A 70,819-nucleotide genomic window follows, 5' to 3' on the forward strand; every position below is an offset into this window, starting at 1 on the left:
GGACTCTCCTTCCATACCACACATTGTTCCACCCTCTGTGGATTCTAGCACCTCCACCCTGGTCATCGGCAGCTCCATCCATTTTGGTCGCTACGCAAAGCCTTCTCCAGCACATCCCAAAGATTCTCAATGGGGTTAAGGTCTGGACTCCATGTGTGAACATGATGTCTCATGCTCCCTGAACTACTCTTTCACAATTTGAGCCTGATGATTCCTGGCATTGTCATCTTGGAATATGCTCGTGTCATCAGGGAAGAAATAATCCATTGATGGAATAACCTGGTCGTTGCTCAATCTAGACCTGAGCAACTGCAGCAACCCCAGATCACAGCAGGGCCCCCACAGGCTCGTACAGTAGGCAGTAGTAGTTAAATCCAGGTGGCGACTTTTTTTTTGGCCAGGCAGTATATGTACAATGAATATTTAAACGATTTTACTAACCCCAAAATATCCAAATTATTTTAGACCTATTTATACTGTCTATAAATATAATAAATTACAAAACCATAGTTTTATTTAAATAAACACAGCAAAACATATCTTCACCTCCATTTGGTATTTTCCAGAACTATAAATAGGTGCTCTTGGCTCTGGGAAAGTATTTTTCCCGAACACACTGGGAAGAGGAAACCGGCAGAAAGGTAAGTTGTTGCAATATACAGTATATATACACAATATTGTTCTGCCACCTCGAGACATGTACCATAATCAAGTCAAATCTGTCACTCACTGTAGTTGTGTTGCACTTGGGTCCTCCTTGGTTTCTTTTTCACTCCACATCTCACACACTATCCCTGGTCCAGGTAACGACGGTGCATTGTTATAGCACTGAAGGGCCCAGTATTTTATTTAAAGAATAGAAATAGCTCCTTAGCGAATGGCACCCATCGATCAATTTTTAAACATGCTATCGTCCAACCTCTTGTTTAAAGAAACCTAAGCTTGATCCTTCTGCTTTTTTCCCCCCCAATGTTAGGCCGATTTCTAAACTTCCATTCAAATTTTTTATTTTATTTAGGATGAGGTAACCACTAGATGGACCTCTCTGGTGCTTCTGTTACACTTGTGGCTACTGACAAGCTCTGGCTGGTGAGACGGGGCCCTCTTGTGGCGTCACATTGAAAACAGAAATCATGACATGATGAAAGGAAAAGGGATCAAAGTATCATGATCTCTCATTCTGTGTGTGAGAGAGCGGCGAGTCAAGAGTTTTGTATGTATACAATTATCAACAGAGTTCAAAAATCTTGTACACATACTTGTTTGTCCTCCCCCCTCCCTTACTCCTCTTCACAGTGTCCTCCTTCCTCCCATCATGCACCAGGCCCCGAGAGGTCAGAGTGAGAAACAGAAAGACAGAGTAGCCGACGAAACCTAAATATGAGATTAATTCTGTTATTGGCCCACTCCAAAGGTGCAGATCAGATGCTACTCTGTTCAGCTCACTTCAAGCTGAGCTGAACTCTGCTTTCAGAGTTTGGTAATACAGTTGCATTTAGAAGAACACTATGATACTTTTTTTTAAACACAATTCCTCCTTTGGTCATTCTCATGATCAAGAAAGTATTTACAATTTACCAACACATCAAATATAATTTTATCCGCTTATCCGGGCTCGGGTCACGCAGCAGGCCTTTGTATTTTTGTAGCATGATGCTACCATTTTAATCTGTTATAATCACTTATAGGTTCACCTGCTACATCACCTTTTGCCACGCCCATTTTCTTTTGCCACGTCCTTATCACCTGTTTTTCCTGTTTTTCCTGTTTTGCCTGTTTTGCCGCGTTCATTTTTGTCTGTGCTGTGCCCATTTTGTCTATTAGGCTGTCTCTGTTTTGCTGTTTCCATTTTGCCTGCTTTTGCTTTTTTTTTGTGCATGCTTTTATCCGTGATAAATTTATTCTGCAGGTTTTGGCTTTTAGTGTTTTTGATTTGCTTTAATTCCTGTAATAAAATTCTGATTAATTGTACAAAACACCTCTCTGGCCAAATATCGGTAATGAATCTGTATCTTTAAACAACAATGGAACAATGGAAGTGAGCACTTGGCAACTGTCTGGTCCTTCTTATTTTTTTTAAATTGCTCCAGATAAGGGCCAACCCCTTCACTCTGGAGTAGATAATGTCGGGAAATACATTGACATAAGGGAAAGACATTTTTGAAGGTACATCTAGCATACGTGTTATGAGTAACTCATAACATGTTACTGTTGAAAAGAGGAAACTATAAAACAAACATTTCACAGTAATGTTTATGCAAATCTAACAGACAAAATCTTAGATTTACCTGGCTGTGTGATACGGCAGCCAGTGTTGCATAGGAAGTTGTGGTTATCTGTGTGTGCAAGAGCATTTACATGAGCAACCACAGGTGTCATGTGAGTTCACCTTAACTCATACTGTCATGAGATGCCCCTACAGCCTTCTCTGCAGCAGCCACAGCACACTAATACTTTGGAAGGCCAGCTGCTACAGAGCCTAGTTTAGTAGAGAAATAAGCAACCTTTGTGCTGAGATGTGTGTGTGCCAGACGGTCCTTCTCTGGGGTCCGCCCCGCCGCTTGCCACTCCTCTGATTCCAACTTTTGCTAGGTTCACTCACCAGTCCTGTCTTTTTTCTGTCACGGCCAGGCCGCGCCTCCTGCCCGCAATGTGTGTGGTAAGGGTGTGGACCCTGATTTCGATATCTACCCCAGTATGTCGCCACATTGCTGTCTAACTAACCTGGTAGAGACTGCGCCGGTGTATGGTTCAGATCTGATCAGAGCTTAAAACTACATGTTTTTGCTTTGCCTCTGATCCTGTCTTTTTGATCGCAGTCATCCGTCCTCCCGGTTGACCAGTCTGTCTGCCGTGTCCTGCCTGGATTTCCTTGTCAATCTCATGACTGTTATCACTGCCTGTTTTTGTGAGAATAAACCAGTCCCTCCTTCCACTCTCTGGTCCGCGTTTGGGTCCTCCATCACACATCGTGACATATTCCACAGAGATGTGGACAGTCTGTTCTCCAATTGCCGCTTTGCCACAGAAGGCACATAAAGTCTCTGGTTTGTGTGTGTTTGTGTTAAAGTCTGTCAAAGACAGCTACAATTTTGTGATAGTCCAATTTGAGTATTTTGCTCATCAGGCGGCCGATCTCCGTCATGGTGGCAGCACGGAGTCCAGATCAGGATCCACACAACCGTGTACCTCGGACAAATATGGACACAGTTTAGCGGTGCATTCTTTTTTCCTTCTATTTCCATTAATAGTATTCCATATTATACTCATTCCTTCATCTTTTTTTCCTATACATTTTGCTTCTTCTCTCCACATACCATATCCCTTCCAGTCTGCTTTGAACATTGTTCTTTCTTTCTTCCTTGCACTTCATCTCATATTCCACTACTTCGTCATTTCCACTGTTCCAAACGTGTTTTGAGTTGCAGACTGAAACCCCATTCTATCCATTCTTCTCAGGAAATGATACATCAAAATCAAACTTACAAAATTACAATCACACCAGGAAACAACTGTCCTGGCTTCTGCCCAAATGGACAGAAGCAAGTGAATGCTTGAGGAACCTCCCAGATGGAGAACGAGCCATCGGGCAATCCAACTCTGCTAAACAAGTGGATCAGCTCCTGAGCAGTCGTTTATGTGGTCAGGTTCCTCAGAGGAATGGCCTCATGGTACCTTGTTGCATAATAAAGTATTACCAGACAATACTGATGTCCCCTAGAGCAGCGGTCGGTTGGTACTGGGCCGCACAGAAAGAATGAATGAAATAAAGTAAAAAATCTGAAAAAAAAAACATTTTGAAAAAAGACTAGATAATTCCGTCTGTACATCTGAACATCTCACGAGGTCGCTAAATACGTGACCTTGCGAAAAAAGCGAACCCACAAGCGATAGCATGCCCACAAGCTAGCAAAAATGAGTGAAATGGCGAGTCTTGCGCACCAAACCTGCTTTGTGTAATATGTGGCGACACTGGCTATCCAACAAGGCAATGAAGCTTTCAAAACTGCTTCCTCACAAGCACCCTGCCTTGAAAGACAAGCCTTTGGAGATTTTTTAAAGAAAAAACCTGAGCGAGAAGTGCAGACGCAATCATTGATGGTGTTAGCGTGTATAATCATTGGAAGCCTGGTGTCGCCTCCAGAAGAATTCAGTTGGACAACTTCTCTCGTTCTCGTAATTTATTTCCTCGATCACAGGTAAAGTACGAAGCTCTGCAGTTGCAAAGGCAGGGACTGACCGTCTAAAACAACACCACGAACAGCCGGAAGTTTGGCTCTTTAATACACGGTTTTCCGTCATCCAAATATGATAAGCAAAGTAACATTTAATTAGCTCTAACCTGTCCAGAGGAGGAGAATCCTGTGTTCTCATCTCTTCTCACAGAAAGGGACGTGCAACGTCCAGTCTGCTTCTCCAGTGTCAACATACTGATAAACAGGTGTGTGTGTGTGTGTGTGTTGAGGAGTGCAGGCGTGTGACTAAAGTTTCCTTGAGAACCAGACATTTCTAGACACAACTACAGCTGCATAGCTGTGTTGTACTGACCTCGCTAACCTAACCTGAACTTCACTACACATGAATATGAAAAGCATCTACAGAAATTTTAGATTTATATTATCAATGGCCACCACATCAACATATGCAAGTGCACTGAGAGCATTGTACTTGGTGGCTCTCCGTATTGCTAAGGTGGAGAAACCTTTTAACATTGGTGAAGAATTGATCCTGCCCTGAATTAAGGACATTTGCTGTGAACTCTTAGGAGAGACTGTGGTTAAAAAGGTAGCACATGCTCCTCTTTGGGTTAGCAGTGTCACTAGAAGAATTGAACATATAACAGAGGATATTTAGAGGCAACTGTTGGAGAGGATTAACCATATACGTCACCATATACGCAATCCAGGTTGACGAGTCGATTATTATTTTTTTTAACAACATAGAGGGAACTATTAAGACCAGTATGGCCATTCCTTAGTCTTGTCCATAACTCTCTCCTCTTTTCTATTTTGTCCACTAGATCCTGCACTTCCCACCAATGGTTTATTTTTAAACGGATATCCTCCTTTGCGCCCTTTTTCCACTCATTCTGCTATATGTTTTTGATCGGTCCCTTAATTACCACTTTAGCTTCTGACTTACTTATTAACGTCAATTCTCTGACTTTTCAAAGCCCTTTTTGCTGCTCTATCCGCCTTATCATAGCAATTGACTCCAACATGGGCTGGGACCCACACAAAATGAACAATCATCTGCATCTAATGGATTCTGACTTGTGATGTAATCTCATAAAGTAAATACTCTCTGCTTCTGGAGTGCCAAAAAATGTCAAACTTGTTAGCAGAGCACACAAGTCTGATGCAATTACTACTCTCTCTGGCCTGACGTCCTCTACCCACTGTAAGACAATAACTATGGCCACCATCTCACATGTAAACACAGATAAGTCATCACTAAGTCTTTTTCCACACTCATTCTGGGATTCATCTGTATAAATGTGTATATAATTGTGGTTCTCCGGAATTTTTTTTTATAATACATAGTGTATTTGTGAAAAACAATAAAATTATGAAATAGCTATAACTTTGTGATTCTGTGTAGTCTAGCTCTTTGTTGGTGTTTTGATGTTCCCAGCATAGCTCAATTTCACATTTTGTTGGATGGTTGCTATGTCCTTGTAAACTGACCTCTCCGTTCCCCCTACTTGTCTTTTGTTCACCTCCCTGAGATCAGGATCAGGTGTGCGTGTCTCTTCCCACACCTGATCTCAAGGGTGTCATGAAGGAGTGCGTCTGGCTGAAATGTAGATTCCAACCTCTACCCTGCCCCGCGGACCTTCATATAATGGTAGAGGCAGGCGTAGTTTCACTTACAGTATAATTCAATGTAGATAAACAGTATACTCGGCCACCCACTCTGTGTGACCAATAACTGATGTAAAAGTTTCTTTTAATTACAGTAAGAGGTATCAATTTTGGTAAACTGTGAATATCCGACGCAGAAGGAAAAAAAGGTTTACAGCTGTTGGTATGTATCATTATTTTAAAACACTGAACTTTTCATGATATTTACATTTATTGCAGGAAAATTGTCAGAATTAGAATAGAATTTATTTTGAAGTAAATAATTCGCTTGATGTTTGGTGCATTCAATAAACATATTTGGAATAAATAACAATGGAAGTAAGGAACCTGAATATAGGGTAGAAAAATGACAATTAAAATATGAAAAATAAAGAATAGAAAAATACTACATTTCTTGGTGGTAGTAAAGCAATTTAAAGTTAAGTTAATTCAAGTGGTAAACTAATCTATTATTATGAATGCATCAGGAAGTTTCACACAGTATTTGTAAATTAAAAAACACATTCTCACTCACAATTGTCAAAGATAGACACTTGGTCAGTGTCCCTTGGCATCAGAGATTGTTACACTATATCCCTCTAGCCTTAGTTTTCATTGTGTTTTAATATATGCTTGTTACATGAATAGTGTCTTTTTCAAAATAAACCTTTTCACTGGAAGTTTGGTTTTAGTAAAAAAACACATTTAGAAAGATTTAGTGAACGAGCATAGTTGAAGTTAATTTCACTTTCTAAGCACTGACTACAGAGTGATAAACGAGTCATGTGACAATTCACTTGTAATGAAATGTCAACGTTACCATTTTGTTCACTTTTAGTTTTGCACTGGTCGTATGGTTTCACAATATCCTCTGTTTGTTTGACCCATACACCACACCGCTTGCCCGCTCTAAGCCGACTCCCATGGACTTTACACTATGGCAGTGGTTCTCAACCTTTTTTATAGGGATGTACTGCCTGTATGATATTTTTTAGTACCTCCTAACTAGCGCAAAGCATTGTTGGTTGAAAAAAACATGTAATACACAGCACTGTGCCATCACTGTCTAATATAATATAGAATATATTAAATTATGTTCATGAACTTACACTTATATTTTATTGAATCTTTGTTGAATAAACATGTATCAAGGATTTTTGAATGTATGTGACTTTTACATATATTTTTTTTAAATCCCACGTACCCTCTGGAGTGCCTTCACATACCTATTAGAGAACCGTACTATGGCATGTGCTCTTACCGTCAATCAGGAACTGGAAGTGCAAAAATACTAAGACCCAACTAATATAGGGTCTTATAGCTCACTGTAGATGTATTGTAGGAAAACTGAGCCTTAAAACACATGATGCTTGTGGTTTATGCTTACTTTAATTTTTGGTTGTCTAAATATTTGGTTTGGTTTATCTTTATAAATGTATCTAACGCTCTCTGTCAATAACCCTCAAACCAGCCTCTGCTAGTTGACGTCAAATATTTATCCACCTGAGTGTGTGTGTGTGTGTGTGTGTGTGTGTGTGTGTGTGTGTGTGTTCTGCTATGCGGGGGAGAGAGAGTATATGAGTATATTTATCTGTGCCGTAACAGAGGCCGACATATGCGATTTTTACAACATGAGACTTTTGTTATTAAGTACTTTAATACTGTCATACTTTAATATTAACCTTCAGTTCTCTACTCTTTGTCATCATGGGCTGTTAGCAAGTTTGACAAGCTATCAAGAGCTGACAAAGGGAATGGTATCTTAAGCTTTGAGTCAGGAAGTCAAAGCAGGGGAGTCTTTGTCAGAACTTGTTGAGTTACATTCTAAACCAGCACGCTCAAACTTGGCACAGAAACTCGCCAATCTTGTTTTAGTATGTGTGATGTAGTGGGTGGACCTTCTGATGACAAAACCTTGCCTGAAAAAGAGGAGGAGTTTTTAAATTAGGACTGCAAAACTACATTAGACAGGTATAACTCTAACGATGCCTCAGGTTAATTATTTGCTTGATTAATATACCTAGTTGTACTGAACTTGGACTTTTGGACCATATTTGAAACATCAATATCAGTAAACTACAGCATAGACAAAGTGTTGGAGCAGTAGTTGAGACTTTACCAACTGGTCCAGCCTGAGCTTCTTTTTTTCTGACAAGCACGAAGGGTAAGAATCTATGGATTATTTTTATAATCTCTCTTTTATAATCTCCGCCTGGTTCATCCGTCTTCTCCCCTTCTTTCCTCTCCTAGGCACGTGTCCTTTGCCGTCCTTCTATTCCTCTACAAGGGTCTCCACCCTGTTTTGTGTATTCCTCTTCCTTCCCCTCTGTTTTTTCCCGCAAACCCAACCCTATTTCACACACAGACATCCACCATCGAGCGCTTTGTCCGCATTCCCGTCATCATCAGTAGGAAGTGAAATACAACCTCTCCTGTGTTACTCTCACTTCTTGAAAGAAAATAAAAATAATAAATCAACAGGAAACAAGGGATTAATAATCCAAACTCATGTTTGACAGCAAAATTGTGTGTGTGTGTGTGTGTGTGTGTGTGTGTGTGTGTGTGTGTGTGTGTATGTCGTCATATCCTGTAGCGTATAGTAACCGTAGCTTAAAGTGTGTCAAGTTGAGTTGAGATCCTCAAAGAGCTGCTCTGTGTGAGAGGCATGACTAAGAAGATCAGGCCAAAGAATACAGAGCTGTAATACAATGTCTATAACCTAAAAGTTGATTTTGCATTCATTTATTGTGACTTAATATGAAACAATTTAACCAAAAGGTCATTTGTAATATTGATTCTGACTAAAAGCACTAAATGGTTAGAAACTGTTGAAACAACGGCTCAGTATGGACCAGGTTGTGTGGCAAGAGTGACCAAAACATGACCACATAATTATTCATGCAGTCGTCAAGATGTTAACAGCTGTCAAAATGTGGTTGTTGGTGATAACATAGAAATGAGATCTGTCTTCTTCCAATGTGTGTATGTGAACAACCGAGGACACTAAGGAAATTTGACGATGTGTTCCAACAATGACGATAATATGGTAAAACAATAATAATGGCATGAGTGCCACGGAGACACGGGACAATGTCGAGATAACAGAGAGGGACAGCTTTGTGCTTTGAGTGTGTTATTGACTCAATGGAAGAACTTCCGGGATAAGCGGTGTGTACTATTGTGTATTCTACAAACAGACAACTATTTCATGGGGATTATTTTACAGCAGAAAAACCTGTCTGACCTGATGCAACTGAGCCACAAAGACAATCTCCATCGTTGTTTCTTATTCCCTCACACATGAGTGTGTGTGCGTCTGCGTGTGTGTGTGTGTGTGTGTGTGTGTGTGTATGTGTGCAAATTGCACTTAATGTATCAAAGTAAAAGTACTACATAAATCATGTGCAGACAGCATTTTACCTTTTTAAGTTGTATGTATTGCTTTGTTACTGTACTTTGGTACATAGACATATCCAATTTTAGATGCGATATGTTTTTTATCTGACAATTTTTTGCAAAGTCATAAAGATATTGATAAATATAGTGGATTTAAAAGTAAAACATGTTCCTCCCTACTAAGTTGCTGTACATACACTTGTGACTAATGCATGACCAAAGATCACCACATAGTTATTCATGCAAGTAGCAGGATGTTTATAGCTAACGCTCTTGCTGAGAGTTAGATGAGAAGGTCAATACCACTGCTGCGGTCGTATTGGTCTTTCATTATTCTTCACTGAGGTATGACCACATCTGAAAGATGAATGGGAGGTTGCATATTGTCCTGTAGCGGCATTTGTTTCATATTTGCTACATACGTTTTAGAGATCTCTACGTCATTAACGCGAGTAATACTTTCCTGAAAGACCTGTTGCATACAGTCTGATAAATGTATTCTGCCATCCAGTGGCTTGTCCATGCTCTGCAAACTGTAGCAGGCAGTTAAATGCTACTTCCAAAATAGCAGCTGTCACAACTAGGTTAGTTTTTGCCAGGGAAATTGTTGCTAATTTTGAAAAGGTTACGGTAGAATAACATTTATATTACTAATATTTCCATATGAATAGTTTACTGTATTGAAGCAACCTATAATTACTGTTTTGTTTCTTATTTAATAGTAAACTATAAAAAACTTCAGGTATCGAATATAGTATTTCATAGTAATAATACACCTATAAATTATGTCATTGTCATTGTATTGTATTTCATTATGCAATCTGGATTATGCCATATGACAATGCCAAATACAGTTTTCATTATTAATTAAACTAATTAAAGGTAAAAATGTCAAAGTAAGATATATTGCGTGAATAATTATGTTTTCATAGATGATAAAAAATCCTTGACTATCTTAGGTTTTTGTTGTACTGCCTAAATAAAAAAAATCAGATTAAATACTCTTGTGATTGTTGTTTGCTTTTGGATGGCAAAAGGGTACAGTGTTGAAAATGTCATCAGCGTGATTCTTGATGGCAAGTGGCATGGAACAGTTAGGGATAGATGATGATGATGATGAGGAAAAATGGACTTCCAATGCAGTGCTTACTGAGGGAAGCTCAGATAGTAGCGAGGAGGAAGATTTGCAAGATACAAGTGTTCACCAGACTAGCGCAGAAGTAGAGGGCCCAGCATGGCATAATAAAAGTGGAGAGCAAATGAGTACAGAGGCGAGTGCAGACATCGAGAGCCCAACAACACGGGACACCATACATGTATTTTGAGTTTTCTTACTGATGAAATGTGAAAGGAAATTGCTGAACCAATAAACTTGTCCAGTGTACAGAAAGAGTAAAAGAGTAAAAGTCAGTCAAGACAACTGCCAAAGGTGATGAGCAGATTTTGGGTATGTACATGCACATGGAGATTTTTCAGATACCCAATGTACGAGCTTTTCTGGCAAAGGCCTGCGTGCCTCCTGCTGTGAGAAAGGATGGCATTGAACAATTCCCAACATGGAAAACCAGACAGAGACGCAAGCACTGCACAGGAAATCACTTCTCTCGTACATTCTCCCATCTTTAGGAAACATAAAGTGTTTTTGCTTACCAAAAGGCAAAATAAACAGGTTGTAGGAAGGTTCCTTTTTGGGAAGAAATTAGAACCAAACCAACTGAAATGTTTCAAATGTTCCAAAAGCAATGAAAATCATTTGTAATTGTTTCTAAAATAAATATTGTTGTGATCGATACATTGATAAATATGCCTGATCTATGACAAGAGAAAGAGACATCCAGCCCTGAGACTCTGTGGGAAGATGAGGAAATTATTTGTTACTTTTAATTTTTGTCTGTGAGAATTGTCATTTCTTTCAGACAAAGTAAAAAAAAAAAAGAAAAAAGATTTGGACACAAAATCCATAATTGTTCATCTTTTGGACTAACGATTTAACTCTGTTTGCTGAAACTCCTGAGGTAGTTATCTAAGTGTATGCTTCACTCTCTACTTCCACAGATGACGATGCCAGCTTCCAAGAAAACATTGTGCTCAGGAATTATAGCCGCCATCTGCCTCATGGGCTCTATTCTGGCATTTATTCTGTATTTTGAGCCAATGTCTCCCGTTTGCCCCCCTACATTATCTCAAGAGGAATATCGTCAGGTCGTGGAGCCACATGAAAAGCCCATAGTCCTGCTGTGGTTCTGGCCTATCGGTGTGAAGTTTGATTTCAAAGTCTGCTCTAGCTACTTCCACATTGATAGCTGTGTTCTGACAGATGATAGATCCCTCTACAGCAAGGCACAGGGAGTCATTTTCTACCAAAAAGATATAAACTGGAATTTTTTAAACATGCCGCAGGACCCGCGTCCATCTTTTCAGAAGTGGATTTGGTACAACGTGGAGTCGCCGAGGAACACAGGAAAGGTACCGGGCCTGGACCACCTGTTCAACTTAACACTGAGCTACAGAAGAGACGCTGACATCACCGTCAGGAATGAGCTCACAATCAGACAGACAGTGAAAGATGACTTTGTTCTGCCCAAGAAAGACAAACTAGTGTGCTGGATTGTCAGTAACAACCTGCTTTATACTGGAACGGCTGTGAGAGAACAATATTATCGTGAACTATCCAAACGCATCAAGATCCACGTCTTTGGTAAAGCTTATGGAGGGCCACTTTTGAGTTACGATGAATATTATTCAACCATTGCTAGCTGTAAGTTTTACCTCTCATTTGAGAACTCGATCCACAGAGACTACATCACAGAGAAGGTTAACGGGCCCCTCGTGGCGGGGACGGTTCCTGTAGTTTTGGGTCCGCCCAGAGAAAACTACGAGCAGTTTCTTCCCGGCGACGCCTTCATTCACATAAATGATTTCCCAGATGCAAAGTCACTGGCAGACTTTCTGCTCAACATGAATGATGAGGCGTACGCACGTTACTTTGAGTGGAGGAAGTTCTTCACAGCCACTCCTCATCTGCTGTCAACCAGCAATGAATTCATTTATCCTGTCTGCCTCGCCTGCGACCACATTTCAAGAGACCGAAATTTCCATGTCGTTCATGACCTTTATGAGTGGTACTTTACATAAAGACGTCAATGAGAACGTTGTTTGATAGTGGCTCATACGCGCAGATAGATACTTGAGGAAGCTGCACACTGTATTCTCATTTGAGTATTTGTGATCAACTGGCTGAAATAAGCCATGGGAATGTTGTACGTTTTGGAAATGTATTGTCTCTGTAGTAGACAGTTAGCTTCAAGACTTAAAGAAAGGGAGAAACAGCTCCTCTGTCTACTTATTTGTGCACATTAGAGGTGATGGTAGGCTGATTTTGTTAATAATGTAACAATTTGGATAACCTATAAACTTTGTTTCTCAACACTTTCATGTAATCATCTCCCTATCACTTGTTCAGTGTCAATTTTGATAACCACCTATAACATTTGATTGACTTATGATTATTTAACATTTGTTTTACTATGTAGATGTAAAAGTTTTAACCTTCTCTATTTGTATAAATGTATATAATCACAATAAAGGCTTTAATGTTCATATATAGCACTGTCACTGATTCAGGTAATTTTACAGACAACAACATCTTATATCTTTGTACTGATCATCATATTTGATGTCAAATAATGACTAAACATAAAGATTCTCGTTTCAACAAATGTTTAAAAAAAATACTCAACTTTAATGAAAATAAATTGTTTCAAACATGTTTTAATGACTGTTGGGTCTGACGTTGCTGTGCAACATGAATAAATCGTTCCACGTTTCTGCAAAATCTCTGTCTTCTGTTTTGACAGTCGAAGCTTGTCAAGCAGCACCCACAGTTCATCACTATAATGAACTGTGTGAGTAACTCAATACGTGCTCTAAAGTTAGAAACGTGTCAATCAATCTTGTTGTTTTTGTTGCATGTTTTTTGTCTGCCGTATGGTTCTGGAATAAATAAAACACACTAGTGTAAAACCATCAGTCAAAGTGCAAGACTGTTGGAGAGGTACCATACAAACTGTAACTCAGAGATAACTGTGGTTACAGTGATGTCCAGTAGTCTCAGTGAGAGCAACAGGTGGTGCACTCCGTATCATACAACTTGTGTATTCTCCTCACAACGGTGCGCCTTGAGGCTCATAGGCGCCGTCATTTGTTGCGATTCTAAGGACGCTAGTTGGGTGCATCAATGCAGTGTTACGCCTTGAAGGTACTTCAGGCTTTTAGTACTTCGGTGATAAGATCATTAGAGTTTGCAGTGATTACAAATTGCTTTGATTTTCTCAAATACGCCGCCTGGTAGAGATTTAAAATGAAAATATCCATTTAAAAGTGCAGTACCTGTGTGCGGCCGGGTTAAGCCCCTCCCATTGCTAAAAAATTGTCGGTGTTAATGGATTGCTGCGTTACCGCATTTATAGTTTGGTAAAGTGCTCAGTCCGAGTTTAAATATTTAGACACATAATATGCCATGCTTCAAGACTACTACTCCGGCTTTCTGTCACAATGTTGACCTTGAAACAGTACAAGCCATGTGCATTATTATTAATCCCGGAACCGTTCACAGGCCCATGTGAGACCCAAAGCCTCCTTTTCCACTTGTGCGTATCGCTGTTCTGTTACCTCAGCAACTGCCTCAGTGTCCCACTTCTGACACCATGTTGTGTTTTTTAATACACATAAGATGCGAGAACAAACTGCTCTTAATTGTAACTCTTTATCCCTCCGGCCTGTCACTCGGTCTCTCCCGATACAGACCCTGTCCCCAGGTTGTGCATCCCACCAGAATCCCCCCTGGGTCCTAAGTCCCTACTTGTACAAATTCTTATGAACATCCATGAAACATATGTGAACATAAATGTACCAACATACATTCATAACAAATACCACAATTTTGACAATTCCTCTCTCCTTGCAGGTTTAAGATGGCCTCAGTTTTGTATGTTTTACGAGCCACCCTGACGGCGATTCTCCTGCTGGCTGGACCCGTAGTCTTGGTTTTACAGTATCTCCAGTCATCTCCAGCTCCAAATTGTCATCGTCCCCCGGCTCCTTCAGGATGGCGGACAAAGCAGGCGAACAGCTCGGCAGTGAAACAGCAGACAGACAAGCCTGTAATGCTGCTGTGGTTTTGGCCTGAAAACAAAAGGTTTGATCTTCAAGACTGTAAGAAGCTTTTCAAAATTGACAGCTGCCACCTCACAGATGATAGATCTTTGTACTCCAGAGCCCATGCAGTTTTGGTGTTTCACAGAGCTATTCAGGATGACCTCTCCAACCTCCCCACCTCACCTAGAGCCAGGTTTCAGAGGTGGATCTGGTTCAACACAGACTCACCGAACAACACACGCAGGATCGAAGGCCTTCAAAGACTTTTTAACTTAACCTTGAGCTACAGGAAGGATGCAGATATCCAGGTTCGGTGGCGACTTACTTACAAGAATTCAGGTGAAAATTTTGTACTTCCCAAGAAGGAACGATTGCTTTGTTGGATTGTGGATAGCGGCAACCTCAACACAACATCAGGGGAGAGTTACAGCTACTACAGAGAGCTTATAAAACACATGAAGGTGGATGTTTTTCACAACTCTGCCAAAGGGGAGAACTATTTCTTGACTATTAGCAGCTGCAAATTCTACCTTTCCTTTGAGGATTCAATCCACAGAGATTACATTACAGAAACGTTCAATGGACCTCTGGCAGTTGGCACTGTGCCGATAGTTTTGGGCCCACCGAGAAAAAACTACGAGGACTTTGCCCCGGGTGAATCCTTCATACATGTTAACGACTTTCCTAATGCCTTAGCACTAGCTCAGTTCCTCTTGGGCCTGGATAAGGATCAGGAGGCTTACATGAGATACTTCCATTGGCGACGATTCTATACTGCAAGACGTCATCTTACTGAGGAGAAGTATGCGTTTGCACACGCTATCTGCCAGGCCTGTCGGCACGTTGGCATGAACAAGGAGTACAGGGTTGTAACTGATCTGTACAAATGGTTGTTACTGTAGTGCTGTTATTGATGTACTGCTCCTCTGAACTGAATCTATTCAGAGAAATACTATTAAAAAAACTGATTTATTTGGGTGTTCAGGTGATTATTCAGTGTCATGGGGACACTCATGTGAGAACTGCTAATTCCATTACCTTGATATTGTATTGGGGTCAAGACGGACATGAACATGATATTTGAGTAAACATTTTAACTTAATATTGCCTCGTTTAAGAGCAACCAATTTACAAAATGTGTTCTTTTCATTTTGAACACCAGGGTGTCACTATTAACCACTATCTTGTTGCTGGCATGATAATAATACTTATAACGGAACAACATTGTCAAGTAGAGTTGAGATCCCAGAAAAGCTGGCCTGAGTGAAAGGCAGATTTACTGGACTATGAGATCCCGCCGAGCAACATAGAGCAAAAATATGAAAAAAAATAGTATAACCTAAAAGTTTTGCATTGTGTGTTGTGATTTAATAACCAAAAAGTAATATCTAATGATGATTCTGTTGAGTGATAGTACTGAGCTGGTGGAAAGTGTTAAACATTTCCTGATACAATCGGCTCAGGAAGAACCAGGTTGCGTGAAGATTGAAGTAATCAAGTTCCTCTTTTTCGTCAAAATGTGTGAGTTAAATTATTATGAAGAATGGTGCCATTAAGCAACTGGGTGTGAGAATGAGCGGTAGGGGGGAATTACACAACTGAAGGACCTAAAAAGAGAGGACTCAAGACATTGTTTTAGTAAACTAAACAAACAACAGTTTCTCTATGTCTGGGTTGTCAGATTTGCTGCTTTTCTTTGTTTTATATTATTGTACATTCAATATATTTGTGTTGAGAGAGGATTTTGATGGGGGACATCGTCCAATACTCAGCTGAGGACAATACAACATCTTCAAGCACAAGCATTGGAGAACTTTGTCTCTGCTCATGGAGAAGGATCTCAATCTTGGGCAAGAGGATAACAGACAGAGCTTATTTTCCCTCGACAGGCGGCAGCTGAGGAAAACATAATATCGTCCAGGACAAGTTGGAGAACTTTGTCTCTGCTCACAGAGAAGGACCTCAATTGCATCCCGCCTGCCGACAAAGGATTAAGGAGGACAATGTTTACTGGGACTTTTTATGGAGTCAAGAGATTGCACAGGGACTTCTTTTTCCTCGGCTCGGGGAGGAAGGTGTCTATGCCGGGGCCAGCAAAGGAATCTCCTTCTCCCCTTAAAGAATTAATATTACAAAAAGGACTTACTGGGCCCAGTAAGGACTTCATGAAGGGAATAATTAAGAAGTTGCTATGTCTGAGCTAATAATTCTGCAATAAATATATAATCTGCATTTAAAGCAAAGTAGTCCTGAAAGTTTATCCCATAAGAGTACTAGAAAGTACTTGTGGTTGTAAAACATTAACTATTACTGTGTGCATAACATGAATATAGTTCTGAACGGTTATTCTAGTTTCTAGTCCACTAAACAGACCCTTATATATTATTTTCAGCTATTTAAACTTATCCTGGCACCTTACCAAGAGCCAAGGTCCATGAAAGGAAAGCTGCCATTAACTGACGTTGTTAACTGATGTGATAATTATGACTAAAGTTGTACGTCAAGGGTCAAAGTCAAGTACTTTTAGTGAAGAGATTCACTGAACACTTCAAACACTTTAATCAGCGAAAAGAAGATTCTGTAAATGCTCACATTATTGGACATTAGCATGTTTCAAGGTCTCAAATGTCTCGTGGAGCTGAATCAGGTTGACGAAGTAATTCATCTGTCCGTCTGTCTGAGAGAGAGAGAGAGAGAGAGAGAGAGAGAGAGAGAGAGAGAGAGAGAGAGAGAGAGAGAGAGAGAGAGAGAGAGATCCAATTTCACTGTGACTAGGACTAGGGACCGCTGACTCTGCCCTGGGACTCATACTTGCATTTCTTTGTGTGTGTGTGTGTGTGTGTGTGTGTGTGTGTGTGTGTGTGTGTGTGTGTGTGTGTGTGTGTGTGTGTGTTCGTGTTTTGCAGCCCCTGCTGTGAAGTGTTTAATAGTTAATAACAGCCTTGTTTACTTGGCAGTATCTGCTGCCCACACAGAATACTGCTCAAATGCTGAGAGACGTACAACTTGAAATACAGGAAATAAATACAAATCACAGTTTGGATCTTTCAACACTATTAACACAAAGTTTTCCTCACTTGTTTGAGAACAATTTAGAAAATATCCTTGTTGTTTTTAGTAAAAAGAGGGACAATGCTGGGAAGACGTGTGCTTTGTAATAAGGGTTGGTGTCGTGCAATGAGCTCTGGCTTCAGCCTGCACCATTTCAGCTGTTAGTATCTGCCTATAAATATTTTATTAAAGCTTAAAGACCCAATTAAGATCTGTTCAATAGTAAATAATATAACACACATTTACTTAGTGGTAACACAAAACATTTATCAGGAAGTTTCACACAGTGATTGTTAATTTTATAAACACATTCTCACACCCAAAATGTCAAATAGCGACGCTTGGTCAGTGTCCCTTGGCTTTGGAGATTGATACACTCGGTACTCCTGGCCTTAGTTTGCATTGTGTCTTATAGTATTTTTAATATATGCGTGTTACATGCATACTGTCCTCTCAAAATAAACTTCCTGTTTTAATGGAAGTTAGGTTCAGGCAACCAAAACACTTAAAAAGATTTAGTAAAAGAGTGCTTCATGAGTCATGTGACAATGAGGGGCCGAAATCCTCGTTCTCGTCATGCTCTTGCTAACAGACACACAAGCTTTAATTGGTCAAACTGCATCCTGTTTCCATCCATGTGTTTAACAAAGACATTTCAACGGCCAGACAGGCAGTGAAACTCACCTGACTTCTTTTTTATTGAGGTATTTAAAGAATATGTAGTGAGTGGAATCTCATCACAAAACAGGAGGAGAATAATAAAAAAAAATGCCTGGGGTTAATGATTTGCTTGAACCCAGTTTCCAGTAAATTCTTCAGCTATCTTCAACCACAGATATGTGTAAACTACAGCATAGACAGTACTTGAGCAGGAGGTGAGACTTTGACTGGTCCAGTCTTGTCCTCTTTTTGTCCGACAATCACACACGGTAAGAATCTATGGATTGTTTTTATAACCTCTATAAAAACTAATAATGCAACAGGAAATAAGTGATGAATAATCCAAACTCATGTTTAACAGCAAAGTAGTAATCTGTGCAGAGAACATTTTACTTTTTTTCATTGGAGGTATTGCTTTGTTACTGTATTTTTGGTACATAGACGACATGTTTTTTATCTAACAATATTTTGCAAAGTAATAAAGATAATGTTTGATAAATACAGTGGATTTAAAAGTTAAATATTTTTCTCCCTACTAAGTTGCTGTACATACACTTGTGACTAATGCATGACCTAAGATCACCACATAGTTATTCACGCAAGTGGCAGGATGTTAATAGCTGTTAATAACAATCTGCAGTTGTAGATGATAACACAAACATGTCTACACAATCTGTCTTCTTTCAACGTGTGAGCACTGCCTAGGATGTAGTTGTGATAATATCATTTGTTTTTTCACTTATTTATTCTTTTACGGACAATTTGAGATTGGGTACATTTCCAACAGGGATGATTATATGGTAGAACAATGGGCAAGGCATTGATGGAAGGGCATGGGTGTTGTGGAGAAAACATGGGTGCTATGGAGACAACATGGGTGCTATGGAGACAACATGGGTGCTATGGAGACAACATGTGGCGATGAGTTCATAGGAAGAGGCAGTTTTGTGCCCAGTGTGAAGTCTCCTTTTCAGTCCACTGAGGGAAGTGGCGTGCTGGAAACAGAGAAACAGTCAGGACTCTGGAGCCTCTTCAGCTTCTGCCTTTGATCCTCGCTACGTGGCAGCGTCTCATACAGACGCTGCCACAAAGGCAAAATTACCAACCTGCTCACACGAGTCACACAGATGTTAATCATTTGTTTTCGACCTCTTCAAACCGAGTGCAACAGGAAAGAGAGATAAAAACTTTGTGGCTCTAAATGTGTCTCAGTAAAGAATGAAACCTATTACAACCTAAAACTATTTATCTTTTTCTCAGGAAGAAGAAAGTTTGAGAATTGTCTTTAATGGATTAAATCTGACATATCTTAAAGGAATAGTTGGACATTTTGGGAAATACACTTGTTCACCTTCTCACTGAGAGTCTGGTGAGAACAGAAATACCACTGTCGTGGTCATATTGGTCTTGAGCTTGAATTAGAATAACTACAGTAAAACAATTAAGATGCTTTGTCGTCTGAGTTTACAGAAGCAGCACTGGGAGACTCTTTTTTCTCTGTAAAGGGACACAACTTTTTAAAATAATAAATGATGATGACAAGGTGACAAGGATCAGCACAGCAACACAGACATTTACATATGCTCTAAATTGCACTGTTGGAAAATTAACAAAAAGTTAAAACAACAAAAAATGAGCGAAGCTGCTGGGGACAGAGGAAGTGAATAAGTGTTGATTTGAAAGGCAGAAAAGGAGAAAGAGATGTGTGTACACAGGTAGGAGGTGCACCAGGATGTGGTTAGATATTCCCAGAGGAGGGAGGGGTGTTGAAGTGTATACCTCTTTGACGTTGACATAGAAGAGATCCAGTGTTGTATTGTCCGTGGTGTGGGCCCTGACATGTGACATAATTTAGACGGATCACAGATTAAACTCCATATATTTGATTTGTTTTCTGATTCACCATCTGACAAAACACATTCTTCATTTAGACAAAATTGTTTGTCTTTTCATAATCTGTTAATTTCCTCAATAACTTTTATTATGGCTATAATTGTAGTAATTTTCAGCGTTGAAGAGAAACCTTAATCATATTCTCGGTTATTTTAAAATGACGTCACAATCAGAATTTCAAAATATACCAAACCCAAAAAAATCATGAATTATCCCTGCGTTAATAAGCAGGACACAGATCACAGTATAAATAACACACTCTGGATATAAATAATCACTGCAGTTTTGTAGCAGGTAACAGACGACAGAGAGAAAACACCAATACTCCTGCAGTGACGACAACTGTGTCCTTATTAGTACAAGTAGTAGTTTAACATAATTAAATCATCTAGAAACATATCATTTTAATGGGATGCAAATGACTGTCACGTTGTTGGATGGCACTTCCTGCCCCCTTTCTCCCTTGCCACTGATTGGCCCAATCCACCATTACGGACTCACAGACTTTGAGGTGCGCTCTTGCGAAGTCCTTGACGGTTTAAGGGTGTCCCATTGGCAAATTGTGGAGTGCCTGAGGGCTCTGTGGCGAACATTTTCAGCCCCTTATGAACCCTTTCTGTAAGTCAACATTAGATGCTGACTTTGCCTAAGGGAATTACCCACAATGCATTACAACGTGAGTTTAACGCGCAGTTCCCAATGGAAGAATGGAGACTTAAAAAAAAAGGTAAACAAAGAGGCATATATATATATATATATATATATATACATATATATATATATATATATATATATTCTGTACATTCATCACACATTTTATTTTCACAAAAACGAGTGAATAAATAATATAAAATGACTTCTCATCTTGTGAGGAAGACGTTTAAACAAGTGAAAAAAAGAATAAAATAGATACATAATTGTACACAATATGTTTTAATGTAGTCATGTGACGTTGCAGTAAAGTGCTGTTCCATTCATATTTACACCAGCTCAAACCTCACAGACTCTCACACTCAACCAGTTAGCAGCTGACATCAGTGAGTCTCTGAGGGTTCAGAGTTTATTGAGGGTTTAGGGTAGAGACTGGGATTGGGCCATTGATTATTCCCTCCACCTGTCTGACCCCTCCCTCCTTGTGTGCTTTTCACTTTCTTGTTAAGCCTCGCCCTGATTGTTTCCACCTGTGCCTCGTAGCTTGTCTTACTGTGTATTTAGTCTGTCATCCCCCTGCCTGTTGCAGGATCGTCTTTCTCTAGTCCGTGTCGCACCCCTGCATGTTTCGTCACCCAGATCGCTAGTTTTTCTAGTTTTGTTCTTTTGCTGTTGTCTTTGCTAAGTGAAGAACATTTTGGATTTTTGCCTTAAATGAACTCCTGTCGTCTCCTTCAGCCCTTGAGTTTTTGCTCTTCACAACAGGAGGTAACCTGATATGTATTTCTGACGGCAGTGCGGGATCGGCTTTTCACGCTGCTAAGGTAATCAAACCAAGACCACAATATATCTGAGGGTTATGTTGCTTTTAAAAGATGATTTGACATGCTAAATAATTGTCAGAACTGATGGTTTGATAAGCCCCCAAAGACACAACTTGAAATGCAGAATTTTTCAGCATTGATTTGATGTTGACATGGGGAACAAACAAAGATCTCCTGCTGAAAGATCGCTGCTTGTTGGACCCAACCAACAATTCCCCCTGAAATGAGGTTGTTATACTTCCTCATTAATGATTATGTGCATAAGATATTAAATTAGTTTGTGGGATACGCAAGAATTACGCTGTAATATTTTGTGTAGGTATAGCTAATGAATGTTGGAGGGAATCTGTCTGCAAAGGCCTTTTATACCTTCAACTTGGCATCAAAAAAATGCATATTGTTTCCCGAGTTAAACTTTTGCATTAAAGATTTAAGTATTTGCAACTCCTGAAGTAGTTTTCTAAGTGTATGCTTCACTCTCTACTTACACAGATGATGATGATGATGCCGGCTTCCAAGAAAACGCTGTGGTTAAGAAATATAGCTGCTATCTGCCTCATAGGGTCTATTCTGGCATTTATTCTGTATTTTGAGCCAATGTCTCCCGTTTGCCCCCCTACATTATCTCAAGAGGAATATCGTCAGGTCGTGGAGCCACATGAAAAGCCCATAGTCCTCCTGTGGTTCTGGCCTATCGGTGTGAAGTTTGATTTCAAAGTCTGCTCTAGCTACTTCCACATTGATAGCTGTGTTCTGACAGATGATAGATCCCTCTACAGCAAGGCACAGGGAGTCATTTTCTACCAAAAAGATATAAACTGGAATTTTTTAAACATGCCGCAGGACCCGCGTCCATCTTTTCAGAAGTGGATTTGGTACAACGTGGAGTCGCCGAGGAACACAGGAAAGGTACCGGGCCTGGACCACCTGTTCAACTTAACACTGAGCTACAGAAGAGACGCTGACATCACCGTCAGGAATGAGCTCACAATCAGACAGACAGTGAAAGATGACTTTGTTCTGCCCAAGAAAGACAAACTAGTGTGCTGGATTGTCAGTAACAAAGCCCCTAGCACTGGAACAGCTGTGAGAGAACAATATTATCGTGAACTATCCAAACACATCAAGATCCACGTCTTTGGTAAAGCTTATGGAGGGCCACTTTTGAGTTCCGATGAATATTATTCAACCATTGCTAGCTGTAAGTTTTACCTCTCATTTGAGAACTCGATCCACAGAGACTACATCACAGAGAAGGTTAACGGGCCCCTCGTGGCGGGGACGGTTCCTGTAGTTTTGGGTCCGCCCAGAGAAAACTACGAGCAGTTTCTTCCCGGCGACGCCTTCATTCACATAAATGATTTCCCAGATGCAAAGTCACTGGCAGACTTTCTGCTCAACATGAATGATGAGGCGTACGCACGTTACTTTGAGTGGAGGAAGTTCTTCACAGCCACTCCTCATCTGCTGTCAACCAACAATGAATTCATTCATCCCGTCTGCCTCGCCTGCGACCACATTTCAAGAGACCGAAATTTCCATGTCGTTCATGACCTTTATGAGTGGTACTTTACATAAAGACGTCAATGAGAACGTTGTTTGATAGTGGCTCATACGCGCAGATAGATACTTGAGGAAGCTGCACACTGTATTCTGTTTTAAGTATTTGTGATCAACTGGCTGAAATAAGCCATGGGAATGTTGTACGTTTTGGAAATGTATTGTCTCTGTAGTAGACAGTTAGCTTCAAGACTTAAAGAAAAGGAGAAACAGCTCCTCTGTCTACATATTTGTGCACGTTAGAGGTGATGGTAGGCTGATTTTGTTATTAATGTAACAATTTGGATAACCTCCTATAAACTTTTTTTCCTGAACACTTTCATGTAATCATCTCCCTATCACTTGTTCAGTGTTTTCTGTAGCAAAAGTTCATCTCACAATAGTTAAACCGTCCTCTTAACATGTGTTGCCAGTTTATTTATTGCAAATAGAAGATCCAGTAGGACCCGGGGCCTGTCTTACAAGGCTGGATGAACATACCCGGGGTTTCCCTCACTTATCCAGCTGCACTTAACCAGATGTCCACGATCTCGCTTTTTGGTCTCTCAAAGCCAGTTATCAACTCGTTAAGTCAACCCAGAGTGTCTCATCTAGATCTGTGTTCGCGCACACAAAAGGGGCGGAGTTTACTCCGTTAAGCCTAGTTCATGCTTCTGCGTCAGATCATCGGCGTACCCACGGCGTCTGTACCGCGTCGACGCACACCCCTACGCCGTAGCCTGACGTGCACCTCCCCAAAATCCTAACTACGTGTAGCATCGACGCGGACTGCAAGCGCTGTGATTGGTCCGCTCAGAACGTAGTTTCTAGCAGTTCCTTTTTTTTAATTTATTTTTTTTAGTGGTTGTACAGACTACTAAATGTCTTATCGGTCGCTTGCGCTTCAACATTTGCAATGTTAGCAATTTCTCTTCAATATTGATGAGCTCCGACTCCAAATACAGCTGCTCCTCCTCGGTCGCCATTGTTTACTGTTTTTAATGTGACCGGAAGAAAAAGCAAGGATTCAGCTATAACCCCTGAAACCACACAGAACAACTCGGTCCCTCGATGCAGAACTTTGAATGCTCAATGACTGCGTCACGCTGACGGTGTAGGTACGGCGTCGACGTGACGCAGAACCATAAACTAGGCTTTACCGGGGCAACGTATCCCGCTAAGAAGTGAACCAGCTTTGTGAGATGGAAAACCCAGAGTTAATCCAGAAGTTACCTCACTAAACCGAAATCCAGCTTTGTGAGACAGGCCTCAGGTGAGGTAGAGACAAAGAGGCTTTTGACAGATTGCGTCTAGTATTTGCTTATCTGTGATGTCCTTTGTGCCTTTTTTATTATGTTTTTCACAGGCACCTCAGGAATGGATAAATGTTGGCACTAGTAAGATAGAGGGGGTGATGCAAATATAGGTAAATACAAAGGGACTGCTTCTGGGAGACTGTTGTTACTCTATACATGTATGATCCTGGCTGATAATGTCAATATCTTTTATGAATTAACAGTGCAAGGTGACATGCTTTTACATTTGTTTTAGTGTAGAGAGGTAATAGTTTCAATCATTTATGTAAAACTTTATAGAATGAAATGATAAAATGCTCCTAATGTGAATGTCACTGAGTCAGGTAATTTTACAGGTAACATCTTGGCTCTTTGTACTGCTCAACAATGCTTTTGTCAAATAAAAATTCTTGAGGAATTAAAAAAAATGCATGTGGTGGGAGAGGTAGATGACTGATTGAATCTTTTTAAAGAATAAGTTCTGGTCATTCACACACTTTTGCTCCTACAGGCTGTTGGTTGGGGCCCCTTGTTGCCAGAATTTACCTTGAGGCCTTTCCAGACCTCGCTGATGTGCTTATGCTACAGCTGCTCCTCCCTCTTTGTCCTGGACACTACTCCCTGGTTCTCCTACGTTCCCTCTGCAAAGTCCTCAGCTCCTCATTTTCTGACCGAAAAATCCTCATCTCTTGGAGGAGTGTCTTTATTTCAGGAGTGATCCAGGATTTGCTTTTTGAAAAACATCGTACAGTCCTGGTGAGTATGGGTTTCTCAAAACAAGTTTGTCGTCTGTTATGCAATCTGTGAGACTGTCGATGTGATATGTCCTCCCGCCGGCATCACTGACTACTGCCGACACAGTTGACTCAAAACAGTCCTTCAAAGCCTTCTCTGCTTCATCGAACCATCGTTTGACTGAGTTACAAATGGCTGCCTGTGTACAAGAGGTGTGTACACAGGCAGGAGGTGCACCAGGATGTGGTTAGATCTTCCCAGGGCAGGGAAAGGTGTTGACGTGTATACCTCTTTGACGTTGACATAGAAGAGATCCAGTGTTGTATTGTCTGTGGTGTGGGCCGTGACATGTGACGTAATGTGTGAGTGGGCAGAGTGGAGGATGGAGGGGCAGGGTTAGTTACCTGAGAGAAAGAGGAGGCCTCCTTCTTCTTTTCTTGGTTTTAGGTGGCTGGCATCCAAAATGGTGCATCATCGCTACCCACTGTCATGACTTGTGAACCAGAAAAATCCACTTTTCCATCCTCCCAAAAAAGGGGAGAAAACAAAACACAAAATAAACAAATAAATGATTTAAATAAACTACATTCAAATATAACCAAATAAAGAAATCAACATACAAAGCCAGCCCTGTCACCTTCAGCGCCCTAAATTCTTCCTTTCAACCCTGTCTCCTTCAAATACTGCAGCACCTTTCCTGCCCCCAAGGTTATTGCATCCCTCACTTGTATCCCCCTCTTATGCCAACCTCCTCTGCAGCCTCTGTCGCTCCCTTTTGTACTTCTGGCAATGCCAAATAACATGCTATGCTGTTTCTGTGGTCTTGCAGTGCTTGCATAGTCCTGTTGGGTGTTTTATTTAATATTTGCATTGTTTTGTTTAGCCTTGTGTGCCTAATCCTGATTCTGGTCAACATACTTTCCTCACCAGTGCTCAACGTGGATGCCCTTGCCAACCTTCTGTATTTTATACAGGTGTCTCCTGCCTCCCACCCGTGCTGCCATTCCTCAATCACGTTTCTTTTAATTATTGCTTTTGCTTCTGCTTCACTAAATAAAATGTCCCTCTTACTTTGACAATCCAATGCTTGTTTTGCTAGCCTATCTGCTGTTTCGTTTCCCTTTGCAGGCACCCACATAAACACTGCCAATATACCCAAATGTTTTAGACGAAAAGTGCTTCGTATATTTCGTTGATTAAATCCTGCCTGCTGTGAGATGTGAGTGATTGTAATGACACTAATGTTGAACTGGAATCCGAACAAATGATGACCTTCCTTATCTGACCCTCCTCCACCCACTGTAGTGCTGTTAAAATGGCCAATGTCTCGACTGTGTACACGGACAAATGGTCTGACGATCTCCGCTTTACCTCATAGTGATGAAAAAACAGTTCTACCTGTAATAGGATCTTTAGATCCATCTGTGTATGCCAGGGTAAATGATTGATATGTTGTTTTTAGCCTATTCTCCACCTTTCCTGCTATATTACAAATGTTTTAAGAGCCTGGGTTTTGTTCAAACTGAGAAAAGTATCTGATACATTTTTGTCTACTATTCCACGCAAAGCAGTCCCGTTTAGCCCTTTCGCTTTCCCAACATGGCAGGAGCACCTTTGGTCGGGTGCTTGTCCAGGGCATGCCCAATAGCGCAACATTAAGTGCTTACGTCTCAACTGCAGCGGCATCTCCTCCACCTGAGGCCTGTCTCACGAAGCTGCGTTAACATACCCGGGGTTTCCCTCAGTTATCAAGCTGCACTTAACCAGATGTCCGCGGTCTCACAAAGCCGGTTATCAACTCGTTAAGTCAACCCAGGAGTGTCTCATCTACATCTGTGCTCATGCACATAAAAGGGGCGGCGTTAACTCGGTTAGACCAATTGTGCACCATGAAGGAGCCGAGAGCAACGTATTTTACAACGGAGCAAAACATAATCTTAAGAATATACGAAAAATAGAGAGAATACGAGCAAGCAACACTACTGCAGTAACCAGAAGCTGCGAGGAATAGTGTCAAAAAAAACACTGATTCCGTCAATGCGTAAATTACTGGGAGTGTAAAATTAAATCAGTCTCAAATGTATGTGCCTATTTTGATTATCTTTTCGTTTTAACAATTGAACCTCATTTCAGTTGCAACCACAGTGGCGCTAAAAGAACATGAAAGCAAGTTAAAACGAAACACAAGAACATAGTTCAAAGCGGTCAGTGAGTTTGTTATATCTTCCAGGCTTCATGTATGATGGATGATTTTGCCGGTCACGAAACACGCGCTCTCTGCAGAGCTCTGCTCTTACTGTCCGTGCGCCTTCCTCAATGGGATTCTGTAGTAATGGGCAGGTCATTTTTCCAAGACAATCATTGGCCAGTCGGCGTCTTTTATCCCCGCTGAGATCTTATCCGGGAACTTAACCTGCTCCAGAGCAGGTTAGGCGTTCAGTGTAAGTTGCCGGGGCAACAGACCCCCGCAAAGAAGTGAACCAGCTTCGTGAGACAGAAAACCCAGAGTTAATCCAGACGTTACCTCGCCAAGCTGAAATCCAGCTTCGTGAGACAGGCCCCATAAGTGCCGACACCGGGCTTGTTCTCAAAGCACCACAACAGAGTCTCAGAGCTTTGGCTTGTACCACTTCCAACTTTTTTAATGCTGTTTTTGCCGCAGTTCCAAACACTGCACATCCATAATCAAAAACTGATCTCATCAGCGCAATCGAATGGTCTGACGCAATCAAATGACTGTCAGTGTTGGGTGGCTTCCTGTTTTATTTTGTGGTCTTTTGTGTCATCAGTGTCTCCGCACTTCCTGCCCCCTTTCTGCCTTCGTTGCCACTGATTGATTATTCCCTTCACCTGTCTGACTCCTCCCTCCTTGTGTGCCTTTCACCTGCTTGTTAAGCCTCGCCCTGATTGTTTCCACCTGTGCCTCGTAGCTTGTCTTACTGTGTATTTAGTCTGTCATCCCCCTGCCTGTTGCAGGATTGTCTTTCTCTAGTCCGTGTCGCACCCCTGCATGTTTCGTCACCCCCATCGCTAGTTTTTCTAGTTTTGTCCTTTTGCTGTTGTCTTTGCTAAGTAAAGAACGTTTTGGATTTTTGCCTTAAATGGACTCCTGTCGTCTCCTCCTGCCCTTGAGTTTTTGCTCTTCACACCCGGTCATTACAACAAGTAACCTCATATGTATTTCTGACGGCAGTACGGGATCGGCTATACACGCTGCTGCTTAACCTAAGGTAATCAAACCACGACAACAATATATCTGAGGGTTATGTTGCTTTTTAAAGATTGTTTGTAATGCAAAATAATTGTTAGAGCTGATGGTTTGATAAGCCCCCAGAGACACAACTTGAAATGCAGAATGTTCAGCATTAATTTGTTTCATGCTGAAATATACAAAGTTGTGGGGCATTTTTCTACAAAAGCCAGCAACAGTTATCTGTTAGTTTCTTCATTACAAGTAAGGTCTTTTCAAAATAAATAACTGTCTTCACAGAAAACAAAATGAGGTTTAGGTAACAAATCTACTTAATTTAGTTTAGATAAAATAAATATGAAGTGATGCAGTGCCAGTTAAGTGACAAATCCATTGCAAATGTTGACATGGGGGTCTGCACGGTGGTGTAGTGGCTAGCACTGACGCCTCACAGCAAGAGGGTCTGTGGTTCGGATACTGGTCTGGCAGATCCTTGTGTGGAGTTTGCATGTTCTCCCTGTGTCAGCGTGGGTTCTCTCCAGGTTCTCCGGCTTCCTCCCACAGTCCAAAGACATGCTGCATAGGTTAATTGGACTCTAAATTGCCGGTAGGTGTGAATGTGAGCGTGAATGGTTGTCTGTCTATATGTCTGCCCTGTGATGGACTGGCGACTTGTCCAGGGTGTACCCTGCCTTCGCTCCTTGACAGCTGGGCTCGGCGCCAGCGCCCCGCGACCCTAATGTGGATAAGCGGTTAAGATAATGGATGGATGGATGTTGACATGGGGAACAAACAAAGATCTCCTGGCTGAAAGATCGCTGCTTGTTGAACCAAAACCAACAATTCCCTTCTGAAATGAGGTTGTTGTACTTCCTCAATGATTATGTGCATAAGATATTAAATTAGTTTGTGGGATACGCAGGAATTACGCTGTAATATTTTGTGTAGGTATAGCTAATGAATGCTGGAGGGAATCTGCCTGCAGAGGCCTTTTATACCTTCAACTTGGTGTCAAAGAAATGCATATTGTTTTTCCCAAGTTAATGTTTTGGATTAAAAATGTAACATTTTTGCTGCAACTCCTGAAGTAGTTATCTAAGTGTATGCTTCACACTCTACTTCCACAGATGATGATGACGCCGGCTTCCAAGAAAACACTGTGGTTGAGAAATATTGCCGCTATTTTCCTCACGGCCTCTATTCTGGCATTTGTTCTGTATTTTGAGCCTACATCTCCCGTTTGCCCCCCTACATTATCTCAAGAGGAATATCGTCAGGTCATGGATCCACATGAAAAGCCCATAGTCCTGCTGTGGTTCTGGCCTATCGGTGTGAAGTTTGATTTTAAAGGATGCTCTAGCTACTTCCACATTGATAGCTGTGTTCTGACAGATGATAGATCCCTCTACAGCAAGGCACAGGGAGTCATTTTCTTCCACAAAGATATAGACTGGCGTTTGAAAAACCTGCCGCAGGACCCCCGTCCATCTTTTCAGAAGTGGATTTGGTTCCATGTGGAATCACCAACGAACACAATTAAGATTACAGGCCTGGACCACCTGTTCAACTTAACACTGAGCTACAGAAGAGATGCAGACATCACCGTCAGGAATGAGCTCACAATCAGACAGACAGTGAAAGATGACTTTGTTCTGCCCAAGAAAGACAAACTAGTGTGCTGGATTGTCAGTAACAAAGCCCCTAGCACTGGAACAGCTGTGAGAGAACAATATTATCGTGAACTATCCAAACACATCAAGATCCACGTCTTTGGTAAAGCTTATGAAGGGCCACTTTTGAGTTACGATGAATATTATTCAACCATTGCTAGCTGTAAGTTTTACCTCTCATTTGAGAACTCGATCCACAGAGACTACATCACAGAGAAGGTTAACGGGCCCCTCGTGGCGGGGACGGTTCCTGTAGTTTTGGGTCCGCCCAGAGAAAACTACGAGCAGTTTCTTCCCGGCGACGCCTTCATTCACATAAATGATTTCCCAGATGCAAAGTCACTGGCAGACTTTCTGCTCAACATGAATGATGAGGCGTACGCACGTTACTTTGAGTGGAGGAAGTTCTTCACAGCCACTCCTCATCTGCTGTCAACCAACAATGAATTCATTCATCCCGTCTGCCTCGCCTGCGACCACATTTCAAGAGACCGAAATTTCCATGTCGTTCATGACCTTTATGAGTGGTACTTTACATAAAGACGTCAATGAGAACGTTGTTTGATAGTGGCTCATACGTGCAGATAGATACTTGAGGAAGCTGCACAATGTATTCTGTTTTAAGTATTTGTGATCAACTGGCTGAAATAAGCCATGGGAATGTTGTACGTTTTGGAAATGTATTGTCTCTGTAGTAGACAGTTAGCTTAAAGACTTAAAGAAAAGGAGAAACAGCTCCTCTGTCTACTTATTTGTGCACGTTAGAGGTGCTAGTAGGCTGATTTTGTTAATGTAACAATTTTGATAACCTTCTATAAACTTTGTTTCTCAACACTTTCATGTAATCATCTCCCTATCATGTCTTCAGTGTGTTTTCTGAAACGAAAGTGGGGTTCATCAGTTATTTGATTGGACACTGCAGCTGATCAGACTGATCACTGGAGTTTCATACCAGAGTGAAGACGGATAAAGATAAACTCTATATATTTGATTTGTTTTCTGATTTACCGTCTGACAAAACACATTCTTCATTTAGACAAAATGATTTGTCTTTTCATGATCTGTTAATTTCCTCAACTTTTATTATGGCTATAATTGTAGTAATTTCCATTCAGTCAAGTGAGGCGGATCAATCCTGGGTGTCAGGTTTGATGAGTTATATCATTTAAGTCTAAACTAAAACATTGAGCCCAATCAATTATTTTCAGTGTTGAAGAGAAACCTTAATCATATTCTGGGTTATTTAATAATGACGTCACAATCAGAATTTCAAAATATACTAAACCCAAAAAAATCATGAATTATCCCTGCGTTAATAAGCAGGACACAGAACACAGTATAAATACCACACTCTGGATATAAATAATCACTGCAGTTTTGTAGCAGGTAACAGACGACAGAGAAAACACCAATACTCCTGCGACAACTGTGTCCTTAGTAGTACAAGTAGTAGTTTAACATAATTAAATCATCTGGAAACATATAATTTTAATGGGATGCAAATGACTGTCACGATATTGGATGGTTTCCTGTTTTATTTTGTGATCAGTGTCTCCGCACTTCCTGCCCCCTTTCTGCCTTCGTTGCCACTGATTGATTATTCCCTTCACCTGTCTGACTCCTCCCTCCTTGTGTGCCTTTCACCTGCTTGTGAAGCCTCGCCCTGATTGTTTCCACATCTGCCTCTTTGTCCGTGTCGCACCTCTGCATGTTTCGTCACCCCCATCGCTAGTTTTTCTAGTTTTGTCCTTTTGCTGTTGTCTTTGCTAAGTAAAGAACGTTTTGGATTTTTGCCTTAAATGGACTCCTGTCGTCTCCTTCAGCCCTTGAGTTTTTGCTCTTCACACCCGGTCGTTACAACAGGAAGTAAACCCTGATAAGGATTTCTGACGGCAGTACGGGATCGGCTATACACGCTGCTGCTTAACCTAAGGTAATCAAACCACGACAACAATATATCTGAGGGTTATGTTGCTTTTAAAGATTGTTTGTAATGCAAAATAATTGTCAGAGCTGATGGTTTGATAAGCCCCCAGAGACACAACTTGAAATGCAGAATGTTCAGCATTGATTTGTTTCATGCTGAAATACACAAAGTTGTGGGGCATTTTTCTACAAAAGCCAGCAACAGGTATCAGTTAGTTTCCTTACAAATATGGTCTTTTCAAAATAAATAACTGTCTTCACAGAAAACAAAATGAGGTTTAGGTAACAAATATACTTAATTCAGTTTAGATAAAAAATAAATATGAAGTGATGCAGTGTACATGGAGAACAAACAAAGATCTCCTGGCTGAAAGATCGCTGCTTGTTGGACCAAAACCAACAATTCCCCCTGAAATGAGGTTGTTATACTTCCTCATTAATGATTATGTGCATAAGATATTAAATTAGTTTGTGGGATACGCAAGAATTACGGTGTAATATCTTCTGTAGTTATAGCTATGAATGCTGGAGGGAATCTGTCTGCAGAGGCCTTTTATACCTTCAACTTGGCATCAAAAAAATGCATATTGTTTCCCGAGTTAAACTTTTGCATTAAAGATTTAAGTATTTGCAACTCCTGAAGTAGTTTTCTAAGTGTATGCTTCACTCTCTACTTCCACAGATAATGACGATGCCGGCTTCCAAGAAAACCATGTGGTTAATAATTATAGCTGCTATCTGCCTCATGGGATCTATTCTGGCATTTATTCTGTATTTTGAGCTTACATCTCCCGTTTGCCCCCCTACATTATCTCAAGAGGAATATCGTCAGGTCGTGGATCCACATGAAAAGCCCATAGTCCTGCTGTGGTTCTGGCCTCTCGGTGTGAAGTTTGATTTCAAAGTCTGCTCTAGCTACTTCCACATTGATAGCTGTGTTCTGACAGATGATAGATCCCTCTACAGCAAGGCACAGGGAGTCATTTTTTTCCACAAAGATATAGACTGGCGTTTGAAAAAATTGCCGCGGTGCCCCCGTCCATCTTTTCAGAAGTGGATTTGGTTCCATGTGGAATCACCAACGAACACAATTAAGATTACAGGCCTGGACCACCTGTTCAACTTAACACTGAGCTACAGAAGAGACGCTGACATCACCGTCAGGAATGAGCTCACAATCAGACAGACAGTGAAAGATGACTTTGTTCTGCCCAAGAAAGACAAACTAGTGTGCTGGATTGTCAGTAACAACCTGCTTTATACTGGAACGGCTGTGAGAGAACAATATTATCGTGAACTATCCAAACACATCAAGATCCACGTCTTTGGTAAAGCTTATGGAGGGCCACTTTTGAGTTACGATGAATATTATTCAACCATTGCTAGCTGTAAGTTTTACCTCTCATTTGAGAACTCGATCCACAGAGACTACATCACAGAGAAGGTTAATGGGCCCCTCGTGGCGGGGACGGTTCCTGTAGTTTTGGGTCCGCCCAGAGAAAACTACGAGCAGTTTCTTCCCGGCGACGCCTTCATTCACATAAATGATTTCCCAGATGCAAAGTCACTGGCAGACTTTCTGCTCAACATGAATGATGAGGCGTACGCACGTTACTTTGAGTGGAGGAAGTTCTTCACAGCCACTCCTCATCTGCTGTCAACCAGCAATGAATTCATTCATCCTGTCTGCCTCGCCTGCGACCACATTTCAAGAGACCGAGATTTCCATGTCGTTCATGACCTTTATGAGTGGTACTTTACATAAAGACGTCAATGAGAACGTTGTTTGATAGTGGCTCATACGTGCAGATAGATACTTGAGGAAGCTGCACACTGTATTCTGTTAAGTATTTGTGATCAACTGGCTGAAAAAAGCCATGGGAATGTTGTACATGTTGTTGATGTATTGTCTCTGTAGTAGACAGTTAGCTTTAAGACCTAAAGAAAGGCAGAAACAGCTACTCTGTCTACAAATTGGTGCGCTTCAGAGGTGCTCGTATGGTGATTTTGGTAATCTAATGAAATCACATTTTTATCAACCCTTTCATGTAATTATCTCCCACTCAATTGTTCAGTGTGTTTTTTTTAAAGCAAAAGTCCATCTCACAATGGTTAAACCGGCCTCTTAACATGCGTTGCCTGTTTGTTCATTGCAAATAGATGATCCAGTAGGACAAGGTGAGGTAGAGACAGGGAGGCTGTTGACAGATTGTGTGTAAGATTTACTTATTGGTCATGACATTTGTGCTTTAACTATGTTTTACACAGACACCTGGCGCTAGTAAGATAGAGGGGGATGCAAATCTGGGTAAATACAAAGGGACTGCTTCCCTGTGACTATGTTGTAATGAGTATACATATCTGATCTTGGCTGATAATGGCAATATCCTTTTTGTGAATTTTAACTGTGCAAGGTGACATGCTTCAACATTTGTTTGTTTAGAGAGGAAATAGCTTTACCTTTTTTCTGTAAAACTTTAATCGTAATGAATTGATAAATTGCTTGTATATGGGACTGTCACTGATTCAGGTAATTTTAGATCTTTGTACTGATCCACCACATTGTAGTCAAATAAATACTAAATATAAAGATTCCCGAGGAATTTAAAAAAAAGCAATGCAATACTCACCTTTTATTACCAATAAATTGTTTCAAATATGTATTAATGACTGTTGGGTCTGACATCGAACCCAGTATTTGTAATTGGTAACGAGTAGGTGGCTCCTCAGTCAAATGTCCCATCTGAAGCGATAACATAGAACACGGGCACATACGGCACTTGTTCAGCGTTCCAGGAAACTCACCGACCAATTACTTGCATGTAAATCACATCAGGTGTTGCTACTCGACCGATCAAATATGCGCATTCGGATCAGCCTCGCCGCTTGAGAGACGGAACAGTCTTATCAGTAAGCGAGTGAGAGAAGTTATTTCACGTGGCGTTCTCCAAAAAGTGACGGCGAACCCAAAGTCTTTAACTAGACTCTCTAACCAGAGTCTTCTATGTTCATTCTTCCCAAAGGCAGTTCAAAACTCTTGTCTCATGTGTTCAGACTATTATTAAAAGCGCAATGTGAAGCTTTGCTACGAGACAAAGCACAACTCTTTTGAACAAAAGTATCAACTCTCATCCAAAATGAAGGACTAGAATTTTAGAGCCAATATGATTAGATTCCTAACGCATTCATTCACTGGTAAATTATAATGTGAACAGAGAAAATAGTTGAAACAAGTGGTTTCAATAACACTTCTAGTCCCCCACACACATTTTATAAGAGAATAATACAGTACCGTGTTTTTTTTCAGTAATGTTTTTTTTCTTCCCATTTTTAAATCAAGCCATTCTTGTAATTAAAATGAGAAGAATATGTATTTATTAATAGAGTATTTATATTTCATCCAGTTAATTGAAAACTAATAAATATTTTTGAGATATAATTTATGTATTTCTTTATTTGATTTGACAGTCAGTTGTTGACTTCATACAGATGTGGAAATGACGTATGTCAATACATATGTGACAGTGTGCGGTGCAATTATGCTCACTTGCAAACAAACTTGATGATTTGTATTATGTAAAAGCAGTTTGATATACTTAGTTGTATTTTATATTCTTACAATAGTGAACAGGTATACAAGCTATTAGTGCATACTATCACTGCTTGCATTGAGTGGGGTTATGCAGCAGTTGCCTTAGTAGCGTGTGCATCTTCTTACCTGTTGCTAAATAATAAAATGCTTATGGGGACCTTAAGATCAGGATTTATACATCAGTATGTCTTTTAACAAAGCTGACCTCACACTACTTTTGTCTGCCGCAGTGCGACCGTCTAAAGTCAGAGAGGAGAATCATAAAGCCGTGCAGACAACCAGTGAGTCTGTTGTATTAATGTTAATATGTTCAAATCCATAGACCTAATATGGCATGCTTCAAAACTACTACTCCTGCTTTCTGTCATAATATTGATATTAAAACAGTGCAAGCCATGTGCAACTATGTTCAGTCATGTTAGGCAATTATTTTTGGATTAATACTATTTCTAAAGTGACTTGCTAATCAGTATTTTTTTTTTTTTATGAAATACTTTTGTACTCACGATATGTTGATGACTCTTTGTACTTTTACTTTATTGTATTCTTTTTGCAAACTAACAGTACATTTGCTTCTGATTCAACAGTTTAAACTCTGTCAATCTCAATTCTTTGAGAATTTAACAAATGACGATGAATGTCTTGCAAATGATTTTGACAATTCCTCTCTCCTTGCAGGTTTAAGATGGCCTCAGTTTTGTATGTTTTACGAGCCACCCTGACGGCGATTCTCCTGCTGGCTGGACCCGTAGTCTTGGTTTTACAGTATCTCCAGTCATCTCCAGCTCCAAATTGTCATCGTCCCCCGGCTCCTTCAGGATGGCGGACAAAGCAGGCGAACAGCTCGGCAGTGAAACAGCAGACAGACAAGCCTGTAATGCTGCTGTGGTTTTGGCCTGAAAACAAAAGGTTTGATCTTCAAGACTGTAAGAAGCTTTTCAAAATTGACAGCTGCCACCTCACAGATGATAGATCTTTGTACTCCAGAGCCCATGCAGTTTTGGTGTTTCACAGAGCTATTCAGGATGACCTCTCCAACCTCCCCACCTCACCTAGAGCCAGGTTTCAGAGGTGGATCTGGTTCAACACAGACTCACCGAACAACACACGCAGGATCGAAGGCCTTCAAAGACTTTTTAACTTAACCTTGAGCTACAGGAAGGATGCAGATATCCAGGTTCGGTGGCGACTTACTTACAAGAATTCAGGTGAAAATTTTGTACTTCCCAAGAAGGAACGATTGCTTTGTTGGATTGTGGATAGCGGCAACCTCAACACAACATCAGGGGAGAGTTACAGCTACTACAGAGAGCTTATAAAACACATGAAGGTGGATGTTTTCCACAACTCTGCCAAAGGGGAGAACTATTTCTTGACTATTAGCAGCTGCAAATTCTACCTTTCCTTTGAGGATTCAATCCACAGAGATTACATTACAGAAACGTTCAATGGACCTCTGGCAGTTGGCACTGTGCCGATAGTTTTGGGCCCACCGAGAAAAAACTACGAGGACTTTGCCCCGGGTGAATCCTTCATACATGTTAACGACTTTCCTAATGCCTTAGCACTAGCTCAGTTCCTCCTGGGCCTGGATAAGGATCAGGAGGCTTACATGAGATACTTCCATTGGCGACGATTCTATACTGCAAGACGTCATCTTACTGAGGAGAAGTATGCGTTTGCACACGCTATCTGCCAGGCCTGTCGGCACGTTGGCATGAACAAGGAGTACAGGGTTGTAACTGATCTGTACAAATGGTTGTTACTGTAGTGCTGTTATTGATGTACTGCTCCTCTGAACTGATTAAAAACACATCAGAATCTATTCAGGGAAATACTTCTATCAAAATCTGTGCAACTTTTGGTTCTGCTCGTAGTTAAATGTATCTCCAAAACACATCATTACCAAGAGCCCTGCCAACAGCCCTGTGTTTATTTTTGTTTAATTTTTTTTAATGATTGTCCAACAATAAATTGTATTGTAAATGTATTCAACTCACTAAATGTATTCAACTCACAAAATGTAAGGATTTCTTCAGCCCATAAAGTACTAACTCCTTTACTCTACCTCAAAACATCCAAAACACCATATCAATTTGTGTCAGTGATGAATATACATTTATACATTTAGTTGATAAGAGAAAAATATGTTTTACACATAATACACCTAACTAATATATTTTAATGTTGTCATTTAAGTTTGTTTGATTTTTTTTTTTTAAGTGATGTAAACGTTTTAATTGAAACGCTGTAGTCTCAGAGCTGTACTGTACATTGAACTGTATTCCATGTCATGTTTCATTTCAGTCATTAAATGGTGAAGTCACTGAAATTTTGAATATATTTTTTTTATACTTTCTTCATGTGGTTTTATGACATGCAAATTGATTTTTTGGATGTTCAGTGGATTATTTAGTGTGATGGGAACACTGATGTGAGAACTGCTAATTACATTTTCCTCAATACAGTATTGGGGTTGAGACAGACACATCTCAAAACATAAAAAAGACACCAAACCTCAGCAGCCAACTGTCTGCATAGTGTAGATGTAACTGGGATAGTATGTTTTTTTTGTTAGATTTGTATTTTGGGTACACAATTTAAGTTTGTTTTTCCAACCTTGTCTTATGTGATTCTCCTTCAAATCCTGTGTAGCTTTTTTATTTGTAGTATAACCCTTAGTGCTAAACACGCTCAAAGTCACACAGTTTAATCAACTGATCTAGAAGCAGTGATTACGTCCATTTAACGAGCAGCACAATGAGCCTGAAGACCTTCGGCTTTATGGTGTTAATTATTTCCACAAGTGGGTAGAGGCTGCGTCTCGTAATGTCTTATCTATACGGACCTGGGTGTGTTTGCAGTGGCGCTTATTCGCTACCTTGGACAGCTCCCGGCGACACAGACGCACTTGGGCAAGCACAGGATCTTCAGCTAAATGCAGAGCCAGCTTCCCTCCTCCAGTTTTGTTTACTTTGACCCTGCTCCTGAACTAGGAGACATAAACTACCAATACAATGACTATTCAACTGCAGCCCCAGTGTAGCAGGATTCTGCTTTATCAGACCTCTGCATCACTACCCCTTGATTATTCTATTTTTAGTACAAGCAATGAATCAAAAATGTATTAAATGCAGTGTAGACCTTCAGTTTTTGGGTATTTTTAACACTTTTCTGAGATGTATGCATACATTTTTTTAATTTAAATATACAATAATGGATTCAAGATGAGACATTCAACCACTAGATAGACCTCTCTGTAGCTTTTGTTACACTGATAGGCCCTGTCTCACAAGCTCTGGCTGTGAGACAGGGCCCTCTTGTGGCCACAATGAAAACAGAAGTCATGGTACGATGAAAGAAAAAGGGACCAAAGTATCCTGGATCTCTCTTTTCTTCTCTCCATGCCGTGTCCCAGAAACAATGAATTCTACCAAAAACACAATAAGTCATAGGAAGACAATAATGTGAGATTTATGACTTTACAGTTGCAGGTCAAAGGTCAAAGTCCAGTATTTTTGGTGAGGAGATTCACTGAACACTTCAAATCAGCTAAAAGAGGATTTCTGTAACCGCTCACAGTATTGAACATGAGCATGTTTTGAAGTCTCAGATGTCTGTAGCTGAATCAGGTTATCTCACACTCTGCTTACTGAGTCATTTGAGAGAGAGAGAGAGAGAGAGAGAGAGAGAGAGAGAGAGAGAGAGAGAGAGAGAGAGAGAGAGAGAGAGAGAGAGAGAGAGAGAGAGAGAGAGATCCAATTTCACTGTGACTAGAGGGCAAAAAAGAGGCCCCTGACTCTGCACTGAGACTCTCCCATACTACTTGCATTTGTGTATATTTTTGTAAGTGTGTGTTTTGCAGCCCCTGCTGTGAAGTGTTTAATAGTTAATAACAGCCTTGTTTACTTGGCAGTATCTGCTGCCCACACAGAATACTGCTCAAATGCTGAGAGACGTACAACTTGAAATACAGGAAATAAATACAAATCACAGTTTGGATCTTTCAACACTATTAACACAAAGTTTTCCTCACTTGTTTGAGAACAATTTAGAAAATATCCTTGTTGTTTTTAGTAAAAAGAGGGACAATTTTGGGAAGATGTGTGCTTTGTAATAAGGGTTGGTGTCGTGCAATGAGCTCTGGCTTCAGCCTGCACCATTTCAGCTGTTAGTATCTGCCTATAAATATTTTATTAAAGCTTAAAGACCCAATTAAGATCTGTTCAATAGTAAATAATATAACACACATTTACTTAGTGGTAACACAAAACATTTTTCAGGAAGTTTCACACAGTGATTGTTAATTTTATAAACACATTCTCACACCCAAAATGTCAAATAGCGACGCTTGGTCAGTGTCCCTTGGCTTTGGAGATTGATACACTCGGTACTCCTGGCCTTAGTTTGCATTGTGTCTTATAGTATTTTTTAATATATGATTGTTACATGCACACTGTCCTCTCAAAATAAACTTTCCTTTTTAATGGAAGTTAGGTTCAGGCAACCAAAACACTTGAAAAGATTTAGGAAAAGAGTGATTAACGAGTCATGTGACAGTTAACTTTTAGTTTTGCATCTGTCGCATGGTTTAACAAAGTCCTTTGTTCATTTGACCCAAACACCACACGTCTTGCCTGCTCTCAGCAGACTCTCCTGGACGTTATACAATGTCATGCAATCTTACTGTCAATCAGCAGAGCTGAAAGGATGTTTTTTGGGGGAAGGCAAACCCTGGAAATTAGCACAGAACACAAGTTTTATAGACTTAATCCTTTTTTTTCAAAAAGATAAACTTCACTTTTATGAATTCATGTGAAACGATCGGTAAACATTTTGCAGTGTCATTTAGCAACATATTAAAAAAACACCAGAGATGTCTTCAGCTTGTGGTAACAACAGACCTGATATCAGGCATCTAACCAAAAACCCAATGACTTTGACATGAAGGAACTGGAAGTGCAAAAACTAATGTAAGTTCTTACAGCTCATTCCTGCAGGAGGGGTCAACATAAAAGCCTGGTACATCACATACAGGAGCAAAGCGCACTGACTAAACATCTGTATTTAACGAGTTGGGAGTAAGAACTAATTGTGTAAAAGTGTCATTAAAAGTTGAAAAACTATTATTTATCTTTGCACACTGGACAAGAACATAAATAAGTGTATTTTTCAAAACACCCAGTGTGTTGCTTACAAACAGGAATCAACGAAAGAAAGTTATTTAGTTCTGTCAAAAACTAAGTTCCCACGTTTTACTCTGTCATAAGAATGAATGTTGAGTGACAGTAGCTGTCTCCATCTCTCTGTCTTTCTGTCTCCGGTTGCTTTTTGGGAGACTGTGAGTGATGCCAGCTCATGTTAGGAGTGTTGCTTTAATCCTGAGTTCAAGGGTCTTGCGCCTCCAGCCTGCTGGCACCGACTGCAGCAACATGCCCAGCAGTAGGAAGAAATGTACATTTCCGTGCTGCGTAGTCATCGCTCAGCTTTGATTGGTAATACAGCATCCTCTTTTCTTACACGCAAGTAGCCTCTGTGTAGCTTTGTAACTAGGAGTAATTAAAACACCGTTTCCAATGACTTCTTTGGCCATTTTTGAAACACCACTATCTGTAAACTACAGCATAGACAGAGTGTTGGAGCAGTAGTTGAGACTTTACCAACTGGTTGAGCCTGAGGTTCTTTTTGTCTGACAAGCACTGAGTAAGAATCTATATTGAATAATCTCTCTTCTCCTCCTCCTCCTCTTTCATCCTTTAGCTCTTCTCTCCTTTATTCCTCTCCTTTACACCATGTCCTCTACCGTCCTTCTATTCCTCTACAGGGGTCTCTACACTGCTTTTCGTATTCACCTCCCTTCCCCTCGTTTTTCTGCCAACCGAAACCCTGTTTCACACACATAGACATGGACTGTCGGGCGCGTTCTCTTCCTCATCAGAAGGAAGTGAAATACAACTTCCCCTGTCTTACTCTCACTTCTTGACAGAAATAAAGGACATGTAATTACGCAATAGAAAATAAGCTATGAATAATCCAACCTGGCCCGGTTCTCCTGGATCATGATGCAAAGCTGCAGGAGCAGCTGAGAGGTGGACTCCAGGAAAGTCTCCAGCAGCCGCAGCATGTTGCCGTCCACATACTGGAACATCGTGCCCCAGTACCAGCGCCGCTGGTGTGTGTGTGTGTGTGTGTGTGTGTGTGTGAGTGTGTGTGGGTGCGTGAGAGAGACAATCTAAAACAATCCATAAATCATGAGCATCTGGCTGCAAGGATATGAGGGAGGGGGGAATGGCACAACTGGAGTTTCACAAGTTGCGCAGTGTCATGGGAATTCTTTTATAAAAGTTTTTAGTTTACACAATACACTGACCCCAATAAATAAAATGAGATCAAAGAGAAGTAAAGACCTTGTACCTCCGCCCAAAGGATCATTCTTCATAAAGAAATCAGCTGCCAACATCTAAGTTGATGGGTTAATAATTTTTTTCCTGAGGAGCATTTAGCTGAGGATGAATAGAAAAAATATGTGGAAAAATAATTCATAAAACGCTTAATAACTGAAAAATGTAAAAGTTAGAAACAAGAAAAGTAATAGCACGCATTTCCTTTAAGAGCTGAAAATGTCGATAGCTGAACAGTTTCTGTAGCTGAAAGTATGCAGGAGGAGATCAAGTTAAAGAAACAGAAGAAATAGAAGAAGTTTGTTAAAGATGTAAAGAACAATCGCTGTCGTTGCTCAACAGCATTCAAGCAAATATGTCACAATCCAATGCTAGAAAACTTGCCTTCAACGCACTCTAAATACTTTGTAAGGGCGTATCTGACAGCAGAATAACCTGTCTGGCCTGATGCTGTCACACCTAAACTGAAGCATCTGAGTCACAAAGACAATCTTTCTAGTGCTCCAACCCACCTCTCTTTTCAGTACGGTTACTATAAGTTAAAACAGGGGAAACAGCTAGCCTGGCTATGTCCGAAGGTACAAATATTCACCTCCCATCATCTCTAAAGCTCACTAACTAACATGTCATATCTTTTTTGTTTAATCTGTACAAAAGTGGTGTAAAAATGACATGTTTTCTTTTTTCAATCTTCTTTTTTTAAGATTAGCTAAACAAACTGTCGACTGGCTTTAGTGGACCTTTGAGTCGCATCTAATGCATCTCAGCCAAGCATAAACATGATCTAATACGGTATGGCAACACACTCAATGTTGACAATGTTGGCAATGCAGTAGCTGCATGTTGATCTTGATTCAGCGCTGCCTAGTTTGACAGTCTGTCTCATGTAATCATTCAAGGAGATACTGACAGTTTTAAGACAAAAGTTATTTTCGTGAAGTTACCAACCGTAGCTTTAACCTCTAAGAATTCAAACGGTAGTAGTGTGGATCAGTGACAAGGATCATCACACCAACACAGATATTTACATTCACTCTAAAATGCACCGTTCAGCTCTTTCTGGTAAAAACAACAAAAAAAGGGACTAATATACTGGAGCCAGAGGAGGGGAATGGGTGTTGGTTTGAAAGGCAGTAAAGGATGAGAAAGAGAAATTCAGTGTGTCATCAAGTCTGCCATTGATTATAAGCTACTGTACGGTTCAGGCAACGGACCAAAGGCTGCATCTCATCCCTGACCAATAAAAGCTCCGTTGGCCAAATGAACAGCAACTTGTTACTGATGCTGCTGCTATAAAACATGAATATGTAGCCAAGTGTTCCAGAAACGTGACAGAGAGACGATCTCCTGACGACACATTCAGACTAGTCAGAAGAGACTTAGTGCAATCTCTCATTGACGGTTTTCTGGCCAAGTGAAATATCTTTTTGAGGGTTACGATCCGCATAGCGTAAAAAGCATCAACAATACATTTAAGACTGGATGTTTGGTCTTGACCTTGAAAAATCTAAAGCTCCAATTGAACCTTGTGTTATTATTTTTTAAATAAACCACAGCTGCCATGAAGATTCACCAAGACGGCTGTGCATGTTTTGATACTGTAACAGCTGGTTTGTTCCTCATCCATGATATCCCTGTCTAATACCATTACATTTTTTAAAACTGCAATGTTGGCCTTGTGGGAAATCGATGTCCTTTTGATGGCACAGCCTAACATAAAATCAGCCTGACACTACTTACATCTATCATCCTCTTCATTTAACCTGTGACTCCTGTCATTAAAGAGTGATGCGGAACTAAGCTCTTAATCTCTGAAATGAGTTACCAGTTCCCACTTAATACACTGAATACACTAATTTATCCTCCGAATACACTGCTGTGTTTTGCTTGTTGTGTATGTTTTGCACATGTGTATGTGTATGTTTTGCACATGTGTATGTGTATGTGTACATGTATGTATGTATGTATGTATGTATGTATGTATGCATGCATATGTATGTATGTATGTGTATGTATGTATATGTGTATGCGTGTGTATGTATATATATAGATATGTATATGTGTGTGTGTACATATGTGTACATGTATGTGCGTGGGCCACGGGTGGTGTGTATGTGTAGGTATGTGTATGTGTATGTATGTATATAGGTATATGTGTATATGTATATGTTTGTATATATGTATGTGTATATGTATGTGTGTATATACGCATATGTAGATATGTATGTATGTGTGTATGTATATGTGTGCGGATGTGTGTATATATATATATATGTATGTATCCATTCCGCTTGCTTGCATGTATGTGTATATATATGTTTATACTTATTTCTTACTTATGTATACATCTGTTACCCGCTGTTCCTGTTATTATTTATTTTATTTTATCATCTGTGTGTTTAACTTAGTTTATGGCATTGGGATGCTGCTAGTACGACAAAGAATTTCTCCTTGGAGATTAATAAAGTACTTTTCATTTCATTTCATTTCATGCATGCTCTGTCTCCATCTGTCATTACCCTTTTTATAGCCTTTATATGTCAACACTAGTAAAATATTTGAACCCACCCATTAAACAGTACAGCTTATTGTAACACACAACTTAAGGATTTTCTATCCTGCGGTAGTCGCTTTTACTCTGTAGCAAGTAATTAATCATTGATTAGTTAAAACCCTCAACCACACATGGGCACAAAGAAAGCCTGAATGAGTTGATGCGTGTTTATTGGGTTGTGTTTGCTGGTCGGTTTAAATGCTTTGATTTAATTAAAGAAGGATGAGAGGAATCCACTGTATGTGGGATTATTGAACTTTTTGTTTTTTGTAGAGAAGGCTGGGAAAGGCACACTTTAGTGGGGACCTTTATTTAAGATAGTGTCTCCACATGGAGAGAAGACGCTAGTTTTGGCAGCTCCTACAGTTTTAACTTCTCTTCCCACAGAGATCTGTAATGCTGCATCACGGTCATGTAAACCTCAATGCTCACCCAAGCTGGATTTATTCTTATTCTCGGTTCTTGTAGCTCTGCATGTGTAAAGTGTCCTTGGGTCCCTTTTAAAGGCACCATTAAAACTGTAAACTGTCATTATTAATATTATGATTATTGTGTGGGAAGGCAGGTAACAGGCAGGGGGCAGCCTACTATTAGGACCCAAGCAAAAGGGAAAAGCCTTTAAAAAGGGCTGGGAAGCTCACCTGGGGCTTTTTCTTTCACTTTGACAGACGCGAGAAAGCAGCCGAGGACCGCCTTTGTTGGAGGACTGGTTTGGTAGGCTCTTCTCTTTATACATGTCTAAAAACAGAATTTTACTACGGATGTTATAGAAACATGATATCATAGTTTCAGTTCCTAACATTCAATTCCAATTGTTATTTGTCAGACTTTAAGTTCGATGAGGGACAACAACTTGGAGTGATTGCACATCAGCCAAGAAATACAAGTGTTTCCAACTGGGGGAGGCGACCGTGATCCAGTCTTGAAAGGTAGATCTACTTTTCCAATTCCAATGTTTATGAAGAATTGGTTAACGTTCCTTTTGTATATTAATGTGTTATTTTTTTTGTTTTATAACAAATACATTAGAGGAGCCAACCACTGTTTTTACCAGGCCTGTTACATTTGAATGTCCTTTTTAAATAGTTTATAGCCCTTTTATGTTGTATTTTTCTAATAGGGCTTTGTGCAAGGCTGAAGTTGGGGACACAGTAGAGCAGCAATTTTGCATGGTCATTTTATTGTGTGGTTTTAGTCACCTTATTGTTGTGAATAGGTCAATTGGTTTGGTTCATGTGAAGTAGTTACTCATGACTTGCTTACATATATTGTGAGGATTTACTTTTTAAATTACATCTACTATATACTGACCTCCCTGATGTTGCAGTTTAGCCCCACATGGTTTACTTTATTAATTTATTTTGATGAATATATTAAATGTATAATTTATTCCGTATAATTCATTTGACTTCTTGAACCAGCAAGTCAACTTTGTAGACGTTTTATTCTTTTGCTGTTTTGTTTGTCCAGGCTGGCCTTTCCATTTGTTTTAAATGCTCTGAGTACACAATGTCAACGTTGCTTGGAAAGCTGTTTGTTTATTGATTCTTTTTGTGTGTACAACACTTTGAATATGATCACGATCATCAGTCTACAGAATCGTGTGTGTAGTTAAAAGTAGAATAACTGGTTTTTCTTGCTGACTTCAGGAAGTTATCCATACTATTAAGATGTGTGTCTGTTACTGTTGGTCTACTGATTAGGAGAAAGAGACATCCAGCTCTGAGACTCTGGAAAGGTGAAAACATCATGTTTTATTCAGTGGTGATCTTAATTGAATGAGAATATTAACTGTAATAGATCTCTAAATCTTTAGCATTACAAGGTAATTATTTGAGAGACAATTCAAATCTTCAGCTTTTGTTCTACCTGTTGCTCAAAATAATAATTAATAGCTGGTGTGTTGCTTTTAAAAGATTATTTAAAATGCTAAATAATTGTAAGAATTGATTGTTTGATAAGCCCCCATAGCCATAACTTGAAATTCTTGGTTGTTTTTATATCAACGGGTCCTTAATTTCAGAGGGGCCGACAACATTCAATTGTTTCAGCAGAAATGACAATTGTCCTTGACAGATTTTAACAGCTGTGGCGAGCTGGCTAAAAAGAAAACCTTGCGTGAGGGGCCGCTATATATATTTTTTTTTTAACAATTCGCAAAAATTTGTCAAATCATATGAAGATCCAGGATAATGTCAGAACCCTGTAGCTTTATGTTATGGACACCAGTTTGAAGTATTTCATCTTTGTCTCTTAAAAAATATGTTTTATCTGTAATTTAACATGGTGGACAAGTCTTAAATCTACAACACCCATAAACCAAAGGCAGAAGCGTGAATCTGAGTAAATTCAAAACGCTTTGCTGTTGCAGTAGTAAACAAGATGTGGTGTGATAGTCGCTATTTGCTACAACTCCTGAGGTAGTTATCTAAGTCTATGCTTCACTCTCTACTTCCACAGATGATGATGATGATGATGTCGGCTTCCAAGAAAACATTGTGCTCAGGAAATATAGGCGCCATCTGCCTCATGGGATCTATTCTGGCATTTGTTCTGTATTTTGAGCCAATGTCTCCCGTTTGCCCCCCTACATTATCTCAAGAGGAATATCGTCAGGTCGTGGAGCCACATGAAAAGCCCATAGTCCTGCTGTGGTTCTGGCCTATCGGTGTGAAGTTTGATTTTAAAGTCTGCTCTAGCTACTTCCACATTGATAGCTGTGTTCTGACAGATAATAGATCCCTCTACAGCAAGGCACAGGGAGTCATTTTCTACCAAAAAAATATAAACTGGAATTTAAAAAACCTGCCGCAGGACCCGCGTCCATCTTTTCAGAAGTGGATTTGGTACAACGTGGAGTCGCCGAGGAACACAGGAAAGTTGCCGGGCCTGGACCACCTGTTCAACTTAACACTGAGCTACAGAAGAGACGCTGACATCACCGTCAGGAATGAGCTCACAATCAGACAGACAGTGAAAGATGACTTTGTTCTGCCCAAGAAAGACAAACTAGTGTGCTGGATTGTCAGTAACAACCTGCTTTATACTGGAACGGCTGTGAGAGAACAATATTATCGTAACCTATCCAAACACATCAAGATCCACGTCTTTGGTAAAGTTTTTGGAGGGCCACTTTTGAGTTACGATGAATATTATTCAACCATTGCTAGCTGTAAGTTTTACCTCTCATTTGAGAACTCGATCCACAGAGACTACATCACAGAGAAGGTTAACGGGCCCCTCGTGGCGGGGACGGTTCCTGTAGTTTTGGGTCCGCCCAGAGAAAACTACGAGCAGTTTCTTCCCGGCGACGCCTTCATTCACATAAATGATTTCCCAGATGCAAAGTCACTGGCAGACTTTCTGCTCAACATGAATGATGAGGCGTACGCACGTTACTTTGAGTGGAGGAAGTTCTTCACAGCCACTCCTCATCTGCTGTCAACCAGCAATGAATTCATTCATCCTGTCTGCCTCGCCTGCGACCACATTTCAAGAGACCGAAATTTCCATGTCGTTCATGACCTTTATGAGTGGTACTTTACATGAAGACGTCAATGAGAACGTTGTTTGATAGTGGCTCATACGTGCAGATAGATACTTGAGGAAGCTGCACACTGTATTCTGTTTTAAGTATTTGTGATCAACTGGCTGAAATAAGCCATGGGAATGTTGTATGTTTTGGGAATGTTTTGTCTCTGTCGTAGACAGTTAGCTTAAAGACTTTAAAAAAAGGAGAAACAGCTACTCTGTCTACAAATTGGTGCGCTTTCGAGGTGCCGGTAGGCTGATTTTGTTAATGTTATGAATGTAACAATTTTGATAACCTCCTATAAACTTTGTTTCTCAACACTTTCATGTAATCATCTCCCTATCACAGGAAGCCACGGGTGTCTTCCTGTTTTATTTTGTAGTTTGTCTTGTTTCCTCTGTGTCCCTGTACTTCCTGCCCCCTGTATGCCTTAATCCTGATTGTGCAAGTGGTTGTTTCATTCCCTTCACCTGCCCTGAGCCACTCCCGTGTGTCCCCTGATTCTTTTATGGTCTGCACCTGTGTTTCCCCTCTATTGTCTGCTGTCAGAGCGTTGTTTGTCGTTTAATACCGGTGTGTGTATAGTGCTATGGTCAAGTGCTCCTGCTGTTTTGTTCCTGCCTTTTTTGTGCCTTTTTTGTGTGGACTTAGTGCTTTTGGGATTTTGCTGCAACCTGTCTCCGGTCTTGTCCCTCTGCACCCGAGTCTCTGTCCATCCACACCCGGTCGTGACACTCCCACTCAAATGTTCAGAGTGTTTTCTGAAGCAAAAATCCATCTCACAATAGTTAAACCATCCTATTAACATGTGTTGCCGGCTTGTTTATTGAGAATAAATGATCCAGTAGGACCAGGAGATGTAGAGACAGAGAGGCTTTTGACAGTTTGTGTCTAGTATTTGCTTATCTGTGATGTAATTTGTACACTTGTGATTTCATTATTTGTTTCAGACACCATAAAGGATAAAGGTTGGTGCTCGTAAGAGAGAGGGGGATGCAAATCTGGGTAAATACAAAAGGGACTGTGACGTGGTAGCTTCTGAGAAAGAATACCCAAATGACGATGCAAACAAAACAAGACGGGTCTCCAAAAGGCTGAATTAAAAATAAAAAAAAGGAAGAGGAACAAGCAGGACACAGGCACACTCACAGTACAAACTTAAACAAATGATCTGACAATGGGGGAAGAGACAAACAGAGTTTAAATACACAAGGAAAGGCAGGTGAATAGACACAGAAGGGAACAATTAGGGACACGGTAGACAATCAGCAGACTATGGCCCAATCCCAATCTCCACCCTTACGGACTCACGGACTTTGAGGCGCGCTCCCGCGAAGTCCTTGAGGGTTTAGGGATGTCCCAGTGTTACATCATGGATTGCCTGAGGGCTCTGTGGCAGACATTTTGAGCCCTTTATGAACCCTTTCCGTAAGTCAACATTAGATGCTGACTTAACCTAAGGAAATAAAATACCTTTACAACATTATGGAACATTAAAACAAATGAATTAGAGGAACGCAAGCAGAATATATGTATATATATATATATATATATATATATATATATATATATATATATATATATATATATATATATATATATATATATATATATATATGTTTCTGTACATTCATAAAACATTTTATTTTGACAAAAACGAGTGAATATATAATATAAAATGACTGCTCATCTTGTGAGGAAGACGTTTAAACAAGTGAAAAAAAGAATAAAATAGATACATAATTGTACACAATATGTTTTAATGTAGTCACGTGACGTTGCAGTAAAGTGCTGTTCCATTCATATTTACACCAGCTCAAACCTCACAGACTCTCACACTCAACCAGTTAGCAGCTGACGTCAGTGAGTCTCTGAGGGTTCAGGGCTTATTGAGGGTTTAGGGTAGAGACTGGGATTGGGCCAATCACAGGGGAAGGAAGTGCAGGGAAACAGAGGACACAAGAGACACGGACTTCAAAATAAAACAGGAAACTCAAACCATGACAGTGACTGCTTCTCTGTGAGCGTGTTGTTACTCTTGTAACGAGTATGATCCTGGCTGATAATGGCAATATCTTTTTTATCAATGTTAAGGGCGCAAGGTGACTAATGATTATTTAACATTTGTTTTACTCTAGATGTCATAGCTTCAACCTTATTTTTGTATGACTTTATATAATTAAAATAAAGGTATTAAATGCTCATATATGGGAATGTCACTGATTCTTGGATCGAAAGAAAGGATGAGAGAAAAGCCACAAAGTTTACTTATCTTGTTTTACTTGTCAGAGCAGCTTCATTTTGGGTCCTGCAGAATATCAAAACAATCACCAGCTGCTCTAAAGGGACATGAAAGTATTTTGACTAAATGTTCCACCGGCTTTACATTTTTTATGAGAGGGACAGTTTGCAGTGTTTATGCTCATTTGCATCCAAACAGACTTGAAAATTGTATAATGGCAATTTTATATACTTAGTTATATTTTATATTCTTACCAAAGTTAACTGTGACCAAACTATTACTACATACCATAACTGCTTGCATTGAGTGGGGCTGTGCAGCAGCTGTCTCAGCATGCACATCCTCTTACCTGAGGATGCTGACAGCCAGTGAGTCTGTTGTGTTCATGCTAATCATTTTAAAGTTAAGTAATAAAGTACTTATGGGGACCTTAAGAGCAGGATTTATACATCAGTATGTCTTGTAACAAAGCTGACCTCACATTACTTTTGTCTGTCATTGCCTAAAGCATTATGATCAATACATAGCCATCCTGGTCACTCCCGATAACTCATATGTGACTTATTGTCTTAAGTGCTTACTTCTACAGATTCCTTGAGACTCTGTATAACTGGGGCTCTTCTTGCAAGAATACATGATTAATAGACAAATTCTGTTTTAAACTGGTCATCCTTTCAGCTTAAAAAGACTCAACAGCGGGTAATATAAATTTGCCACCACAATAACCATCCGATTATCTTTACATGCTACATGTTGTTATCAGTGGGTTTGTAACAGCTTGCTACTTTCCTCCCTTTAAAAAAAAAGTTGAACTTGTCAGAGTGGTTTTAATGCAACATATTTTGTACTCTTACTCAATTATTATTTTTTGAGAAAGTTGTTACGTTTGCTCCATTATATTTGTTTTCATTAATTGCATGACATTAAAAAAAACATGTACTTATATTTAATATTTTCATGACCACGGATCACATGACTCTTTAAATCCACATGACTGAAGCTGCAACAGAACAACTGGCACTTCCCACACTCTTGAGACTCAACATGTGAACCGCCCCACACATTAACATTATAGCTTTCAAAAAGCGCTACAGCTGCAGGACATAATACAGAAGAATTAACAGCGCCGCGGGCTGCTGTCTGACGTCACCAGTAGATCTAACTGGAAACATGTGTTTTTTTGTTGGATTTGTACTTTGGGTAAACACTTTATAAGCGAACAATATGTCACTGCTAATTAATTAAAAGTTCATTTATTCAATTTACTAGATGATTCAGTGTAATTCTATATCTTTATTGATGTCATGTTAAATGTATTCAGGGCTGTCGATAAGATTGAATATATCCAGGCTATCCCTCCTTTTCAAAGAGTCTGTAAAGGAGGCTAACTCAGTTAGATTTTACTAGTGAACTAAATACAAGGTCTGAAGTGATGTATTTACGACAACATTCCAGTATGAGTCTGATTTGTAAAAGCTGCATGTGACGACTTTGAAGGTACCAAGAGTTGTATCTTCCCGATCTAGTGATATGTAGTATCACTTACCATTAAGTTTCGAGCACCACACTCCGAGAAGGATGGAGTTTTTTTTCTGTTGCACTGCTTCAATCAATCGTATTTCGTCATTGCAATTCGTCTGTTTATTGTATTTAATTGCATTGAAGCTTGTTGAACACGTGATCACGTCCATTTAACGAGCAGCACGATGAGCCTGAAGACTGTCAGCTTTATAGTGTTGATTGTTTGCACATGTGGGTGGAGGCTGCGTCTCGTGGTCTCTTATCTCTCCGGACCTCTACAGCCCGCGTGTCTCTGCATGCGCGCGAACCCGCGCGTTGCCTGTGTGTGTTTGCAGTGGAGCTTACTAACTACCTTGGACAGCGCTCGGCGACACAGAGGCACTTGAGCAAGCGGAGGAACTTCAGCGAAGCTCAGAGCCAGCTTCCATCCCCCAGTTGTGTTTACTTTAACCCTTCTCCTCTATTTTGGACCTAATTGTTCGGATAATCGCCTTTTCCCGGCCAGGGTATGAAGGAATAGAGCGGCGCCGCCCTCGGAGCACCGAGAAGCGGACTTCCACTCTCGCCCCTTGTCCGCCTCCTGCTGGAGTTGGAGAGATGCCCGGGGCAGGATGTGCTCAGACCGCAAGATCCTGTGGAGCCTGCTCCTGCTGTCCGTGGTGGAGGTGGGCCTCGGTGTGGCGAGCATCGTCCTGGGAGCCGTTGGCATCAGCTGGGTCCGGGGCCAGCACAAGCCGCAGCAGGGCGACGCGTCCCCGGTGTGGAGCGGACTCTGTGTACGTCATGGGAACAACTTTTGTCCTAACTTTCCTTTGTTTACTTCCAGAGAGGATGAGTATATCCAGGAGTGATATGGAGGCTATAAAGGGGAACTATTTTACTAAAAAGCATCACTCTGTGAGCAGGCTGCTAAATATCTGTATAATATGTATTGCTGTTTTGTTTTGGACTGTAAGATATTAGCAAAAGTTGGGTTCTAATGTATCTAATTCATAAAGTGAGTTTCAGACAGGCTTTATTACATCTAAAACTGGAACAACTATAACTAACTAACCTCATAATTCAACAAAATATCACTTAAAACATTTAAAACAAATTAAAAGAAATCTATGAAAGTCGGTTCATGATTCTGTTATGTGATATGTATTATACACATTTGTTTGTTTGTGAGAGAAATGGATTTTTGTTCATACAACCACTAGGGTTGTTAAAGTTGTGGCTGGGCCCCATTAAGGATACAGTGAATACTCAAGGTTTTGGTTATGTTTATATTGTATGTGACTAAATATGTTTGTCCATTAGATGTTAAGAAGCACCAAGTAATTTGGCCTGCTCGATGCCCCTGGTGCTAGTTGAATATTGGTTTCATTCATTCATGCTTGAGTTGTTGCAGGATGCTTTAAAGGGTTAAAGCTTTTACTCACAATCATATCCTCATTCCTCTGCATACGTCTCCTCCTGTTACTGAGCTGCTCTCTGAATTATTGTTGTGGAGCAATGAAAAGTTATGTTTCTCACATTTCGTGTATATATAACTTTGATTCAGCGACTTTTATATGAGGTAGGGCAGTCTATATGTTGCTGAGCATTCCTGTAAGGTAATATCAGGAAATATGAGTCTTCGAGAAACAAAGTCTCAAAGCCCCATGCGATACATGGACATATGTGGAGAGAAATAAATCGGTGATGTTATATAGATTGTAGGTTTGAGTGTGAGTGCATGTAGAGTGTTAAAGTTGCTTCAAAGCTGTTATGCAGCATGACAGGTTTGTGTTCAACCTCACAGCTGGTGAAATCTGTCTGCTGAGTCAGCCGCTGACTCGTGATTACCCAAATATCTCCGGAACTGGCAGTCATTAGGACAGACTGACGCTGTCCTCAAAGTAGATTAAATGTCCAAGTATAAGGGATCCTCATGCATATCTTATATTTGTCAAGACATTTACAGTTATGTTTCTTTATACATGAGATTACTTAAATTCATTTATTCAAATATTTTCCCAAGTTATTGGGCAACCTTTTGATAACTTGAAGGTCATTCAAAAGTCCTTAACTTTATTTAATGTGACCAGTCCTTAAAGTTTACCTTCAGAGGCATATCAAAGTTGAAATTCTTAGCCATTGTGTCTTGTATATTACATATATAGTACATTAAATATTTAGATTTTTTTCTATAAACACTAGAATAAAAAGAACAATTTAGAAGTGAAACAGAAACTCCAATTTTCATGTGATGAGTTTTTTTTATGTTTAACAACAAAATTAAGAAAATTTGACAAAAAAAGTTCCCTTCAGTTTTTTTTCAATCTAGCGAACTTCATCTACTGAGGAAGGCTACAAGATAGGGCAGAATGTTTTGTATAAGATAGTGAGTGGACCTTGAGTCTGGTCACAAACACACACACACACACACACACACACAATCTGACAACTGTTTCCAGAAATTTTCAGCAAAACAATGCAGCTTGCATCTCATTCCCACTTGGAAGCGTAGTCTGCCAGCGTAATACGCCACCGTGCTGATCCTGTTCAGGCTGAATCATTGACATCCAGGACAACGTGGCTTCCTGCTGAAAGAATAACACACTCTATTTTTAGAGGGAGAAAGTTGCATCTGAATAACTGAGTGTAAAGAATACATTCACCCTTTTCCTGTTGTCAGCATGAGGAGAATGGAGTAATACAAATAGATTTGATATATATATATATATATATATATATATATATATATATATATATATATATATATATATATATATATATATAGTTTCTTAACCAGTCATTTTCTTAAGACAACAACTTCTGAAACTGCTTATTTACTCATTTGTTGTTCTCTCTCTCTCTTTCCAGTTTCTGGTCTGTGGGATGTGCGGAGTGCTATGTGCACGCAAGAGGACAGGTCTTATTGTAAGTGCATGTATATATATATATATATATATATATTTAGTTCCTCTGTTTCCCACTTGCCTTTTTTGTTGTCCTTTCGTATTAATTTGTGGTCTCTTTCCATAAACAACATTTTCCTGTTGCAGCAAACAGAACAGGCTCTACAGGGATGTGACTCATTGGGGAGTCAAAGTGTTTTAAAGGAATAATTCAAGATTGATACAACTCTAATATCTGTACAGTAAATATAATGCAGAGTATGGGTTTATGGAACAACTTTACCTCCTTTCAAGGTGCATGGAGAAGGGAAAGGTTTGAAGAGGGAAAAACTCCCCCAACACTTGAATTATACTTGATTTTTAGACCAATGTGTTTTAGCTTGGGGGACTCCTGAAGGCCACAAGGCAACACACATTGGTCTAAAGTTTAAACAATTGTGTTGTCCTATGAACTGCAAGTGCTGCTGGAGTTTTGCTCTCATAAGTAAATATATGAAGCTGGCAAGCGGCTGGTTAGCTTAGCTTAGCCTAGCATAAAGACTGGATGCAAGTGGGAATAGCTGCTTGTCTTCGTCCCCCCTCACAGCATTTCTAAAATCCACAGAGTAATTATATCTTATTTGTTAAATTAGTTACCCTTGGACAGAGCCATGGCTGTTTACGGTCTTTATGCTATGCTAAGCTAAGATAGCTGGCAGCTGGCTGTAGATTCAACAAAGAGATGAGAGTGCTGCCAATCTTCTCATCCAGTAAGCCAATAACTGATTTTGAACATTAATGCTTTTGAAAAAGTATAAATTTAAATCTAAGTAAAATTCTGATAGATTGGTGACTTTTGAATCACAAAATAAATCAATTATAGACTGTAATCCTGTTAGCAGACAAAACTCAAAATGGGTCCAGACACATCGTTTTTGAGATGATTGGCATTTTTTTAATGACTTGACGATATCATGTGCTGTCACTCATCATTATATTCATTTTTGCACATAAATTATGAAAGGTCCAATTATATTTGTAGCGCCTGTGTCAAGAATATTTACCTATTGTCTACCCCTAGAAGTTTATTAGTAAAAACTGCAGGACCTGTCACCCAAAAGTGCTTGTGTGTACACGTGTGTGTGTGTGTGTGTGTGTGTGTGTGTGTGTGTGTTCAGTCCTGCCGGTGCGTACAGTGTGCTCTGAAAAAGACATCTGAGGAAACTAGAGGAGACGAGCAGTCACCTCTCCTCTTCTCTCTGTCGTTCTTTCCATCTATCTTTGCTCAGCGATCGCGTCGCAGTCTCTCTGTGTCCGAGTCCTCGTGTTTCTCTGTCTAACTCCTTCTGTCTCCTGCGGGGAGGGCACTAATGATGGATCAATGTCAGCACAATCTGCTGTAACAGAGACATCCCTCAACCTTTCTCTCCCTCTGTCTCATCGTATCCATCCTCACCTATTGTCTGTGTCGCCATCTTCAACCCCGTGTCTTTCCCTTTTTCGGCTCTCTCATCCATCTATTTCCTCTTCTCAATCTAATTCCCCGCAAGTCATTTTGATGCTCTGACTCTCTCCATCTCCCTCTCCTCATCTCTTTCCATACCATCTTTCCGTGTTTGCCTGCGGGGTGATGATTGCATTAGGTTGGTTTGGCTCCGGAGTCCTGCGAGCCGCTTTCCATACTTCACCGAGTAATGACTGAAATTGGAGATGCCCTTTTCCATGCGGTTAAAGGCACTAAAGGCATCTGTACTGGGAGCAATGAATGAAAACCTGAACTCCTGACACAATACACACACACACACACACACACACACACACACACACACACACACACACACACACACACACACGCACAATAAACGGGGAGTAGAATTAAATCGATTGGATTTTATTGTTTTGATTGCAAAGTAACGGAACTGCGGTCCTTTTTCCATCAGATCCTGCTGGCGAAAATTAGATTTTGCTGCTTTACTATTCTCAGGAGCTAATCCGTAAAATGTTATTAATGAAATACTGAATGGAAAATCCCACCAACCAATGCACAAGACACGCACACACAAACAAGTGAGTGATGCAAGCATATTTACAAGCCATGCAATATTTCTGGAAGAGACAGAGTGCTTTGAGAGGAAATAGGAAATTAGATTTATTTTGACAGATATGTATTACTCATCAGAGTAGCTGTTATAGAAAACATCAGAATGATGGAAATGGAAACTCAATAGTAGTTTATATATCTCACAACTCATCACATTTTGTCAGTTTGTTTACAGTTGTGTTGATAAGATATCAATTCTTCTGTTTGCAGCAACATAAACCATTCACTGTCTCTATCCCTCAGATGATCCTATTTTCGGCATGCTGTATCTGTGGGCTGATTGGTGGGATCCTCAACTTCCAGTTTGTCCGGGCGCTGAACAAACGACCAGACTCCATGCACTCGATCCATCTGGCTGCCATGACTCTGGCGTGTCTGGGTAAACAAAACATGACACCACGATGTGATACAATGCCTCACACTGTGCAGCACACATGTTAATTCTGTATGTGACGTGTGTATGCTGTCATGATAGAGGAATGTTGTTCAAATACACCTTTGTTCAATTATTTAAAGAGAATAGTTATATTCAAAGCTTTAAATCCAAAGCAAAGCAGCTTTTCATATGTAACAATACAGGTGATTTTCCCAAACCTAGTACTATGAGTCACACATGATAGCTCCACCTCTCCATAGTAAGACTGATGTTTCTCCATAACAGTTTACTTTCGTCTACCTACACTTTATGTCTTTTGCCACTCTTCTTCTGTCTTCACAAAAGGGCTTTAAGCTAAATGCTAACGTCAGCATACTACAATGTTTGCAGTGACAATGCTAACATGTTGATGTTTAGCAGACATAATGTTTACCATCTTATTCTAGCAGGTTAGCAAAAATGTGATGAGCACAAATTACTGCTGAGCCTAATGGAAATTAAAATACCTTATGGTGGCACAGAAATGTGGACGATTACCTGAGGCTGACATAAACATCTGCATTCAATTTCACAGTAATTCATTCAATAGATGTCTAGACATCTCAACAGATTTGTGAAAACGTTGCAGTGCTGGTTGTGATAGAATAAAGGTCAGGGGATTACCAAAGCCATTATGGATTCATCCTCATGGGATCATTTACGTCTGTACAGAATTCCAGCTCAATCCATCCTATAGTTGTTGTGATATTTCAGTGTGGATCTCGATGATGGACCAACCAACAGGGTGAGGTTGGCATCGTAGAGGCACGACACTAGCATGGCGGCCCCCTCTTCCCTTGAATTGAAGAACCATCACGTGTTTCTTCAGCTGGTTTCCCTTCTCCTGTCTTGTACAGGGATCTCTTCCTGTACCTTATCCACGTGGCTCACCTGTCGTCTGGCGAGCTCAGAGCAGCAGAGGATGTTCCTTGAGAGGGAACACTCGCTACACCACTCGCATGAGATGACCGAGAAGGTAGGAGGCGGCCGCAGAAGAGAGCTTCTTAATGCTCAGCTTGTCAACAGTACGAACTATCCCAACTTGAGGCTCTAACAGTTAAAGGACATTTGATGTTTCGTGACCAAAGAAGATTTTAAAGTTTGTGTTGGGCAGTGGGTGTTAAGTTAAGTGTGTTTGTGTGTCCCCTAACAGGAGATCCTGGACAACTCCAGCAACGGCATTCCTCAGATCTCCTACAATGGACACACCACAGCATCACCATGATAATGCATCACCAAAAGGGACTTGCACAACAATAAAACAGAGTCAGTTCCTAATCGCTTGCTGTAATACAGCATGCACTTCGTTCTACACATCCTGCGGCATATGCAACTATATCCTGAGTGCAGGGGGTGAAACCAGGTCTCTCAACTTAGAACCCTTTTTTTCTGCCGCCGGCGAGAAAGAAGGACATGGGAGGCGTCTGTGCTTCTGAATGATTATACAAAAGGGGGTCAGACCCGCCCCAGATAAACAAACAAAAAAAAAGACTAAATGGAGAGCAACCTTTTGGGTTGTAATTTAAGTGGCAAACATCTCTGTGGCATCATCTGACCTTAAAGCCAATGAGCAAGAAGGATCGTTTTTATCCAATGAGATGCCTTAAAGTAATGAGCACAAATCAAGCATGGAGCTGATTCACTTAAAGAGCTAGTTCGCAATGTCTTTATTCTCTCTCTCTCTCTCTCTCTCTCTCACTCTCACTCTCACTCTCACTCTCTCTATCTTGTTATGGGTTTATGGAATGCAGATCTTGAGATGTATGTATTATCCGATAATGGGAATGGTTTGATATGAAATATAGTGATGCGCAATGTACTGTATTGTATATCTATGCTTGTAAATCAGGAATCTAGCCGTACCTATAAAGCCAAGATATTTTTGTAAATGCTTCTTATAAAAAATGAATTTAATTAAATGTATGACAAAACAAGTTGTGGCTTATCTTGCATGGACTATTTCAGTAGAATTTAGTGCAATATGTTTATTTAGGCAATGTTGAAATGATTAATTCACACACAGAGCAGCAAGATGAGTTTGGTCTTATGAGCCCAATTCATGCAGATCTTTCATTACACTTAAAGAAAATTACTTTACATGTTTCAGTAATTCTCACAAGTGCTGTGAGTTGTTACTGAGCGAGTTGCACCCTCACAGCACTCTAATTAAAATACTAAACATTTTATTTGTCATGCATATATGTAAATCCTAATAACTAAGTGTACAATATCACACATTATAATACAGGTGTGAAAATAAAGCATTCTGATAGGTTAAGAGTGAGTCCTAATAGAGTACACGGGGTGTACTGTATTGAGCCATAATGTCCTGTACGCCTGTTTACCAGAGCGTTCCATATCAGTGCACACTCAAAGTAACAGGTAGATTTTGAGCGACCGTTAGTTGTCAGTTACAAAACATAATTCGCAGGGAGCGAGTATGTAAAACCTAATGATAAGATGAAGAATAAAAAGGGTTTGATGGCTAATCACAAAATCGTGATGATTTCCAGTGAGAGATAATTACCTTCGGAAATTTCCCGACACGAGGCAAGTTCTCTAACATCATAGAGGAGATTAAAGTGACAGAGAAAAGACGGACAGAGAAGCAGTGAGAGCACTTCTTTACATCGGTGGCTTAGAGGGTCATCCTCCACCCTGCTTTCAACCAGCCTGGTCAGTAAATCATAGTCTCCCTTTCTCTCTCTCTCTCGTGTGTGTGTCTGCCTCTATTTTCTGTATGCTACTGAAATGCGATACATAACGTTTGGTGGCTACAACTATTTTGTGCTGAAGGCAACTTATTATTCATTATGTCGCAGATAACCATATTATAAAAAGCAATAAAGGACTCGAGGCACTACTATACCGACAATAATGTACAGTTCAAGGGTTTGCCTTGAACTGTACATTATTGACGATACAGTACCTTTTATCGTACCTTATTGCTTAATTGAAGATCTGTCAACATACAAACAAATTGGAGCAAGATTTAAGAAGCACTGCATTCTTACACGACCACAGTCTAACTCAGTGATACCTTAAGCCTCACACACTCATCATAAAGTGATGGAGTAAATTTAACAAGTTTAACAGTACCTATCAAATCACCTCCCAACCAACAATAACCAGTATTACCCACACATGCATGCATGCGCACAGACACACTCTGACCTCTAATGAAGATATATAGCTGCTCTGACAACATCATGCTGCTCAATCACCTTCCTCATTTTAATGTTTACCTACTCCAGAAAGCAGCACAGTGTGTGTGTGTGTGTGTGTGCGTGTGTGTGTGTGTGTGTGTGTGTGTGTGTGTGCGCGCGGGTGGGCGGGCGGGTGTGTGTGTGCGTGCGTGAGTGTGTGGGTGTGTTAACTAGGGGCCACAGCAGTAGAAGCCACTGGTAGCTCTTGCTGACTCAGAAACCATGTCACAATTTATCACTGTGACAACAGTTAGGAGTGGGCCATGGCGCCCAACAGAGTGCAAGATCTGCACTGTGTGTGTGTGTGTGTGTGTGTGTGTGTGTGTGTGTGTGTGTGTGTGTGTGTGTGTGTGTGTGTGTGTGTGTGTGTGTGTGTGTGTGAAATGCTGAATCATGTGACCTCCTGTGGTGCTGCTCTGTCAGAAAGTAGTAACACTATATTAAACAGTGTGTGTGTGTGTGTGTGTGTGTGTGTGTGTGTGTGTGTGTGTGTGTGTGTGTGTGTGTGTGTGTGTGTGTGTGAGAGAGAGAGAGAAATAATTGTGTGTGTGTGTGTGTGTGTGTGTGCATGTGTGCGTGTATTAGTTGCTCTCATTGACACCTTAGGTCACCCTAATGATCTTAATGTGCCATCGCAGGTGAGAACAAGATACAGAATCAATCACTGTCTCTTATCAGATGAATAGCTTTACAGCATCCTTGGTGCACACCCTGCAGTTAACAAAGGGCATGTTGGTGAGGAAATGAGAGACTAAGAAGATTTTTGTATGTGAATGTTTATTACAGGAGTGACTTTACTGGAAGAATTACTGGATTTACCATGCTGCTCCATCACCCAATAAGAAAAGCTTCATTATGTGAACCTGGGGCATTCAGCGGCCTCTGGGTTCGCTTGGTTTGTCATGTTTGCTGGGTGGAAACTGTTTTTGTGCCTATACGTGAACTTTTAGTAAGTAAATACAGTCCCGGATATTAGCAATATAAGTACTTTTATTTTACACCATTTGAAAGCAGCATGATGGATTAAGATTTGACAAATCAAACAGGTTTTTACTACAAGAACATACAATATGTAAATGCACTACATGTTTTTTGGTTAATATTTAACCATTGCAGGTTTGTTGATAAACATATAGGCCTACTAACGAGTTCTAAATATTGTTGGTTACTATCATGCAGTTGTTTTATTTATTAAACACGAAAATGTAATAATTGTTACATAAAACTTTTTTTTACATTGAGTCAAAGTTTCTTAATTATAAATCCAATTATAGCTGTTATTTATTAGGTAAATAATATCTTTCTTTAGTGCTGGAGCTTCACCATTTTAATTATGTCCCGACTGTATTTTCTCCTCCTAACCAACAGGGGGCAATATAACGACATACTTTGACAGACGTTGAGCCTTCCTCAAAGCGGAAATTGCTCATCTTCCGTCTTCCGGTCTTCCTAAACAGCATGGCGAACTTCGAGCATGCCGAAGACGACCCAAAACATGTGAACATGTCCGGTGAAACACCCACCGCCGGTGCCGAAGTCCAACCGAAAGAAGAGTCCCTCGCACCGGGCGTTGTCTCGTGCGCCATTCCGTCGTTCGCAGCCGCCTCCGAGCTGCTGTCAGCGCCGTACTCGTGTCTGGTCATGAACGCGCACCGGAGACATGTCGCCCTGCCGCCCATGTACCTGAATACGAAGAGGACCGGCATACAGGAGGAGCTGGAAGCCGAGCTGCTCAGGTTCTCCCAAAGGTAACGACACCGGACACGTTATTTATTGCATTTGACGCAACTACTTCAGCTGAGTTTGGCCATTTCTACCGGGGCACGAGGTCAAGCCTGTCACTTGTTTCTTGCAGTGGTCGAGAAACTACTCTGTACTGGAAATGTGCAGCAATGTAAAACCAATTCTGCACTAGCAAAATGCACTGAAAAGTTAAAATATAAATCGTGCAGAAAACTGCCCACTGTAGGTGTAATTCTATATATTCAGATTATTATTATTATTGATACATTACTGCCTGCAGCATTTATTGTTGCAGGCGTCAAAGTGAAGCTACTTTTGTTACTTTTATACTGTTTTGTTACATTCATATTGTATATGAGAACTTTAATCTTCCAACCATCTAGTTACTCGCTATAGAACTCCAATGCATTTAATCGACTAGAAAGTTAATGTGCTTTGTTACATTTTCACCAGTTGGTCCAGGATGACTGTAAATAAACAGTTCTCTGTACTTCTGGCCTCCATTGGTCGTATCAGATAAACACACCAAATTAGTTAATGAAAGTGATCCAATGTAACCAGAACAATTAACTAATTGTTGTGCACATGAGATGTTGATGTTCATGCTTCCTTTTAAATAGAACTGGATTGACAACAACATGTTATATTGTGCCATGAATGTCAAAATGTATGGTATTGTTCAAACTAATTCAACTTGACTTGACTTTTTCAGTCTAAAGGGAGTACCTCTGGCTTATGACAACATCAGGATAGTGGGTCCTAATGGAAACATCTACGACGACAGCGGCTACATCCACATGGACATAGAGGCCAACTTTATTGTCTTTCAGCCCGAAAAAGGACAGAAACTGCAGGTAAAACTGACATTTACTGAACTCGGCAGATGCTGTTATCCAAAGTGGCTTACAGCCGTTTGGCTGAAGAAGACCACAAATATGAGCATTTATATAACCCGTCTGACGGAGTATAAGGACACGCAGATGGCAGTGAATTCCTGGAGGTAGATATCGGTGAACGTCGGTGTGCAGGTCGACTCTAAACGATCGTTGCGCCACCTACTGTTCTGGCGTAATAAAAACGCATGGGAACTATAAAACAAAACGAGTCCGTCAATCCGACTGCGTGGCCAGCCGGAGTTGTAGTTGCAGAAGTATAATAAGAAGGATTTGTGCATTTTATTGTTTGCTGTGCTTTAATTTGTACATTGTGAAACCTACCAGACTAAAGAGAAAACTGACAAAGTATCAATTTCACTCGGATTCACACTAGTCAAACAGGCTTGTGAAAAGAAGAATATTTATCTGTGGACCACCTTTATGCATGTCATTTAAATTCCTATTCCTAGGGTGAAGTGAATAAACTTGGAATAAGCCATGTGGGCTGCCTGGTGCACGGCTGCTTCAACGCCAGCATCCCCAAACCCAACCTGGTTTCTGTGGATACCTGGCGATATGCAGGGCCGAGAATCGGAGCACAGATGGAGTTTGAGGTGACTGCCCTCGACGCTGACACTGCAGGGGTGCTGCTGATCAGAGGACGGCTGGACAGGACCAGGTAATTGTGGGTGGTGATGGCTGGACGGGGGACAACACTAATATGCGTTCTCTTTTGTTACAAAGCTGCAACTCGTCCGTGTTTTGATTGAAACGGTTTGGCACCCATTTGATTCAAATAATCTGTTGGGCAGATCACAGACACACCTCCACTTGATGCAGAAACTACTTGACTAGATGTTTGTGATGAACTGAAACTTGAAATGTGGCTGATTAACTCAGCTACATAACCTTAGCTTGTCCAAATGCAGCTATCAATTAAAATCCATCTAGGCAAAGCAGTTTGTCATAATATTCATTTTCTATGGAAGCGAGTGGTTCGTCTGTCAAACCCGGTGAGCCGATGCATGAACTGCATCAAAACATCTACTCCTGTTGTTTTTATTGTGAAGTCTTGCGCACACGCTGCTACTGGGTGCATGTTAATTCTTTAGAGAAGCATGGTTAAAGATGTCATACACTTACTATTATATTGATAAGTTTTGATTAGTCCTATAAAATCTGAGATAATAGTGAAACAAAATTTTCCAGAGCACAAGGCAATGTCTTCTAGTTGCTGAATATATTTCAATTTCTAAAATGTGTTTACTACAAAAAACTATGCTGGTATGAGGGTGCCATCACCTTTTTTTGACCCACTTGATTTTGCAGCTACACATTCTGAATAAGAACCTTTGTTCAACTCAATAATGATGTCACACGTTTTTATGGGGAATTTTATGTGCTTTAGAAATCTTTGTTGACTCTTTTCTTAGTCTCACAATTTATTTGTTGTATGAACTAGTTGCATTATATTTTCGAATGGACTTTCCTTGATTGATGACTGTTTTGTCTGTGTGTGTTTCAGGGTGCAAGAGCTGCTGGCTATGGGTGAGAGCTCGGAGTCGGGCATCCCTGCAGACCAGCCACAACTCACCGAGGAGTCTCCTGTAGACACCCCGACGAAGAAGAAGAAAAAGAAGAGAGTCAAAGTGGGGGAGGAGGAGAAGGATGATGAAAGTACACCTTCCCGCCAAGTGGATGGCAGCACAACACCAGAGCTGAACGGAACAATCCCTGAAGCAAATGGCAACGGAGCTGGTGAGAAGAAGAAGAAGAAGAAAAAAAAACATGTGAAAGAAGAAGAAGAGGAGGAGGTTGCGCTCTTGACCAAGGAAGTCCACGGCAGTGACTCCAGTGGTTACCTCAGTGACAAGCCAAGCAAAAAGAGGCGACATGAAACCAGTTCAGATGTCACATCTAGTTACAGTGATGGTCCTGAACCACCAAAGTCCAAGAAGAAGAGGAAAAGTGACAAACAGCTCATATAATCTTATTCTGTTTTGAAATTGGTTCAATTATGTGTTATATAATATGGTGATACAACTTTAATGACAACAATGGCTCTGGAGAAATATACAGGAAAAGCACACAAGAGGATGGAAGCAAATGAAATGCAACTCTCATACACGGCCTGTGGGTGGAGCAAAACCTCTTCAAAGAAATAAAAACACAGGAGTGAAACATTCTCAACCTCATCTGTTAAACAGTGTACTGGATTAAAGAGCATAAGTTAATATAACCGTGCTGTAGCCACTCTGTGCATTTTCTCGCACTTGTATACTGAAGTCGGAAGTCTAGACAACAGAGGCCGCTGAGCCCAGGTTCAGAAACTTCTCTTCCTTCTGGTGCCTTTTTGAAAAGGTTATCTTGAATAATAGCTGCAATGGGGATTTGGACTCTCAGAGTTTACTCTCAAGAATTATTCTCTTATTATTTGTGCTCTTTTCCATCAGTGTTGCATCGACTGTTTTCACATGAAGGTGCGTTGTCTGCCTTTGAATGAAAATCTACAGAAATGGACATTTGTGAGTTCTAACCCCAATTAAAAAGCTCTATTTTTGAATGTTGAGCCCTGCTTACTTTGTTTTCACTCAATCATTTGAAATGGCCATGATTCTTGTTTATTTGAAAAATAGCTAAGACAAAGTGGATTTGCAAAAATCACCAGTTTAGAAATCTACAACATTGCGGTTTGTGTGATCTAATGGTTATTAATACAAATATTTATGGATTTTCAGGGCATATTTCCTCCCACAAAAAAACTCTTTCATGTTGGCCAGTTGGTGTCAGGTGATAAAGTGCTGAGAGACGTCTTAAAGATCTCGGTGTTTTTTTTGCCCCCCCCCCTGTCCCTCCACACACACAGCCGTCAGTGGGGAGTCTCATTAGCTGTAAGGTGCTAAGAGTTGGAGGGCTTATCAGGAGCTGCCTAAAGAGAACAGATAAGTAGCTGCAATTAACTTGGCTCATCATCCGTCACACCTGATCGTGTTCGTCTGTGCTTTATAATTTAACACCTTGAATAATGACATGTAACTGCAGACTTGAGTACTTTTTCAGTTAGTATTTACTCAAATATATTGAAGATTTTTTTTAATGTTATAGCTGTTGTATGGGAGCTTACCGGACTAACTTCCTGGAGTCTCTGCTGGCCTGGAGACTCATCACAGCCAAGACGTTTTATATGTTTAAGGTTCAAACTTGAGTTGTACCAAACTTCTTTAACTTTCAATCAAGAAAGCATGTAGCTCCCTTTTAACAGATTGCCAATATTTATATGTGCATCATTACCTAAAAAAATGTACGTCATTGTGAAGTTGTTTTTTTAACTGTGCCTGAATCTTTAACAGTGAATTAATATTTTACCATTTATAAACTGAACTATAAATACTTGAAGTGGTACTGAAATATTATTTCAGCTCTTATTAAACTAACTCATTAAAATGTGCGATCCCTGCTTCCATGCACAAAATAAACAAATATAAGCTCAAGATTTTAGACTTCAGCAAAGAACTATAACTCCATTTAAATCTTATTTTTGACAATGTACTTGGGACGACATAATCGTTACAAATCGCTCCCAGAATGTGCCGAATGACCTCACCTTGTGCTGTTTCAAATACACAACCACTTGAAACTTTTAAAAGGAGTGATCTGAAAAGTTCAAGTGGACTTTAAAGAGTTAATCGATATTTGTCCTTCCATGACTCCCTACCCCCATCCACCTCCTGTCTTTATCACTCTTTTGCCCAAATTCAACCTCAGCCATGTGCACCTGTACCCCCTCCCTCCATCACCACTCATTTATCTTGTCATTCCTCCTATCACTCCCTCGCGCTGACTCCCCCCCTTCTCCTATCCTGCTTTCTCTCTCCCTCCTACTTGTCTCTCTGATTTATAGGAGGCGGTGTGCAGTTCACACACATTCCACTTCTGACACCCCCCCCTCCTGCCACTGGACTCTCATATCTGGGCTTAGTCGTTTATCTTCATAATCCTCCACTGGAGAGAAGAAGAAGAGGGAGGGCGAGAGAGAGAGAGATGAGACAATAGAAGGAGTGTTTTTGTTAAGCGGGCCAGACTATCTTTTCATTCACCTCTGTCTGCCTCTCGAGCAGTGGGCTCTAATGTGTGCGAGTGTTAATGTGGGTAAATTGGCTGTGTGTCACTATCTCCTGTGTCAAAGTTTCCAGGCCCGCCGGCTCACACATGAAAGAACCCCTGAAGTCTTTATGGAGAACAAATGGTTCCCTGACGCAATGCTTCAGGTTCAGGACGCACAGACACATCACACCCCATGCCACACACTCACTGGCTCACTCATGCAGACACACCACATCCTCAACCCACAATCCACAAATCCCCATACATGCACACCCCCGTTGACCAGGCCTAATTAGTTATGTGTTCGGCACTCTGCTCTGTCCCAGAGCCCCAAATGGCAGCAGGTCATAAACCCTTAAGTGTTCCACCAGTCAGAGCCGTGCAACTGCGGCCATATATCCTCCCACACGGCCCAGCCAGGGCTGAGTCCTATCAAGGCTCATCTCTCACAGGCCTACTGACATCCATGAAATCTCTTTATGGCATTTTCAAAAGCATTTCTAAGCGATTTTTTTTTTTTTGCCTGCTCCCTCAGGTAAGCTCACGCAGAGTCAGACGGGCTCCAGCATTCAACTCTTTCCCAAGGGATCGGGGTTCACACACATGTATACACGAGCTCATGCACACACACGGTTAACCCCAAAAGTCAACATTGCTTTTGGTTGGCGAGTCCGATTCCCATAGTTAGTTTGTTTCCTTGGTACCCAACACCCACCGTCCTGCCCTCAGTAAACCTGACAACGACAGACGGGTGTTTCTTGTGACATAATCTCTCTTGTTTGTGTGTGTGTGTGTGTGTGTGTGTGTGTGTGTGTGTGTGTGTGCGCGTGTGCGTGTGCGTGTGCATGCGTGTTTGCGAGCATGTTCTGGTGAGAGGTGGAAACACAAACCTTTTTCCTTTTAATGTCAGGTGTCGAGTAGCGAGATTGGAAGCAGTGTAACAAAATTAGCTTTATTTGTCAAGTTTTTGATCAGGTAAATGATAGTTTACAAAGAACTAAAACTAAATGTGACACTTATAATTCCTAATTAATATATATTGATATTATATGATGTTTAGACAGTGTTCAGAACAAACTAACTCCTACACCTAGAACACTGGGGAAATATAGACGTAAGGTAAGAAAAAATAAGAAAGTTTTCATCTTAACTGTATGCAGCTATTACGATAGTAACGTCATCCACAGAGACAAAGCTAAGTGTGAAAGTCAACTCAGTGATTTACTGTGGAACAACAAGCTAACGTTAAAAAAAAAAAATCATATTTTTACCACTTCATATACCTTTAGTGTATAAATCACAAGGAGAGCAGAAATGTGGAGGAGAATAATGAGGGGTGGGGTAAGAAGAGGAACACACACAGCATATCATCAGACTTTCATTCACAACCTCCCAAAACCACAGAAAAATAAATAAGCCAAAAGAGGGAGGAAAAAAAGGTGTGCGTCTGGAAAGAATGATCTCATGTTAAGTCATTCCGCTTTACAGAACAATACCCAGGACACAACTTAATATTTTATTATTTTTAATTTTATGACAAACTTGTCAAACTGCAGAGCTGAAGATCCCTATTGGAAAGAGGGCGAGATGAAGAGAGAGAAGAAGTAAAGGGTGGAAACCTGGGTGGCCAAAGTGCTGCTTATGAAGTGTACGTTAGAGCTGATTGCTGGGAAAGCACTTACAAGGTCATCGACGGGAAGATGAAGGAAACTTCCTCGATCAGTGAACCATCCGCTAACTCGAGCTAGCAGGATGACGTTAATTACAAAAGACTACATGTGACAAATATGTTTAGCGTGAAAAGAAAGACAAAGAGATCTTCCAATGAGGTTTTACTAAGTCTTGCTATTATTTTTTTTTTAAAAAGCTTTTCTGGAGCTCTCTGTTCACTTTCAGTTTGAAGCCATGTGAGCATTTAAACACGCTATAATTCAACAGGTGTTTCTCAAGGTTTTTGGAAAAAATCCCAAAGTTGTCATTTAGCTTCTTTGCTCTGTTCTGCCTCAAGACTCCTGGATTTATTTACAGAAAGAGAAAAACATTTCCATTTGCTGGAAGGCCACGCACTACAGATGATGAGTACAAACACCAAAGACTCTTTAAGTTGAACTGATTATCCTAAATCATCACTTTAAACAGTGGGGCTCCACTTAAAGGTGACCAAAACACTAGGCTTAGTCGTAAATACCTCTTCTTCTTACTTTGTTTGTGTAACAAAGTTGTCTTGTTTGCATGAGAATTTGTGACGTTTCCCTTCAGTGCGCTCCATATTTTTCAACTTCCCTCTGTTCCTAAGCAATTCTGGCACCATGTTACGTCGGAAAAAAAGTCTTGTCTTCATGTAGAAACACATTTTAAACAGTAAAGAAGAAAAAGACTTAAGAGATTATGATTTACACTCCAACTAAAATCCAGACAAAGACACTTTTCTGGCATGAGGATGAACCAGAAATCACAAAATACTGGAAGCACACTGCTACTCTCCACATCATCATCATCATCATCATCATCATCATCATCATCATCAAGAGGTGGCACCCGTCTCCTCGTTCTTTCAGGCTTCTCAGCATACACCAGAGCTCAGAATATGAGCGTTAAAACAAATGAAACATGGCACCCTTAAAATACACAGCAGTGAGTGGGTGACCTTCTTTCAGAAAATAAACACAGACATTACTCAGACTCCAGGAGGGGGGCTGGGCAAGGTGCTGACACGGGTGACGGTGGGTGGGGGAGCCATGCAAAAAGGGCTTTCAGTGGCAGTGGAGAGGGAGAGCTAAGAGGGTGAAAAGGAGGAGCTGAGGGGCTTGCAGCGGTTTGGAAAGTGGGTGGTGAAGGTTTGGAGGAAGAGGGGGAGGAATTAGGAGAGGGGGAGAGCAGGGAGATATATGATGTGGTATTGGGGTTTATCCGACTTCCACACACATGAGCCCTACCTTTCGCAGGCCACCCGGCCGTGTAAACACCCCGTGACGAGAGTGTTCAGCCAATCATAGAGCGGGTGACGTAGAGGAAGGTGGGACAAATGAACCAATGAGTCAGAGTGTGGAGAGAGAAGGAAAGAAAGGCCGAGAGAGTCCCAGTGACACAATGATGAAGAGGAAGATGGGTCAGGAGTTAAACTCATCTCCCTCTCTCCCTCTGCTTCCCACTGACTCCCTCCCCCTCACATTTTCAAGACTGTGATAAAGAAAAGTATTGCAAATGTGCACAATGCTTACAGTGCAAATAAAAGTGTGGTTACTGTACAACTACATTATTCTGCCGCGTTTGTTACACCAGTTGTTTCTCCACTCTCACTCCAATGTTGTTCTGTCTTTATATCAAAACAAGAGATGAAAATGAGGGTGAAAAGTGTCAAGGAGAGAGAGAGAAAGTAGGAATGAAACAGGACAAGAGAGGAGTGTCTAGTTTCAGATTTACAGTGGTGGTGGGAGAGATTTGGCAGCGCTCTTACAGCACAATGAGGACGCAGCCAGAAGAGGAGTAGGAAGACAGATTTACATAGTGAAAACGACTCTGGCTGCTCTGGAGCAGCAAACTGGACACATACTGTTCTCCAATGATCTCTATATTTAACAATTTTTTTTAACAGCTCCAGCAGCGTGATAAACACATTACTTGTAATAATCCATACCTTATTCCACCCTCAATGATCCTATGAGATGAGTAAAATCCTGGTTCCAAACAACTGTTTCTCCTATGCCGCCTACCGGTATTTCAATTTTACTGGTATTATAATGACGTATGAACTCAACATACAATAGCGATTTTGTGTCAAGATGGTCTTTCCGCTTCGTGCTATAAAATAATGCTTTTACAACTCATGGACTGAAGGG

General features: G+C 40.5%; 9 protein-coding genes across 10 annotated transcripts; all 9 read left to right on the plus strand.

The window, feature by feature from the left end:
• Positions 1–11,070: 11,070 nt before the first annotated feature.
• Positions 11,071–12,400, plus strand: LOC137784763 (4-galactosyl-N-acetylglucosaminide 3-alpha-L-fucosyltransferase 9-like). The gene is made up of 2 exons (XM_068575665.1): positions 11,071–11,084; positions 11,291–12,400. The coding sequence occupies exon 2, from the start codon at positions 11,295–11,297 to the stop codon at positions 12,372–12,374; it is 1,080 nt and encodes a 359-aa protein (XP_068431766.1). The 5' UTR covers positions 11,071–11,084; positions 11,291–11,294; the 3' UTR covers positions 12,375–12,400.
• Positions 12,401–14,212: 1,812 nt separating this feature from the next.
• LOC137784767 (4-galactosyl-N-acetylglucosaminide 3-alpha-L-fucosyltransferase 9-like) lies at positions 14,213–15,343 on the plus strand. Its single transcript, XM_068575670.1, has one exon. It carries the CDS (start codon positions 14,213–14,215, stop codon positions 15,296–15,298), a length of 1,086 nt encoding a protein of 361 aa, XP_068431771.1. The 3' UTR covers positions 15,299–15,343.
• Positions 15,344–21,973: 6,630 nt separating this feature from the next.
• On the plus strand, positions 21,974–23,066 carry LOC137784766 (4-galactosyl-N-acetylglucosaminide 3-alpha-L-fucosyltransferase 9-like). Its single transcript, XM_068575669.1, has one exon. It carries the CDS (start codon positions 21,974–21,976, stop codon positions 23,051–23,053), a length of 1,080 nt encoding a protein of 359 aa, XP_068431770.1. The 3' UTR covers positions 23,054–23,066.
• A 6,298-nt stretch (positions 23,067–29,364) lies between these two features.
• Positions 29,365–30,444, plus strand: LOC137784719 (4-galactosyl-N-acetylglucosaminide 3-alpha-L-fucosyltransferase 9-like). Its single transcript, XM_068575594.1, has one exon. The coding sequence runs from the start codon at positions 29,365–29,367 to the stop codon at positions 30,442–30,444; it is 1,080 nt and encodes a 359-aa protein (XP_068431695.1).
• A 2,071-nt stretch (positions 30,445–32,515) lies between these two features.
• LOC137784745 (4-galactosyl-N-acetylglucosaminide 3-alpha-L-fucosyltransferase 9-like) lies at positions 32,516–33,595 on the plus strand. The gene has a single exon (XM_068575638.1). The coding sequence runs from the start codon at positions 32,516–32,518 to the stop codon at positions 33,593–33,595; it is 1,080 nt and encodes a 359-aa protein (XP_068431739.1).
• Positions 33,596–36,107: 2,512 nt separating this feature from the next.
• LOC137784825 (4-galactosyl-N-acetylglucosaminide 3-alpha-L-fucosyltransferase 9-like) lies at positions 36,108–37,496 on the plus strand. The gene has a single exon (XM_068575770.1). The coding sequence runs from the start codon at positions 36,108–36,110 to the stop codon at positions 37,191–37,193; it is 1,086 nt and encodes a 361-aa protein (XP_068431871.1). The 3' UTR covers positions 37,194–37,496.
• Positions 37,497–45,229: 7,733 nt separating this feature from the next.
• LOC137784784 (4-galactosyl-N-acetylglucosaminide 3-alpha-L-fucosyltransferase 9-like) lies at positions 45,230–47,926 on the plus strand. The gene is made up of 2 exons (XM_068575701.1): positions 45,230–45,306; positions 46,838–47,926. The coding sequence occupies exon 2, from the start codon at positions 46,838–46,840 to the stop codon at positions 47,924–47,926; it is 1,089 nt and encodes a 362-aa protein (XP_068431802.1). The 5' UTR covers positions 45,230–45,306.
• Positions 47,927–52,043: 4,117 nt separating this feature from the next.
• Positions 52,044–58,369, plus strand: LOC137785131 (transmembrane protein 196). Of its 2 annotated transcripts, none has more exons than XM_068576185.1 (5): positions 52,044–52,448; positions 54,523–54,579; positions 56,881–57,016; positions 57,910–58,028; positions 58,206–58,369. In XM_068576185.1, exons 1-5 carry the CDS (start codon positions 52,284–52,286, stop codon positions 58,275–58,277), a joined length of 549 nt encoding a protein of 182 aa, XP_068432286.1. In that variant the 5' UTR covers positions 52,044–52,283; the 3' UTR covers positions 58,278–58,369. The 2 variants fall into 2 exon arrangements, with proteins under 2 accessions (XP_068432286.1, XP_068432287.1); XM_068576186.1 differs by having other exon boundaries at positions 52,044–52,430.
• Positions 58,370–61,710: 3,341 nt separating this feature from the next.
• polr1f (RNA polymerase I subunit F) lies at positions 61,711–65,522 on the plus strand. The gene is made up of 4 exons (XM_068575749.1): positions 61,711–62,006; positions 62,714–62,855; positions 63,347–63,555; positions 64,402–65,522. The coding sequence occupies exons 1-4, from the start codon at positions 61,717–61,719 to the stop codon at positions 64,862–64,864; spliced, it is 1,104 nt and encodes a 367-aa protein (XP_068431850.1). The 5' UTR covers positions 61,711–61,716; the 3' UTR covers positions 64,865–65,522.
• Positions 65,523–70,819: the final 5,297 nt, after the last annotated feature.

This window comes from Clinocottus analis, unplaced genomic scaffold (assembly GCF_023055335.1).
Source record: "Clinocottus analis isolate CAN_PGR_092001 unplaced genomic scaffold, fCliAna1.0.p SCAF_14, whole genome shotgun sequence".
Classification (NCBI taxonomy): Eukaryota; Metazoa; Chordata; class Actinopteri; order Perciformes; family Cottidae; genus Clinocottus; species Clinocottus analis.

Coding starts and splice junctions, on each gene's coding strand:
- LOC137784763 (XM_068575665.1), top strand. CDS start 11,295: ATGACGATGCCAGCTTCCAAGAAAACATTGTGCTCAGGAATTATAGCC.
- polr1f (XM_068575749.1), top strand. CDS start 61,717: ATGGCGAACTTCGAGCATGCCGAAGACGACCCAAAACATGTGAACATG. Junction 62,856..63,346: donor AAAAAGGACAGAAACTGCAG/GTAAAACTGACA, acceptor TCCTATTCCTAG/GGTGAAGTGAATAAACTTGG. Junction 63,556..64,401: donor GGACGGCTGGACAGGACCAG/GTAATTGTGGGT, acceptor TGTGTGTTTCAG/GGTGCAAGAGCTGCTGGCTA.
- LOC137784719 (XM_068575594.1), top strand. CDS start 29,365: ATGATGACGCCGGCTTCCAAGAAAACACTGTGGTTGAGAAATATTGCC.
- LOC137784766 (XM_068575669.1), top strand. CDS start 21,974: ATGATGATGCCGGCTTCCAAGAAAACGCTGTGGTTAAGAAATATAGCT.
- LOC137784767 (XM_068575670.1), top strand. CDS start 14,213: ATGGCCTCAGTTTTGTATGTTTTACGAGCCACCCTGACGGCGATTCTC.
- LOC137784825 (XM_068575770.1), top strand. CDS start 36,108: ATGGCCTCAGTTTTGTATGTTTTACGAGCCACCCTGACGGCGATTCTC.
- LOC137784784 (XM_068575701.1), top strand. CDS start 46,838: ATGATGATGATGATGATGTCGGCTTCCAAGAAAACATTGTGCTCAGGA.
- LOC137785131 (XM_068576185.1), top strand. CDS start 52,284: ATGTGCTCAGACCGCAAGATCCTGTGGAGCCTGCTCCTGCTGTCCGTG. Junction 57,017..57,909: donor CATGACTCTGGCGTGTCTGG/GTAAACAAAACA, acceptor TGTCTTGTACAG/GGATCTCTTCCTGTACCTTA. Junction 58,029..58,205: donor CGCATGAGATGACCGAGAAG/GTAGGAGGCGGC, acceptor GTCCCCTAACAG/GAGATCCTGGACAACTCCAG.
- LOC137784745 (XM_068575638.1), top strand. CDS start 32,516: ATGACGATGCCGGCTTCCAAGAAAACCATGTGGTTAATAATTATAGCT.